The sequence below is a fragment of the Hyaena hyaena genome, unplaced genomic scaffold (assembly GCF_003009895.1).
Source record: "Hyaena hyaena isolate Hyena2069 unplaced genomic scaffold, ASM300989v1 scaffold_221, whole genome shotgun sequence".
In the NCBI taxonomy this organism is placed as follows: Eukaryota; Metazoa; Chordata; class Mammalia; order Carnivora; family Hyaenidae; genus Hyaena; species Hyaena hyaena.
This window is the reverse complement of record NW_024080853.1, coordinates 220247-292335: the sequence shown is the minus strand read 5'-3', so window position 1 is coordinate 292335 and position 72089 is coordinate 220247. Positions and strand designations below refer to the sequence as shown.

The 72089-nt window shown below is 40.4% G+C and overlaps 3 protein-coding genes across 3 annotated transcripts; 1 reads left to right on the top strand and 2 right to left on the bottom strand.

The window, feature by feature from the left end:
* Positions 1-19009: 19009 nt before the first annotated feature.
* On the top strand, positions 19010-20875 carry CCDC184 (coiled-coil domain containing 184). Its single transcript, XM_039243114.1, has one exon. It carries the CDS (start codon positions 19064-19066, stop codon positions 19643-19645), a length of 582 nt encoding a protein of 193 aa, XP_039099045.1. The 5' UTR covers positions 19010-19063; the 3' UTR covers positions 19646-20875.
* Positions 20876-38004: 17129 nt separating this feature from the next.
* LOC120239011 (olfactory receptor 10AD1-like) lies at positions 38005-38961 on the bottom strand. The gene is given in 1 exon segment (XM_039243089.1): positions 38005-38961. A coding segment is annotated over 1 exon segment (957 nt).
* Positions 38962-61327: 22366 nt separating this feature from the next.
* On the bottom strand, positions 61328-62284 carry LOC120239008 (olfactory receptor 10AD1-like). The gene is given in 1 exon segment (XM_039243085.1): positions 61328-62284. A coding segment is annotated over 1 exon segment (957 nt).
* Positions 62285-72089: the final 9805 nt, after the last annotated feature.

Sequence of the window (72089 nt, the reverse complement as noted above, 5' to 3'; positions counted from 1 at the left end):
TGCTCAGAGATCAGTAAGTAGTTCTTTTGTTCATTTATTCCTGCATCACTCATCCATTCATTCAATAAATACATATTAAATTCTATTACTGTGATGTTCCTTATTATAGATGCTGAAGATACAGTTGAAAATAAGACCAATACGGTCCCTGCCTCCAGGGAAACTATAGTTATACTTAGTGTCAGAAACAAACATTAGATAAAGAATCACCCAAATGCCTAGATAATCACAATAGTGATAAGTCTAAAGGAAAAGTATGGAGGGTAATATGGCCATTCAATAGAGAGCCTCTATAAGACTTGGAGGTAAAGGACAAAATTCCCTGAGCAGAAACTTGGAAAATGAATTGATATAACCAGAAAAGCTATGGATTAGTGGTGAATGGAGTGGGCACACCAGCAAATGGATAAGAGTATTCAAAGACTCTGAGAGCAAAAAAGCTTAAGAAATTGGAAGAAGAATAAGAAGCCATAATGATAAGGAGGCAAAGAGCACAAGTTGAGGCTGAAAAGGAACAGATGCTCCAAATCAGGCAGGGTCTTGGTGGACACGTTAAGGGTTCTAAACTTTATCCCAAAAGAATAGGAAGCTATTGATAGGTTTTATGCAAGTGACAAAATCACATCTGTGAATTTAAAAGATCACTTTGAGTTTCTAATGAAAAATGGATTATAGAAGGGCCAGAGTAAAGATTAAAATAGGAAAAATAGCAGTTAAGTGATCTAGGCAAGAAGTGATGGGGACGTGGACTAGGGTGGTGGCCATATAAAGGGAGAGGAGTGAATTTGAAATATCTTAGGTTAGAATTAATAGGGCTTAGTGATTGATTACAAGCTGAAGGTGAGAGGGTACAGTTTGCCAACAGTGATTCTTAGATTTTTTTCTGTTTGCTCCTAGGTGAATTAAGGAGCCATTAAAAACAGGTAGGAACAGGTGAGGAAACAGGTTGTGTGTGTGTGTGTGTGTGTGTGTGTGTTGGGGGGGATCTGATCAAAGATCAGTTCATCAAATATTTATTAAAGATCTTTCTAGACACTGGAAATTAAAATTGGAGGCAAGGGGCACCTGGGTGGCTCAGTTGGTTAAGCATTGGACTTCAGCTCAGGTCATGATCTCGTGGTTCATGAGTTCGAGCCCTGCGTCAGGCCCTGTGCTGACAGCTCAGAACCTGGAGCTTGCTTCCGATTCTGTGTGTGTCTCTCTCTGCCTCTCCCCCACTTGGAGTCTGTCTCTCTCTCAAAAATAAATAAACATTTAAAAAAATGTTTTTAATGGAGGCAATATAGGATTCCTGTCCACAAGAAATTTTGGCTAATGGAAGATAATGATAATATTAATGAACTGTTCCAATATTATGCAGCTATGCAAGAATAAATGCTATGCAATAGAAGCCCAGAAGAGGAACAACTTAGCACAACCTGGAGGGCTCAGAGAATATTTTTGGAGAAGATTATAACTGAACAAAGTCTTAAAGGATTACTGGTAAATAAGGAAAAGAAAGGTGGAAGGTTTTTTTCTTCAGGAAAAAGAAGGAATTGATTACTTGGACCAGCCATCTGCTGAAAACAATTAAAATATTGGATAGAATATTTTTTAAAAATTTCCCTAAGAAGTATCCAAGATGTTTTAAATAGGATTCTTTAAAGACCTGTAATCCCAAATCCGCTCCAAAGCACAGTAAAAGGACTTCAAAAATTCTTTAATGAAATAAATATAACATTGAAACCAAAATCTAATAAAGATCATCCAAAATAGAAACCTACAGACCAATCTCACTCATGAATATCAATGCAAAAATCCTAAATAAAACATTGCCAAATGGAATCAAACAGCACAGTATGTTATGACCAAGTGGAAATTGCTGCAGGAATGCAAAGATGTTTCAATGTTTAAAAACACACTAATATCTTTATTAATATTATTATATATAAGAAGAAAGATCTTGTGATTATCTCCATAGATTCTGGAAAAATATCTGAGAAAATTCAAGATATGTTCCTAATAAAACTAATTTTCAAAAGAGGAATAGAAGAGTATTTTCCTAATATAAAGCATCTTGCTTACCAGCACCTTATTATTTTTATGGGAAAACACTGGCGGCATTCCTGCTAATGTCTGAAATAAAACAAGGATGCCTACTATTACTATACCATCTAACATGGGGTTGGAGGTATTTGCCACAGCACTGATCAGAGAAAGCAATTAGATGTATGAGAATTGTAGATAATATGATGTTGTGTCTAGAAAATGAAAGCATCTTGGAAAAACTACTATAAATACAAAGATGATAAAACAGGATAAAACAGCAGGATAAAAACAGCACTTTACAGAAGTTGGCAGGTGTCATACATACAGGGAAGAAGCAATAGAAAATCATGTAGAAGTGAGGCACCTGGGTGGCTCAGTTTGTTAAGCGTCAGACTAGATTTCAGCTCAGGTCATGATCTCATGGTTTGTGCGTTCGAGCCCCACATGGGGCTCTACACTGGTAGTATGGAGCCTGCTTGGGATATTCTTTCTCTCCTTCTCTCTGCCCCTCTCCAGCTTTCTCTCTTTCTCAAAGTAAATAAACTTTAAAAAAAAAAAGAGAGAGAGAGAAAATAACGTAGAAGAGAACATAGCCATCCCATTTGCAATAGCAACCATAATTATAAAATTCCTAGGAATAAAGTTAATAAGAATATGTACAAACGAGGGAAACTTTACTTTCTCTTGGACAAGGCTTAAGTGTATAAAAAGCTTCATGAGGCTTATATTTCTCTGAACTTTTTTTTCTACAAGTGTAAAGGAAATGAAAATCTTCAGGAACTTGTTGCAAACTATTCATTACAGAAATGAGTCGAAATGTTCCTGTCTCTGGACATTGGAGGCTAAAGAGTGGAATAGTAATGACAGTTTGAAGTCAAACTTGTTATATAAAGCCACTTCTATTAAAGGAGAATTATATTGTTAAGAAAATAGTTTTATTTTGTGATTGCATTGAATTTAAAACTATAAAATGTTATCGTGAGTGAAGCAATACCTTGATAATGTCACACAAATTTTCAAGTTTAATATTGAACAAAATCATAATTATCAAATATAAAATTTTTTAAATTTTGGGACACCTTGATGGCTCAGTTGGTTAAGCATCTGACTTCGACTTGGGTCATGATCTCCTGGCTTGTGAGTTTGAGCCCCACATCAGGCTCTGTGTTGACAGCTCAGAGCCTGGAGCCTGCTTTGGATTCTGTCTCTCAATCCCTCTCCCACTCACATTCTGTCTCTGCCTCACTTTCTCAATACTAAATAAACATTAATTTAAAAAAATAAAAATTGTTTAATTTTCACAGGAGGAATATGGCAAATTATAGACTACAGAGGAAAAGACTAGAGAACTTGAAGACATGGAAATAGAAACTATTTAAAATGAAGTACAGAGAGAAAAAAGATTGAAAAAGAAAGGGTCAGAGCAAAAGTGATCTCTGAGATATATCAAGCAGTTTAATATATATGCAACTGAAGTTTCAGGAGTTGGGGGCTTAAATTATATTTAAATAAAAAGTAAAGACTAAACAATTTCCAAATTTGAAAGCACATAAAATCAAGGTCGAATGAACTTCAAGAAAACATCCTAATCAAACTGCTAATGATCGAGGGTAAGGAAAAAATTTCTAAAAGCAGGCAGATAAAAACCACATATTATATATAGAGCAAGGGTTGGTAAATTATGGTCCATGGGATAAATCAGGCCCACCTCTTGTATCTGTAAGTAAAGTTTAATTGAAACACAGCCCTACACACTCATTTATGTATTTGCTATGGCTGCTTTGTGCTACAATAGCAGAGAAGTTGCAGCAGTCTAAAAGGTTTTTATGGTTTGCAAAGCCTAAAGGGTTTACTAGTTGTCCCTTTACAGAAAAGTTTGCTATTCTGCTATAGAGGAACAAAGAAAATAATGCCAGCATATTTCTTATAAAAGCTATATAAGGCAGAAGACAAGGTCAACCCAGGAGTTTTTATTCAGCAAAGATATCTTTCAAACACAAACATAAAATAAAGACTATTTTAAACAAACAGAAAATGAAATATAAAATAAAATATAAAAATTATTTCCCATATATTAGTATCCTGAAAAAATAAATTTCTAAAATAAAAATAATAAAAATGTACCTGAGATTTTAACATATGTAGAAGTAATAGATATAACAACAAAAGCACAAAGGATATAAAGGAGGAAATTAAAATGTGTTGTGAGGTTCTTAACACTATTTCAAGGTTGACTGTAATAAACTGCCACTATACATTATAAACTCTCTAGCTCCACTGTCCAATACACTACTTGCCACATGTGGTTACTAAAATTAAAATCTGATAGAATTAAAAATTTAGTTCCTTAGTCATACTAGACACGCTTAAAGTGTTCAATGTCTATATGTGGCTAGTGGTTACCCATACTGAACAGTGCAAATATAGAATGATTCTATCATAACAAAAAATTCTGTTGGAAAGAACTGTTCTAAACCAATACTAACAGCAAAGCAAAAGAAAAAAAAAAGAGAGAAAGAAAAGAGAAAGAGTTATTAAGTCAGTATTGGAGGTAAAAAGGAAATAATTTTAAAATTCAATTAATATAAACCCTGGAACAGAAATAAGAAAAAAGAAACAACATATAGGACAAACATAAAACAAATAGCAAGATGATAGACTGAAAACCAATCTTATCAATAATTGTAGTAAATGTAAGTCTAAACATCCCAATTAAAGGGTAGAGATGGTCAGTTTAGATGAAGTAAGACCTAAGTATATTCTAAACAGAAAGACATAAATATGAAAAAAGAAAAAAAATGGAAAAGATATGCCAGGCAAATATTAATTTAAAAAAAGCTGAAATGGCTTCATCAATAGCAGATTAAGTTAATATTAAAGCAATGGGAATTACCAAGAATAAAGAAAAGCCATTTCATAATGATAAAGTGGTCAATTTAGCAAAAGAACATAACAATCGTCACTTAATAAAGAATTTCAAAATATAGAAAGTAAAATCTAATAGAAATGAGAAATAGATAAATCTATATAGTTTAAAACCAAACATTAATTGTATTGATATTAAATATAATTAGACAAAATGCTCTAGATAAAAGACAAGGCTGTCAAAATGGATAAAAAGCAAAACAAAACAAAATCTGGTGATATGCTATCTACCAGAAATATACCGATAACTTAAGGAAACATTGGGGTACCTGGGTGGCTCAATCAGTTGAATATTTGACTCGATTTTGGTTCAGATAATGATCTCATGATTCGTGAGATCAAGCCCCATGTGGGGCTCTGTTGACAGCATGGAGCCTACTTGGGATTCTCTTTCTCCCTCTCTGCCCCTTCTCTGCTTGTGCTCCCTCTCTCAAAATAAATAAATATTAAAAAAAAAAAACTTAAGAAAACAGGTTGAAAGTAGATGAATGGAAAAGTCTACATCATGCACCCCATTCAAAAGAAAGTGTGCTGGGTTTCAACATTCGCAAATCAATCAATGTGATAAATCATATCAATAAAAGAAAAGATAAAAACCATATGATCCTGTCAATAGATGCAGAAAAAGCATTTGACAAAATACAGCATCCCTTCTTAATAAAGACTCTCGAGAAAGTTGGGATAGAAGGAACCTACTTAAACATCATCAAAGCCATCTATGAGAAGCCTTCAGCTAACATCATCCTCAACGGGGAAAAACTGAGAGCTTTCCCCCTGAGATCAGGAACACGACAGGGATGTCCACTCTCACCACTGTTGTTTAACATAGTGCTGGAAGTCCTAGCATCAGCCATCAGACAACAAAAGGAAATCAAAGGCATCAGAATTGGCAAAGAGGAAGTCAAACTTTCACTCTTCGCAGATGACATGATACTCTACATAGAAAACCCGACAGACTCCACCAGAAGCCTACTAGAACTGATCCAAGAATTCAGCCAAGTTGCAGGGTACAAAATCAACGTACAGAAATCGGTTGCATTTTTATACACCAATAATGAAGCAACAGAAAGAGAAATCAAGAAACTGATCCCATTCACAATTGCACAAAAAACCATAAAATACCTCGGAATAAACCTAACCAAGGATACAAGAGATCTGTATGATGAAAACTATAGAAAACTTATGAAGGAAATTGAAGAAGACACAAAGAAATGGAAAAACATTCCATGCTCATGGATAGGAAGAATAAATATAGTTAAGATGTCATTACTACCTAAAGCACTCTACACATTCAATGCAATTCCAATCAAAATTGCACCAGCATACTTCTCAAAACTAGAACAAACTATCCAAAAATTTGTATGGAACCACAAAAGACCCCGAATAGCCAAAGTAATACTGAAAAATAAAACCAAAACGGGAGGTATCACCATCCCAGACTTCAGCCTCTACTACAAAGCTGTCATCCTCAAGACAGTATGGTATTGGCACAAAAACAGACACATAGACCAATGGAACAGAATTGAGAACTCAGAAGTGGACCCAAAAGTATACAGCCAACTGATCTTTGACAAAGCAGGAAAGAATATCCAATGGAAAAAAGACAGCCTTTTTAACAGATGGTGTTGGGAGAACTGGACAGCAACATGCAGAAGAATGAAACTAGATCATTTTCTCACACCATGCACAAAAATCAACTCAAAATGGATAAAGGACCTGAACGTGAGACAGGAAACTATCAACACCCTAGAGGAGAAAGCAGGAAACAACCTCCTTGACCTCCACCGCAGCAACTTCTTACTTGACACATCCCCAAAAGCAAGGGAATCAAGAGCAAAAATAAACTGTTGGGACCTCATCAAGATTAAAAGCTTCTGCACAGCCAAGGAAACAACCCAGAAAATTAATAGGCAACCAACGGAATGGGAAAAGATAGTTGCAAATGACATATCAGATAAAGGGTTAATATCCAGAATCTATAAGGAACTCACCAAACTACACGCCCGAAAAACAAACAACCCAGTGAAGAAATGGGCAGAAGACATGAACAGACACTTCTCCAAAGAGGACATCCAGATGGCCAACAGACACATGAAACGATGCTCAGCATCCCTCCTCATCAGGGAAATACAAATCAAAACCACACTGAGATACCACCTCACGCCAGTCAGAGTGGCTAAAATGAGCAAATCAGAGAACTCTAGATGCTGGCGAGGATGTGGAGAAACGGGCACCCTCCTACACTGTTGGTGGGAATGTAAACTGGTACAGCCCCTCTGGAAAACAGTGTGGAGGTTCCTCAGGAAACTAACAATAGAACTCCCTTATGACCCAGCAATAGCACTGCTAGGAATTTACCCAAGGGATACAGAAATGCTGAGGCATAGGAGCACATGTACCCCAATGTTCATAGCAGCACTCTCCACAATAGCTAAAACATGGAAAGAGCCTAAGTGTCCATCAACAGATGAATGGATCAAGAAGATGTGGTTTATCTATACCATGGAATACTACATGGCAATGAGAAACAATGAAATCTGGCCATGTGTAGCAACATGGATGGACCTTGAGGGTGTTATGCTGAGCGAAATAAGTCAGGCAGAGAAGGACAAATGTCATATGTTTGCACGTATAGGAGGATTAGGAGGAACTTAACGGAGGAACAAGGGGGAGAAGAAGGGCGGAAGTGGTGGGGGAAAGGGAGAGAGGCAAACCATGAGAGACTCTTGAATGCTGACAAAAACTGAGGACTGATGGATGTGGGGGGGAGGGGGGGATGGGCATGGAGGAGGACACTTGTGGGGATGAGCACTGAGTGTTATGTGGAAACTAATTTGACAATAAACTATTTGTGTAAAAAAAAATAAAAATAAAATACATCATCTTATATTTTAAAAAAAAAAAGAAAGTGTGCTGGGTATATGGGAACTAAAAGCAGATTTGTGCACGTAGAAGGTAAACAATGGGGTATAAGGGTGAAAAAAAATGAGGTTGGAAGCTATGAGAAGCCTTTGGAACACTTAAGCTAGTCTGTGAAAACCCTGAAATTTGAATTTTAGGCAGATTCCTCGAACTGCTGTGGGGAAGAGAGGGAAGGGAAGTGGCAAAGGAAAGATGAGAGAGAGGAGCTATTACAATCCTCTGGACATCAGATAGCAAGAGCCTGGAGGATGGTGTTGCTTACAGAAATGGGGAGGAGGAAATGGATTAGAGAAGTGCCTGTGTAGATTCTGGTAATCTTCCTATTTTGAAAAACACACAGTCATTTCATGGCTCTGTCAACTTTGGGTTTGTGGTTAAAATGCAGGCAGTAGGATGCCAAAATATCATACAGCTAGTCTCAAGCATGTATAAATCTATTTCTTTCCAAGATAAACTCAGACAAGTAAGACTCTCCCAGTTTTCAAGCCCTCCAAGAGACTCAGGCTCTTTCATCTCAGATATCCATCAGTCTCAAGAAGCCCTTTAGGTAGTATAGATGTTTTAACAATGCTTGTTCTTCCAATCCGTGAGCATAAAATGTTTTTCCATTCCTTTGTGTCATCTTCAATTTCTTTCACAAGTGTTCTATACTTTCTGGAGTAAAGATCTTTTACTTCTTTGGTTAGGTTTATTCTTAGATGCCTTACAGCTTTTGGTACAGTTGTATATGGGATCGATTCCTTGATTTCTCTTTCTGCTGTTTCACTGTTGGTGTATAGGAATGCAACAGATTTCTGTACATTGATTTTTGTATCCTGAGACTTCACTAAATTCATGTATCAGTTCTACAATTTTTTGGTGGAGTCTTTCAGGTTTTCCACAGAGAGTATCGTGTCATCTGCAAGTAGTTAAAGTTTGACTTCTTCCCCGCCAATCTGGATGCCTTTTATTTCTTTTTGTTGTCGGATCATTGAGGCTAGGACTTTCAGCACTATGTTAAATAACAATGGTGAGAGTGGACATCCCTGTCTTGTTCCTGATCATAGAGGAAAAGCTCTGTTTTTTCTCTTAAGGATGATATTAGCTGTGGGTCTTGTTGTTTTTTTTTTTTTTTATCAAGAATGGATGTTGTACTTTGTCAAATGCTTTTTCTGCATCGACTGAGAGGATCATATCATTCTTGTCCTTTATTTTATTAATGTGGTATATCACGTTGATTGATTTGCAAATATTGAACCACCCTTCCGACCCAGGAATAAATCTCACTAGATCATGGTGAATAATTATTTTAATGTACTGTTGGATTAGATTTGCTAGAATCTTGTTGAGAATTTTTGCATCTATGTTCATTAGGGATATTAGCCTGTAATTCTCCTTTTCACTAGAGTCTTTATCTGATATTGGAATCGAAGTAATGCTGGCTTCATAGAATCTACATGTTTAATGCAATCCCTATCAAAATACCACCAGCACTTTTCACAGAGATAGAACAAACAATCCTAAAATTGTTTGTTCCATAATTCCACAAAAATCCACAAAAGACCCGGGATAACCAAAGCAATCTTGAAAAAGAAAAAAAACAAAGCCGGAGGCATCACAATTCTGGACTTCAAGCTATATTACAAAGCTATAGTCATCAAGACAGTACTAGCACAAAAAAAGACATATAGATCAAAAGAACAGAATAGAAAATCCAGAAATGGACCCCATAATGATATGGAAAAAAAGACAATCTCTTCAACAAATGGTGTTGGGAAAACTGGACAGCAACATGCAAAAGAATGAAACTGAGACACTTTCTTATACTATACACAAACTTAAATTCAAAATGGATGAAACCCATAAAAATCCTAGAGGAGAAAAAGGCAGTAACCTTTCTGACATTGGCTGTAGCAACTTCTTACCAGACAAGTCTCTGGAGACAAAGGGAACAAGAACAAAATGAACTATTGGGGTTCATCAAGATAAAAACCTTCTGCACAGCGAAGGAAACAATCAACAAAACTAAAAGGCAACCTATGGAGTGGGAGAAGAGAAGATATTTACAAATGACATATCTGATAAAGGATTAGTATCCAAAATTTATAAAGAACTTATCAAACTTCACACACACACACACACACACACACACACACACACACACACATACAGTTAAGAAATGGGCGGAGGGGCGCCTGGGTGGTTCAGCTGGTTAAGCATCCGACTTCGGCTCAGGTCATGATCTCACCATTCGTGGGTTTGAGCCCAGGTCGGGCTCTGTGCTGACAGCCAGCTCAGAGCCTGGAGCCTGATTTGGATTCTATATCTTCCTCTCTCTCTGACCCTCCCCTGCTTGCGCTGTCTCTCTCTCTCAGAAAACAAAATAAAAGAAAAAGAAATGGGCAGAAAACATAAATGGACATTTTTCCAAAGAAGACATACAGATGGCTAAAAGGCACATGAAAAGATGCTCAACATCACTGACTATCAGAGAAATACAAATCAAAACCACAATGAGATACCACTTCACATCTGTCAGAATGACTAAAATTAACAGTACAGGAAACAACAGATGTTGGTGAGGATGCAGAAAAAGAGGAGCCCTTTTACACTGTTGGTAGGAATGCAAACTAGTGCAGCCACTCTGGAAAATTGTGTGGAGCTTCCTCAAAAAACTAAAATGGAACTACCCTATGACCCAGCAATTGCACTACTAGGTATTACCCAAAGGACATAAAAATACTGATTCAAAGGGGTATGTACCCCAATGTTAATAATAGCATTATCAACAATAGCAAAATTATGGAAAGAAACCAAAGGTCTATGGATTGATGAATGGATAAAGAAGATGTGGCATATATATATATATATATATGAATATTATTCAGCTATCACAAAGAATGAAACTTTTCCATTTGCGACAATGTGGATGGAGCCAGAGTGTATTATGCCAAGTGAAATAAGTCAGTCAGAGAAAGACAAATACCATATTATTTCACTCATATGTGGAACTTAGAAACAAAACAGATGAGCATAGGTGAAGGAAAAAAAAGAGAGGGAGACAAACCATAAGAGGCTCTTAACTATAGAGAACAAACTGAAGGTTGCTGAAGAGGGGGTGGACAGGGGATACCAAACGGGTGGTGGTTTTCAAGGAGGGCTTTGTGATGCGCACTGGGTATTAAATGTAAGTGGTGAATCACTAAATTCTACTCCTAATCCAATATGACACTATATGTTAACTAACTAGAATTTAAATAAAAACCTGAAATGTGAAAAAAAGAAAGCAGCCCTTTAAAAACTCTGACTTAAATGCATCATCCTGTATCTTGCCCTCACAGTGAATCAGGGAATGATGCTGCTGTCTATTCTCTGTGCTATTTTGTTTCAGAGTTAGAAACTTACCAAGAAGTTCTTTCTAGCCTGTCCTTCTCTCTCATTTCTCTGTTGATTATTTCCTTCCCTCCATTAAACTTTAGATTCAAATTACACCCTGGCATCACCTCATGCTCCATCTCCAAAGAACCTTTCTCCATAAGCACTCTTTCCAATGAAGAGAATGTCCTCCTAAACACTAGTAAAAGTCCACAAGTATGAAGCAGAGGAGACTTAGGGGTCTCACAGACCTCATTGCAATTAAGCATCAGCATTTTCAGTGTTCTAATCATGTGAAATTGTGGGCAGTTTGTTATTTATCACACTTGCAGGTATCTTGGATGGTACTCATTGTTTTGCAGAGCAGCAAAAGCTACTAGTGCCATTGGTGGGAGGGAACTGATTTTTAGTAATATAAGAAGCAACTGGGAGCAGTTGTGTGATGCAGTGGTGGATGGATTGAGATGGAGAGGAAAATGGATATGTGACTCAGGATCACACTTTGAGGGGAACTGAGTCCCAGTTTGGTGCATTCATTCTGGCAATCACCAGTGAACTCAGACGAGATCGGGCGCGTTCAGGGTGGTATGGCCGTAGACAATCACCAGTGAACTCAAATGAAATTGCTCTCTGCTTCTTAGAGGCCCAGACAACATTGTTGAGAAAAGCAAGATCTTACTGAAATTGTTCTCCTTGGGTTGTTTTAGAGACTAACCTCAATTTCTGGAATATTGTTTTTCTGATCCATGTGTGATGTTTCATTTTAATTTGGTTTCACTGTCCTAGAAAGATTGATCCTTAGACGCCCTTTGTTTTGTATTTGATCAATGTGGAGAATTTTTGTGTTTGTTTGGTTTGGTTTTAGAACAGAAGTAGAGAAGGCATAAGCAAGAGACAAAAAGGCTTCAATTTTATTACAGTAAAATCACCCTGGGCTAACATTACCCTAAATTACTAGTCTACCAATTCAGGAACTCAAACAGATGAGAAATACTAGTTTTTAAAGCACAGCAAGCTTTCTATTTATAATACCCTTCTCAGTTAGCTACCAATATTATAACTAGTAGCATGGTACTTTTTTGGAGGCTGTCTCCAGTAGATTAAGAGTATAAATCAGGAGATCTCCTTGACATGTAAGATGGGGATACACTATTTGGCATCATCACATTCTCAAACAATATTGAGGGGAGGGAGAGTATGCAGTCCTCTGACCTTGAGTTCTGACTAAAACTTGGTCCCTCTATTTTTGAGACTTTGATGGAGAGAGCGGTAGAATATACCACTGGGGGTTTGAGTGGGTGGACAGGTGATAATTCTCATTTCAAAGCCACAAACACTTGCTTCTTTTACAAAAAGTGGCTACTTCTATGTGTCTAAAATAAGTATATCTTTGTTCAAAGAAATAAACCACTAAAAGGGCCATTTAATTGTGTGAACACAAGCTATAAATCATTAAAGTAAATGGTTGAAACAAAAAAATATAAGCTGCTCTCTAAGCTAAGACAGAGTTGGAGCTCTGGGGGCTTCATGCCTTTAAGGGAAATGTTTCTTTTCCTAGGTATGAATTCAGGCTTCATTTATTCATCTATTTAACAAGTATTTATTGAGCACCCAGGACATGTGCCAGGCACTATTCTAGGTGCTGGAGATACCACAGAGAACAAAGCCAAACCTCTGCTCTAATGGATCTTACACTCTTGTGGAAAACGAAAGGCAATAAACAAACAAATAGGTAAAATATAGTATACCAGATGTTAACTGCTGTGGAGAAAAGTAAAGCAAAGTGAAGGGACCAGAGAGTTCTGGAATGAAGACGATCCTGTGCCCTAAAGAAAACAAAGCAGGCATTGGACCTATAAACTATGAACTTATGGTTGACCATAGAAGATGAAGCTGTTTTCATGTAAGACTTTTTAAAACAGTGGCTTCAGGGTCTGGGTGGAAAAGTTGGGGAGAGGACCCTTCTCCTCATCTCTGTCTAAGATCCTGCACTGTTGCAATACTTTGAAGATGTGGGTCACCTTTTGGGTGATACCATCATGAATACTAGTGTGGTCCCCATGTGTGTGTATGGAATGAAAGCATACTGCACCCTCACAGTCGCTGCTAAACTGCAGCTGGAAGTGCCTTGCTTATCCTTGGGATACAACCTCATAGCAAAAAGGAAGTGGTAAAAGCTACCTCTGATACTATTTTAGGGTCTCTGAGAGGTATGGAGAGAGCATAACTAGATGTAATAGTAAGAGTGAGACCACAACATTTTTTTATGAGTTGTCTACAATAGAATACTACTGGCTTGCTCAGGATATGACAGTCGAGAAGAGGCCTGGAAGTTTGCATAAGTCAGTATAGAGGAACACTACATTTCTATAAATTCCTTTAAATGGAAGGGCAGACATACCAGAGTCTGTACCCTGCCCAGATGCTTAGACATAATTTCCTCCAAATTGGACCGATACTCTGGGAGAGTTAATTTGTCAAGCAAAATTCTCCTATGGCACCAAAAACTGTGAGTGTTCTCAGGTGGTAAAGCATCATCAGTGCCTGATGAGGATTCTGACTTGGGGCCAAACCAGTCCCTGAACTGTTGGCAACTTTCAGGGTGTAGAAAATATATGGAAATGATGGAGGGTACATTAGGTCCTGTACCAGGAATCATGGGTGGCTCCAGGGCTCCAAATGCATATCTGTGGCCAACTACCCAGCAACACTTGGACTGAAACTAGTCCTGCCAGAGTGGCACATGATAAATGACTGGACAAATACACTGAGAGGGGAAAAAAGCTTCTGCAGGTGTTGACACAAAGAAGCTGTTGCAGTGTGTAATGCAGAAAGGGGAGATAGGGCGAACATCAGCACAACAGGTTTAATTGGTAAAAGGCGAAAGATTTATGCAATCTGAAGAGAAACCAGAGTATACAACAGGTTTAATTGGAAAGACAGGTTATTTTCAGTGAAAATTCATATGGCATAAGAAGTTGGAAGGTCCCCTGAAATTCTTGCTTTGAGTAAAGTTAATATGGCAGAGAAAAAAATGTAGGGGGAATGTCTTTTTAAAGATTCCTAAAAATAGTTCAAGGGTACAGCAGAAGCTACTGAAAGTCTTGCTCAGGCTTAAGTGAGGGTGTGTGCATGCATGTGTATGTGTCTCACCTCATGGTCATGTCTGCGACAATAGACCTCTTGAGAGTGTGGACGGTTGGACACCCTCTCATACTAGTTCAGGGTCCTTGCAAACTACCATGCCCATTTCTCTGTACAAGATTAAAGGAAATGAGCAAAACAGGCTGTCTGTAACACCAGGCAAAACATTGTCTCATGCTGAGAACATTAGTCTATGTCAGAGATCAAACTCACAACAATGGGTGTTCTCAGTCTTTCTTTCCCCCTAGGAAGGAGACCTCTGTCACTGAGAATGGTGCAGAATGGAAAACAAAATCAAAGGAGCTAAAACAAGGACCAGGAATTTCATCCTGCAGAAGAGAAAAAGAATACATTCAATAAATGAAGTAAGCAGGGGAGTGAGAAAGCAGAGCCAGGCTTGAAAGTGTGGGGGTGTCTGCAGAGAAAAGAGAGGGGATTGTAACTACACCTACATCATGATGTACAAGATGAATAGAGAAGGAGGGAAGAAAAGTTGAAGATGTTGGCTCTGTACTGAGAATGAAAATTCCTTTAGAGTTTTCCCAGAGACTATAATAAACTGTAATAAATAATAAAGAGTAAAGAACTATACTAACTTCCCAGAGACTAATATAAATAGCTTTTAAATTCTTTTTGGCTATTGGATGTGTTTCTTTTGACTGTGACATCATGCTGAGATGACATAGACAACTCAATGCCATAAGACTTACTTACATCTGGGGAGTACTGTCTGGGATCATGGATCTAAGGTGTAGCAGTCAGCTCTACCTTGATTTTGATCATCACTCTAGATCTGGGTCAAGCAAGCATCTTCATCATCACTGTTGGAGTTATAGTGCAAAAAGTATACCAGCTATATAAAAGATAGACTGGAGATACATTGGATGCCAGTTAGAGGAAAATGGCAGAGACTACTGAGAATCACCGTTCAAGTGAGACTGTGATGTTTGGAACTAGGTGTACCTGATGAAGACTTGTATTTATGCCCCATGGAATCTCTTCACCCCACTGGCTCATGAGACTGGGATGAAGGAATAGAACAACTAAGGTGCTTCCCAGAAGATAAAAGAAAGACAGGAAGCATAAAGTGTGATTTTTTTCTTGCTATATGGCATGCATGATATGTGTGAACATTCTAATGACATGGCCAGAGTACCCATTCAGCCCCTTTTGCTTGGGATTGGACCCACTCAACAAACCCTAGGGCCCTGGTGTCCAGAGGTCTCAGCCCTGAAACCCAGCCAGTTTACAGACGTTCCTTCACTCTCTGTATCTGTTTCCCTTATTTTTCAGAGGCTAGACCATTTTCCTATTTTCGCTAGTCCCATTTTTACACAGAATTCCTAAAACGATCTGTTTCTGAATCTGATGCACCAATTGTCTCCTCCCTACATTTTCTTTTTTTTTTAATGTTTTATTTATTTTTGAGAGAGAGAGAGAGACAGCGTGAGCAGGGGAGGGTCAGAGAGAGAAGGAGTCACAGAATCGGAAGACAGGCTCCAGGCTCTGAGCCAGCTGTCAGCACAGAGCCCGACGTGGGGCTCGAACCCACGAACTGTGAGATCATGACCTGTGCAGAAGTCAGACGCTTAACCGACTGAGCCACCCAGGCGCCCCTCCTCCCTACATTTTCAAGTCCTGTTACTAGTCCACTCCCCAAGTTCCCACCTACCCTTGGCTCTCAAATGTCTGACCTGGAACTTGACTGGATCAGCCACACCCCTTGATCTCTGCACCTGTCTCCCATGTTCTTTCGTGCTTCTCCAATAATTTCTCCTCCCTCTAGTCTCAGACACCCTGCAATCTCAGCAGACTTCATGCTAGCATGAATGTAATCTGGGCAGCATGATGTAATCTTATGCTGAAAGCCTTGACATACATGGTAGCCTCAACAATAGTGGCAAAAAGCCCTGTATGATGACATAACCCAGCTCTCATTATATGGGGACTATGTTTAATGTAAGATTAAAGCTAAGATGGAGGCCCTATACTAGACAGGGTCGCTCTTTATAGGTAGAAGGCAGGGACCCACCTGACAGGTAAGAAAGCTGGCAAGATGATATCATCCATGTGAAGTGCTAGTCAAGAATGTGAAGTCACAGACCCAGGCAAAAAGCAAAAAACTTGAAATTCATGTCTTTTCTGGCTATCACAGAACCCTTCAGGGAAGGATGAACAGTGCAGTTGGACCCATATACCCTGAGAATATGCTTGTTATCTTATGATCAGAAACTATGCTGTATAAGCTCAGCTCTGTGTGTGTGTGTGTGTGTGTGTGTGTGTGTCTTGTCTCTGTTTCTAGTTTTCCTATAGTTTGTCTGGCAAAGTCTTTTTGTAAATACCAGCTCACTTTGTGCTTAGGAAAGCCAAGTATTTCTCCTAAGCTTTAGGAATAACCCATGGGGAACAGGGTAGAGATAGGAGTGATAACCAAGGTAAGAGCGCCTCAAGTTTGGGGAATGAAGAAAGGAATAAGCAAGCAAATATGATTGAATCGTTTATTTTAGAAAATATCATACTGTAGGGGTTTTGATTTGTTCATATAGTTGTTTTGGGAAATCAAATTTCTAAAGGCTGCATAAGTACTTTATTATATCAGCAATGCCTTAGGTTAAATATTCTGCTGTTTAGATTATTTCTTCAGCTTTTTTTATTTTAATAATGGTGAAATAGGCATAAACCAAACAGTTCTTTAGTGCTACAAAAGTTACTCTGGGCCAACCCCATCCTTCCTTACTAAAGTACACAACCAGGGAAATCCAAAGGTAACACATTTGCTAACGTTGAACCACTAGCATACAAAACACCCATACCTAGCTCTTCCCGGTCTTGAAGTGATGGTTTGTTTCTCCTCCCTAGATTTACTTCTTCTTATGAAATTCGTTTTGTTTCTAGCCACTTGGTTCCTCCAATTTACTAGGGTCGTTACTAGTTAGAATGCTGCTGACCAGGTGCTTTTTCTTCTCAGTCTCATCTGTAAATATATTAAATTCTAATTTTCTTCCTCCCCGCCCCCCTTTCCCACCCCACCTCTCCAGTAGGAGAAGGAGTTGTCACAAAGGCTGAGACACTGTGTGTGTGTCTGTACGTGGCCACTGGGCCTGTGGAGGGGAAACTGCCTTCACACACACTGTCCTCACCCATCCCTTCCACACACCGCCAACAGTGGACCCTTTTACCTGTAAGCTGATGCAGATTGTTATTCGGAGTTAGAAATAATATTATAGATTACCCAGTCCAATCCCCTAACAGATCAGGAAAATTAGTTACCCCAAGGTCTCTGAATTAAATGGCAGGAACAAAATTGAATTCAGGTCTCCTAAACTCAACTATGTGTGGGTCGCGAGTTCAGGATGAGGGAACCTGGGCATTGTGGTTCTTGTTAAAGTATTCATTCGACATACATAGAGAGCATTTACTTACTACGTGCCAGGCACTATTTTAGGTGCTGGGGATTCCGCGGTTGAGGACGCGAAGACAAAAATCTCTGCCCTTAGGGAGCTTTCGTTCTCAAAACTTAAGTACTCTGCCTCACCTGCAAAAACTCCAGTGCCCGGGGTAGGAACAGTTGGGACTCATCTCATGGGAGGGAATTTTATGGGGGGAAATCCCACCCTTTTTTAGCTTCCGTGCCAGCCACAGCGAGAGGGCTGATTTACTGCAGAAGCCGGAGGGAAAGGCGGCGCCCGCAGCAGTGCCCCCCCATCCTCTGCACCGCCGGAGAGCCGCTGCGCCCCAGCTCCAGCCGGGGATCAGCGTCGGCCTCGCTACCCTCTCTGTTCTCCTGCGGACGGCTGGAGGACAGAGAAGCAAGACCCGGCTCTAGCGCCTCCGCTGAGAAAGGATTGCGGGTGGGTGAAAATCCTTCCAAGGCGGTCGCGCTCAGGGTCTAGTACCCAGACTGGAGGAGGGACGATGTCTCCCTGGCCTGAGGGTTCATGCAGCAAACTGCTCTCTCATGCTTCCCTATAAAACATCGCAGCCACACGTTCTCTCCACTCAGCGGAGGCCACTGCGGCGTCCCCTCCCCTCCTGCCCCACCCGCTCGTTCAGACTCCATAGCCCCACTGCAGCTTCGCAACCATCCTTCCTTTTCTTCCCCTACTTCCTGGTTGCCATGGAGACACACGTCATTTACGTGCCGTGCGTCGCCTTGGAAACAGAGGAGCATCCGCGGCGAGGCCGGGAGACCCGCCCCTGCCACTCCAAGCACACTCGCGGGCGCCGCCAGTTAATGGCCGGGGGTAGTCCCGAGCGGTCCCCGCTGCTGTCCTCCGCCCGGGCCCCTCCGCGAGCGCTTCGGTGACCCCGAGAACCCGCGGGTCTTCGCAGGTCGTGGCGCCCGGGGAGCGGCGCTGACACGGGCGCAGTTCGGAAGGCGAGGCAGGTCTGGGCGCTTTCGCCCCGGGGCAAGCCGGAGAGTCGCCGGCCCGGGACTCTTCGCCGGTTCCGCGTCCCGCCGGCTCTTCCCGGCCTCCCCCGATCCAGCCCGCGCCCTTCGCCCGGGGCTCATCTCCTCACGTCGGCTCCCCGCCCCTCTCGGGAGCCTCCTCTGCCCTCGGCTCCTCCCCGCCCCTCCGGGGACCTCTTCCCCCTTCCCCGTCCCCCCCCCCCCCCAGCCCCCCCACCCCCACCCCGGAGGCCGGGCTGGACCGGACCCAGAGCCGCCACCGCCCGCTTCTGCCATTCAATGGAGGACGGTCTGCTGGAGATCATGACCAAGGACGGCGGCGACATGCCGGCACCTCTGGAGGTGTCCACCGTGCCGGCCGTGGGGGACGTGATCTCCGGGGAGTACAACGGCGGCATGAAGGAACTGATGGAGCACCTGAAGGCCCAGCTGCAGGCCCTGTTTGAGGACGTGAGGGCCATGCGGGGGGCCCTGGACGAGCAGGCCTCGCACATCCAGGTGCTCTCGGACGACGTGTGCGCCAACCAGCGGGCCATCGTCTCCATGTGCCAGATTATGACCACGGCGCCCCGCCAGGGCGGTCTGGGCGTGGTCGGCGGCAAGGGGAACTTCCCGGGTGCCCCCCAAGAGCCGGAGAGCCCTTCGCCTGGGATCGGGGACAGCGGTTTGCTGGGTCGTGATCCTGAGGACGACGACGAAGAAGAGGACAAGGAGATGCCCAGCTCCGCCACACCCACTAGTCACTGTGAGCGCCCCGAGAGCCCCTGTGCTGGTCTCCTTGGGGGGGACGGGCCACTTGTGGAGCCCCTCGATCTGCCCGACATTACCCTTCTGCAGCTGGAGGGCGAGGCCTCTCTGTGAGGGGACTCCGAGGGGGCACTACTCTCCCGGGCTGGCTTTGGGTTTCCGAGTGCATGACGCGAGGGGACTGAACGGTGCGGTGCAGCATGCTTCACTCCGACCGCTGCTCATGTGGGTCAGGCAGAGAGACTCCCACGAGGAAGGATTTATAGGGTGAAGGACTTTAGGAGCATCAAGAATTCTTTCTGCCCAACCAAGGGAGACGTAGCAAACTGCGGAAAGGTGAGGTTCCGGGAGAGGAAGCGCCCATCTCTGGACTCCCATCCATCCCCTACCCTGCCCATTCCCCATCCCCGGCCGACAGGAGAACCCCTGAATTGTGTAAATAAAATTCTGCTTTTTCTATTCTGAAAAGGGACTTATCTAGGACTATGGCAAATAATCTCTAACGATTTACCTAGAAATTAAGGAATTGGGGGTGTTCTGTTCTGGCAACAGAAAATTTACCCTTCTGCTGAAATCCAAGATATTCAGCGCTCTGCAGAAGCCTCTCCCCCTCACAGATCTCTGCGGCTGCTGATTGGTAAAGGAAGCTTGAGGAGGGAACTGCAGCCCTAGGAATCTGGGTGAATGGGGTTCCAAGGGCCCCCGGGCTGGGAGGAGCTGGCTATGAATGTGCATGAAGACTTAATAGCTCAACCTCTAGGATTTTTGCATGCAGAGAGGATCCTGCCTTGTCACTGACTTCATCTGGGATTGCTTTATCCACTCACTGGGGCTTAGAGAACAAAGAGCCCGGTACACAGGCAGAGACTTGGGGGTGCTCAGCAGCAGCCCAGATTTAGGGGACGTTTGAGGGACTCTTGGGGGCTGCAGCCAAAAACTGTCTCTCTCCTGGCTACACCTGCTTAACTTCAGTTCCTTTTCCTGTCAATTTGTCCCTGCCCACTGCCTCTCGGTGTTGCCTCCATAATGTCTTGTGTGTGTTACATGTGTCGACTTGTGCAGTAGTGTGTGAGCCCTGAGGGGCAGGGCTTGTGGCTCTGGTGTTAGGTTCAGGGGGCTTCGGACCCTTCTGTGAGCCCCAGGCTATCATGGCGCTTTCCCCTCTCCTTTCCTCTTTTCCCTCACGATCAGGGCATGGAGCATGTGGCTGTCCTGAGGTTAACTGATGTGCCTCCCTTCCACCTCCTCAAGTAGTGACTTTGTGTGCCCTTTCTCCTCCACTGTGTATTCCTTCTCAATGCTTTCCTTGGTGTTAACCTTAATAAAGAGGCGTCATCTCCCCTCCTTGCTGACTGGTACTAGGGGGATGTCAGGGTGGGGCTTCTGGGCCCGCTACATGGACCCGGGCTTAGTTGGGACTGCAGAAGCCATGCCTTCCCTCCTCTCTCTTTGCCTCCAGTTCCAAGGAGTTGGTCAGGACACACACTGCCGACTCAGCCTGCTTTCCCTTCCAACCGGGACTTGAACTCAAGCTGGACGGGCGAGAATGAGAGGAGATGTGTTGAGACTCCCAAACTAACAACGGTTTTTAGAACTCCAGGTGTGCAAGTGACTTCTTTTCAGTGAAGCACCTGGTCCCTGGAAGATGACTTCCAAATCTGAGTCCTGGAATGGCAGGCCTGACATCTGTTCCATGGGAGGGCTAGGGATGGGGGATTGTGGGGATTGTTTGGGAGGGATTGCCGGGGATCTCTGGGAGTAGAGTGACACATCACAAAAGAAAGCACAAATAACTGCCTCAGGCCTCTAGTGGAGAACACTGGTAAGGTATTCCCTGGGGACTGACATCAGCTCTAGCTCCCTTGGGCAATGGAATTTCCCAAGGCTACCCCAAACAAATTTGGAAGAAGAATGAGTTGGAGTGGTGTGTGTGTGTGTGTGTGTGTGTGTGTGTGTGTGTGTGTGTGTGAGAGAGAGAGAGAGAGAGAGAGAGAGAGAGTGTTCCTGCTACTGGTTGCTGTGGATAGGTTGAAAGAGCACTAGAAGAATCACAGATCTGGGCTTGAATCTCAGTTCCAACACTGAATGAATATTTGAGGCTTGGTTTGCTGCTTGAGACTTAATTTCTGCATATGTAAAATGGGGACAAGAAGTTGTTAGGGAGAAAAATATCTAAGACTTGTAGAAATTCTTGTGCAAATGTTAGTTTTTTATAGTTCTCTTGGGATGGGGATGGTAGTGACTGGCTCCTCTGGGAAAACAAAACTACCTTGAGAAGGTTCTAGAAGCTCTCTTTTTATTTAATCCTTCCCTGTCTAATGAACTCTTAATTTTCAGGAGAGTCAAATAAAGGGGGATGATGAGATTCCCGAGGTGACATGGGCCTTTTCATCATAAATGTCATGTAGTTATGGGCCAAAAAGATCTTGGGGGCCAGCCCTGTATACACAGGCTAACCAGAGGAAGCTCTGAGTTGTGCAGTGTTTGGAGAATGTGTATTGGGGTCCTAAAGAGGGTAACTGAAGTATATTTGTGAGGAACTATCCCCAAAGGCTGGGAGATCGTTTCCTGTTATAGTTCCAGCATTTGGCATCAATAACAAAAATATCTATCATTTATTGAGCATTTACTGTGTGCCAGACACTGTCCAATTTCATCTCCAACACGAAGTAAGCACTATTTTTATTTTCACTTAACAGTTCCAGAAACGGACGCCAAGACTTTCTCAAGGTCACACAGCTAGTACTTGGCTTAGCTTAGCTGGGTTTAAGAATGAGGACTTAAACCCATATCTTCTGACTTAAAGAATCCTAAATGGGAACTGCTGTGTTAAATTTCTCTGTTATTTAGATCTTCAGGCCCTTTATTTCCCCAGTCAAGGGTCTCAGAGTCCTGAAAAGGGAATAGCATTAGTTTTGGTCTCTTTTCATCTCAGTTAGAATAAGAATTTGAAGTTCAAGTTTTGGTTAGTGGCTCTCATCAGAGTCTAGTGGATAATAATATAATGATGGCACTGAAAAGATGGCCTTCTGTACCTGCTGCTTGAGAGGAAGAAGCCAATGCTCCTCTATATTCCCTGACACAAGGTAATTCTTGTGCCTCTTTCGTGTTCCCTATGGCTCAGATTCTGCAGAGTCTGACAGGAATTGCAAGCAGTTTAGCCCACTGGGCTCTATAGGGCTGGTTGAGCTCTTTACCGTTTGGTTCCATTTCAGTTCCCCTTCCTATGCCCACTGTCCTAAATGTGTCATAAGTCCCTTAGCCCTGGGCCTCCTAGAAGTTCTCTAGCTATTCCTCCCAAGTCCATATTAAAATCTCCCCAGAAAAAAACAGTCTTTCAGTTTTTGAAAGTCACCTGCAATAGCATCTCTTAGGGGGCCTGCACAGGTTGTTCTCACGTCACCTTATTTCTCCCTATTCCCTATCCTCTCTTGCATTTCTTCTAACCTGGGACTCATGGACAGAGTCCCTATTGAACTTCACGGGGACAAGGCTTCTCGAAATTGAATGCAAAATTCTGTAAGTATGAATCTTCTCTAGAGAGCTGTTGTTTCAACTTAATTCTTAAAGGTAAGAGTTAAGTAAAAAAGAATCATTGGGTTAAAGAATAATAAAGACTTTTAACTTGAAAAAATACCAAAGAAGAAATTATCCTGCTGAACTGGTACTGTATTGCACCTTTGCCTCCTGGGACCTCCAGAGTATTTCCTACTTTGAATTGAAATCTTCACATAAATCTGATTATTCACCACCTATTCAACAAATTTGAATGATATCAACACACATTAACATGTGGTAAGAATCCTGTTTCCCATTATTTCCAAGTCTTCTTGTACTTAGGAGTTTGCCAGAGTTCTGCTCATGTGTAAAGGTGAGGAGATGCACCCCGTCCCCCAAAACCTTTGTGCTTTTTTTGGGCCTAACACAACACTGCATGTAACTCATAACTCTATTTCTGGCACTTCTATCTCTCATCATTGTAAGGGAAATCTCTCAGGGTTAGTTCTTAATCTCAAAATGAAAAGACATAGGACTTCATAGAAATAAGGTACAACCTGAGCCTAGTACAACTAAAATCTGTTCTAGAGAAATAATAGTTATTATTGTTTTTTTAAATATTTTTTATTTATTTCTAGGAGAGAGAGAGAGACAGCATGAACAGGGGAGGGTCAGAGAGAGAGGGAGATACAGACTCTGAAATAGGCTCCAGGCTCTGAGCTGGCAGTCAGCACAGAGCCTGACACGGGGCTCGAACCCACAAACCGTGAGATCATGACCTAAGTGAAAGTCAGACGCTTAACCGACTAAGCCACCCAGGCGCCCCTATTGTTATTTTTAAGTGTTTGTTTTGAGAGAGAGAGAGCGCGAGCGACCATGCATGGGCACGTGAGCAGGGGAGGGGCAGAGAGAGAGGGAGAGGGGGAATCCCAAGCAGGCTCTGCACTGTCAGCACCTGATGCAGGGTTCGACCCCACAAACTGGGAGATCATGACCTGCACTGAAATCGAGTTGGACCCTTAATTGACTGAGCCACTGAGGCACCCCAATACTTACTTTTATAAGAGATGTAAAATGGCCTCCGACATAAATATGCATTTTTATGTGTCATCACAGACTATGGTCTCTGCTTGATATGTATAATGAAATGGCTCACTTAGAAGTTTTACCAGAACTAAGAAACAGTTCTTTCCCCAATATACTTAATTTTATACTTCTCACAAGACAGAAAACTGCATCTTTGAAAAGGCAGCTTTTCCTAGACATCTTTCCACAGGTATGTGCCTAGGGATGGAAATTCAGCGGACATACTCTGTGACAGTAAGAAATGATATAGAAGTACAAAAGAAGTATTCTTGAATCTTTTATCCCAACTACCACTTCCCTCCAACTTCTAGATTGTCCCCAGAAGGTGAATTCCCTCACAGAAGCACAGCCTTTCTGCTTGGAAGCACTGTGCTTATAGAAGGAAGTCTGCTCTGTAAATAATGCTGTCATGGTGCCACCTGGCGAGGAATAGAGACATTACAAGGAGACCCTCAGTGAATTTATGGCTTTCAATTCGGCAAGCGCTACCAAATGCTTACTAAAGGCCTGGCTCTTTGCCAAAGAGTGGGTGGCAGAGGAAGCTGAATAAATGGAACGTATTTGAACAATATGAAAACCAGCTGCAGTAAACTCCTAACTGGTCTCCCCTGGCTTCTCACATACCTATAATCCTGAAGATTAGTCTTCCTAAACCACATCTCTGAACATTCATTCTCCTCAGATATCTATATCATGTCCCAGTTACCTCCGGAATTAAGTATAAAATCCAGTGGTTGTAGGGAGTCAAGGCCCCCTTGGATAAGACCCTGGCATACTTTTTTTTTTTTTTTTTAACCCGTACATTTATTTCCCAGGTACGCTTTCTAGCCACCATTCTACTTTTGGAAGTCTGTAGCATCCAGTCAGCTAGAAATGATTCCCAAGGATATCCCGGTTCTTTTAATCTTTGGATGAATAGACTGGATGAGTCCCTCCTGGCCCTTGATTCCATTTCTCTTAGTCATTCTTCCCGAGTATAGTCAGATGCAAATCTTTCCTCTAGAAAAGAGATTTCTGTAGCCTTGGTCACCTGCACCAGCTTCTTATGGGGTGCCTGGGAAGGCTGCTTTTTCCCTCTCCTCTCTCTTACGCTACCTGTAAATGATAAGTCCTGAAAAAGGGTATGCGAAACTATTTGATTATGAATTTGTGCTTTTATTTCTAGGAATTCAAGTCCTTGCTTTCATCCAATTCTTTTTTTTTTTTTAATTTATTTATTTCTAGGAGAGAGAGAGAGACAGCGTGAGCAGGCGAGGGTCAGAGAGAGAGGGAGTCACAGACTGAAACAGGCTCCAGGCTCTGAGCTGGCAGTCAGCACAGAGCCTGACGCGGGGCTCGAACCCACGAACCGCGAGATCATGACCCAAGCGAAAGTCGGACGCTCAACCGACTAAGCCACCCAGGCGCCCCGCTTTCATCCAATTCTTAAAGGAACCTATAAAACGAAAAGGTTAAACAAACCCTGTAGTCAAAATAAGTTGTTTACCATTCCCCAGAAATTTCCACTTTCCCACATCTGATTCTTTGCTCATTCTCTTTACTCTTCCTGCTCCGTTCTGTGTCTGCCCGTTGGAATCCTACCAGTTCTTTGAGGCCATCCTCAAATGCTACTTCCTTCATGCAGCTCTTCCTACTGTGATCTCTTCCTCCGTTAAATATCCAAATCTTTTTCTTTAACTTTTTTAAATGTTTATTATTTATTTTTTGAGAGAGAGAGAGACAGACAGAACATGAATGGGGGAAGGGCAGAGAGAGAGGGAGACACAGAATCCAAAACAGGCTCCAGGCTCAGAGCCATCAGCACAGAGCCCCATGCAGGGCTCGAACCCATGAACTATGAGATCATGACCTGAGCTGAAGTTGGACGCTTAACTGACTGAGCCACCCAGTCACCCTATAAATACCCAAATCATTTTGTTGGTACTTCTTTTGGGGGTAATTATTTTTCCTTACTTCTTTTATTTATTTACTTCTATGATTTATGTGCTTGTTATTCCCACTTCCAGATTATGAATACCTTGAGGGCTGGAACTTCTAATTTTTATATTCTCTTAAGTATTTACCTAATTTTATTGACTTTAAGGCACCCTCAATCGTGACACATCATTATTTTAGGTGCCATTAAGAAAGAAGAAAAATACTGCCAATTAAACTATCACTATGCTTTAGCACTTTTATTTAAAATTTTTATTCTGTTTAAAGAGCTTATTTAGACTTATTGGAAAGAGAAGTGGTTTTTTGTATCACTACAAAACACATAAATATAATTGAAAGTCGTTTTGGTATTCTTATAATTTCTTCATATTAAGTCTGACATTTCTGAATCACTTTTGACTCAGGGTTGTTGATGTCTGTATTTTTCCAAACATTTATATTCTCTGGGTCATTTTGAGTGTTAGTGAAGCAGTACTTCTTAAACAGGGAATTTCCCTATTGTCTCTGGCAAATTCTTCCAGGCCACAAAATCCGTTCTGCAGGTTTTAAAGCTGGAATATTTTTGATCTTACCAGAAAGTGTTCAAGGAATATTTTCAGACAACAATCAGCACTAATATTCCTTCAAATGGTCCTTGAATGGTTAATTAACTGAAGCATCAAGGGGTTGTAGACTTCCAGTCATACCACCTAGAATAACAACTAGGCCCAGGCATGTGTAGGCAATGGCAACAATGTCATGACTGCTGCTTGGCTAACAGTAATTGTAAGCGGACATCGATGACTGATTATGAGACACATCCTATTTCAGAAATGTTAAAATGGGGGAGGGAGAAGTATGCTTGGAATTAATGAAATCAGTAGCATGGGAACCTCCTCATAATAGGATATAAATGTTTGAGCCTTAAATATAGAAATGAAAAATTTCAGGATTTTAGAACTGAGAATAAAAAAAATATGTCCCTATCTCTTAGCGTCTTCAAAAATGTTATTGCTGAAAGAAATCTTACTACAGCATGGAGCCCAATGTGGGGCTCATTCCCATAACCCTGGGATCATGACCTGAGCCAAAATCAAGAGTTGGATGATCAACTGACTGAGCCACCCAGGCACCCCAATATAGTCATTTTATGTATGACTCAGGTGTCTGAAGAGATTGCTATGTCTCTTAGAGATCTGATTAAATTTGGTCCAAATTCAAATGCCAAAATCTGAGAATTACACAGGATTCCATACAATGTAGTGTCTTATGGTTTATTTTGCTTTTGCTTCTTTCTGCATCCACAATCCTGAGTCCGTGCAAGCTGCCTCAGTTTGACTTCTCATCAGCTCTTGGACACACAAAACAGCCCTTTCACTGGTTCCACTAACAAATATAACCTTACTAGGCACTGAAAAATTTTTACTGTAGATTTGAATTTTTAAAAACGAGGGAGAAGTGATCACAAGGAGAGTTGCCATTGAGGAGTTTATGCCTTTCACAGGCTCCTCTACCCTATTCTTCCTTTACTCGCTTCTTCCTTCTGCCTGCTCCAGAGTAACAAGAAAATTCTTTCTCTTATCTTGAGAGAATAGTTTCTCTCCCACTTAGGGCCTGGGTGGGAGAAATTTACCTTATTCTACCCCAAGTACTTTATAAAAAAGCGTAGTCTCCTACAGTGAATATATGATGCCATTGCATATAACTAAAGAAATAGATGAGATGACATGCCCAAGGTGTGTAGTTAATGACAATATCATGACCAGAATTCTATCTAAATTATATAGACCAGTGTTGGGTTTTTTTACCCATTAAATGGTACTGCACCTTTCTCTGCTACAAGTAGTTATTTTTTTTAATGTTTATTTATTTTTGAAAGAGAGAGACAGAGTTTGAGTGGGGGAAGGACAGAGAGAGATGGAGACACAGACTCTGAAGCATGTTCCAGGCTCTGAACTGTCAGCTCAGAGCCTGACAAGGGGCTCAAAGCCACAGACCACAAGATCATGACCTGAGCTGAAGTAGGATGCTCAACTGACTGAGCCACCCAGGGGCCCTATCTCTGCTATAAGTAGTTATAATACACTTAGGGAAGCTTATGGTGATTCAGCTTCAATAATAAAAAGGGCAAGTCAACATTCCTTTAGAGCAAGTGAATAATTCTTATAAACATGATGGAAAAAGACACCCAAGAAGGAAACCATGACTGAGTCTATCTGCCAGCAAGTATTTACCAACTGCCTACTATGTATCATGGAAGGTGGTGGGCACTGGGGCAGACTCTAAGAAATCATGGTCTCTGCCCTTAAGTTTCTCATAGTCTAATGATAAAGGAATGATGTGCTCCTGAATTCGGAGAGAGAACTTCTCAGAAGATTGAAGGGAAAATTTGTTTTCTTTGAGCACTGTCAACTGAATTAAGGGTACTTCAATTTTAAAATGGAAATGGTGTGTATGTGTGTGATGGGGGCCAAGGGATGGGGAAAACAAGGTAAAATGGAGAGGACAAAAGTAAAGAAATGCTGAGAAAACCCACAAAAATTTATACTACAGAGGACATCAAGTACAACATTGGAAGAAAAGCAGTAGCTGAGCTGGCATCTCATAATTCTCTGGAAAAAGTAAGTAGAAAGGAGTTGGGGGAAAAAATACTTATGGCCTCTACACCAGTGCACAAGTACAGGTAATATACAAATGGAACTTGAGATTTCATACAATGAGAAAAATAAATTCTCATAGATATAAAGAAACTTGGTAGGATGAGACTCATGCCTGGAACACACAGTGAGAAAAGGTGTGTTACATTGTTCCAAATAAACAATTGGGATCTGATGTGCAGCTGGAAAGGAATTGGCAGTCATGTGATACACACCAGAGATCTGTGGGAACAGAAGCAGCTAATTTGTTGTGATCTAAAGAAAGTCAGTCCCTGCTCTCAGCAATTATAAAATTCAGAAAGGAAAGGAGGAAGAAAAAGTGTAGGGATGGGAAAAGGAAAGAGTCATAAGAAAGTAAGCAGGAGGAACACACTAAAAACCAAAGAAAATGATAAGAGTAGAACTTTATATCATGAAGATAGTGTTATATGGGATTTTATATCCTTGAGGCGGAAACAGGAAAGGAATTATTTAGGTGAAGATAAAGGAGAGGAAAAGAAGCAATATTATTGTAAAACTATGATAGATTCCGTCAAAATTGATAATCTAGATTATAGATCTAAAGAACAAATTATGAAACAGGCACAAAGAAGTTGCAGAAGTGAGGGGAATTTGACTTAATGTAATATAATCCATCACAAGGAAGAAGATGGCAGAGGAAAGATGATTCTGGATCTGATTCTGACCCACAAGGTGAAATGAGGGTGAGGAAAATTTTGAAAGTAACTATTGCACTGTGGTTCTTCCTCATAGCCAAGGAAGTAAGGTAAAATGGAGTCCAGGGCTACTAGAAGCCCGACTTCAAATAACTAGAAGGTATGATTTTTATAGCCCGAAACTCTATAGGGGGAAAAGGTTCAAAAAAGATGGGGTTCTCTTAGGAATGAAATTTAGTCAGTGCAATTGCTTTAAAATCCAATGAAGAAGACTGGAACAAATGACCACAAGGACCTTGTCAGTGAACTCAGATTTAGAGATGTCAGGCAGAGAGTAGGCACAACTAAGAGAGTAGTCCATATATTTCAATACTTTCAAAAGCACAAACTATAAGCAAAAAATGGGGGATTTGATTACAAAACAAAGATTTATGTTCTACAAAGGACAACATGGACAAAGCTAAGAGGTACATGGCAGAATAATTTGTCTAAAATTGACAAGGATGTAATATCCTAGAATAGACATGGGACTCCTGCAAATGAACAGGAAAAAGACAGCAACCCAACAGAAAAAAATAAGGTGCAAAAGATATCAACAGGCAATTTAAAGAATAGGAAAAAGCTAACATGCACATATAAGTTTGATCAAAATCATCTGTAATCAAAGGCACATTGAACCAACGATAATCTATTAGTTTAAACCTATCACACCAGCAAAAATTAGAAATCTACATAATTACAGATATCAAGGATGTGGAAATCTGCTGCCAAGACTGGTTTCACCACTTCTGGAAAGCAAGCTGGCATTACTTGGACACATTAAATAGATTTATACCCAAAACCCTGCAACCCTTCTCTTAAGTAACATAAAACAAATTCTTTACAAGTTCAGAAGGGGACTAATAAGAGAATGTTCATTGCAGAGTTATTTGTAGTGACATGGAGTTGGGGGCAAGGTGGGCATTCATCACTGGAGTAGTGGAGAAGTACAACATGGCAAATGCACACCATGGAATACTAGGCATCAGTGTGAAAGAACAGATTAAATGTTAGCACCTGGCAAGATGGATGGAGATGAAAAACAGTACTTAGTGAAAAATGTAAGACACAGAATGAGACCTGTAACTCAGTAGCTTTGGAATACATTTAAAAATACATGCCTAGGTGCGCCTGGGTGGTTCAGTCGGTTAAGTGTCCGAATTCAGCTCAGGTCATGATCACACAGCTCATAAGTTCAAGGCCCACGTTGGGCTCTGTGCTGACAGTGCAGAGCCTGGAGCCTGCTTCAGATTCTGTGTCTCCCTCTCTCTCTCTGCCCCTCCCCTGCTCACACTCTTTCTCTCAAAAAATAAGCATTAAAAACATACATGCCTAGCAAATAATAATTATTTTCTCAGAACACGTTTAAACACAAGAGGGTTTTTCCTTGCAGGGACAATAATGGTCTATCATGAACTGAGGAGTATGATGAACTCAATCCTTCAAGGAACAAACACTTAAAACAAAACACAGCAAAACACAAATACAAATTTACCAGGATGTAAGCCATGAACAAAACAGCACTTAGAAAAGAAAAAGCTGAAATGAGGAAAAACTTGTAAAAATACAACAAAATGGGCTTGTTATTCCAAAAAAAAGAAATACAAAGAATGGATACCTTTGATGCTCAAAACACGTGGGGTGCTATTTACATCTAGAGAAAATAATACTTGAAAAAATTCTTTTAATGTTTTATTTATTTCTGAGAGAGAGAGAGAGAGAGACAGCATGAGCAGGGGAGGGTCAGAGAGAGAGGGAGATACAAAACCTGAAACAGGCTCTAGGCTCTGAGCTGACTGTCAGCACAGAGCCCGAGGTGGGGCTCGAACCCACAAACTGTGAGATCATGACCTAAGCCGAAGTCAGATGCTCAACCGACTGAGCCACCCAGGCACCCAGAGAAAATAACACTTTTGGAAGCACTGATTTTAAATTTAAAAAAAATTGTTTTTTACATTTATTTATTTTTGAGAGACAGAGACAGAGCACAAATGGGGGAGGGGCAGAGAAAGAAGGAGACACAAAATCTGAAGCAGGCGCCAGGCTCTGAGCAAGCTGTCAGCACAGAGCCCAACACAGGGCTCAAATCCACCAACCATGAGATCATGACCTGATCCAAAGTCGGATGCTCAACCGACTGAGCCACCCAGGTGCCCCTGGAGGCACTGATTTTATTTATTTATTTATTTATTTATTTATTTATTTATTCATTCATTCATTCATTCAATCTATGTCTTTTTTTTTTTAATAAATAGTTTATTGTCAAGTTGATTTCCATACAGCACCCAGTGCTCATCCCCACAAGCTGGAGGCACTGATTTTAGATGTTTGAAATACTTCATCTCATTTAATACCCATAACCACATGAGGTAGAGATTATCTTAGTTAGGACTTGTTTGGTTGCAAGAAATGTAAACTCATCTGTAATAATATTGAGGAAAAAAAGTTTATTATAAGGACACAAGGTTACTTCCAAAACCCAAGAGCAAAAATGCAACTGGCTCTCCAAGGTTGACTGAAACAGGGGCAAATATTATCTCAGGCTCTTTCTCTGAAGATAGGTTTTCTTTTTTTTTTTTTAATGTTTGGTTTTTTTTTTTTTATTTCTAGGAGAGAGAGAGAGAGAGACAGCGTGAGCAGGGGAGGGTCAGAGAGAGAGGGAGTCACAGACTGAAACAGGCTCCAGGCTCTGAGCTGGCAGTCAGCACAGAGCCCGACGCGGGGCTCGAACCCACGAACCGCGAGATCATGACCTAAGTGAAAGTCGGACGCTTAACTGACTAAGCCACCCAGGCGCCCCTGAAGATAGGTTTTTCTGTCTTTGCTTCTCTCTGCCCTCTGACTTCAATCCATTCTCCCTGCCTGCCAACTTTCTTTGCTTCTTCACATACACAGAAGAAGACAATGGCTCCATAGCTTGAGTATCTGCCTCTTCCAGCCCAAAAATGGGGATACCTGCTCCATACCAATTCCAAATTCCCAGGAAAGAAGACTTACTCAATCCAACTTAGCTGTACTGATTGTGGTGATAATGGGGGATGGTGTTCCAAAGTACTAACTTGATTGCCAAGGCTCACCCCTGTGGGAGAAGAGGGTTCTTCAAAAATGAGATGAGTGCTACAGCACCCTCTAAAATATCTCCCCAGGCTAATAGGACTGTGGAACATTTGCCAAATGAATAAATAAACATTCATTGCCAAATGAATAAAAAAATGAGATAAAGAAATTCAGCTTTCTCTAACTTTAGAACCCATGCTCTTACTACTATATCATATAGCCTTCCAAATGTTTCCATTTGAAAAAAAAAACAAAACCTGATTTCATTATCTCAGTAAAAGAGAATGGTCTTGTATTAGGTATCTCCAGAAAACAGATGACATATTCAAATTAGGATAGTTTGGGGAATTTCATAAAGGATTATTTACAACAGTGTGGGAAGGGTGTAGGGAAATTACAAAGGAGCTAAAGTACCCCAAATCTGGTATTTGAGAAGCTAAGCCTGAAGAGGTAATGGAAGATGCAGTTCCACAACTTAGAAGTAGATAACTAGGTAGAAAAGGTTACAATGACAAGAGTTGAGATCTTAGCTAAAGGGACTCAAGTGATCTTACAAAACTCCACAGGGAAACAGCCAGAGGACTTAATAGCCTAATCTCACACTCTTACTTCCCTTTAATCTTCTGCCTATCTTACTCATTGGCTGAACCCAAGAAAAAGCCAGGGGATCTACTGACATGGTTCCATGCAGGTCAGACTCCCAAGCCCAGAGCTGGGTTAAGAGGAAGAGGAATTGATCTGCAGAGACAAAGAGATATTTAGGTCTGTAGACTAGAAAATAAAAAAAAATGTGCAATCAAATTGGAAGTCCAAAAAATGAGACTTTAAGAGTTCCCCATAGAGGATCTAGACATGTTTAATGTTCACGTCCTGAGTAAACGATACGTCTATATATTAAAGTGAATATTTACCATAAGTCACTAATAATGAATGCTTCAGGAGCTTCCTGGGGGGGTTCAAGACTCTGGACACTCCCTGTCCACTCCTACTAGAAAAGCTTTGCTATTTTGGTTAAAGCATCAGGATTCTGCTACACAGAAAATGGCACTACAACACCTCCAGGTACTGTGCTAAGGACTCATAAATAAATCATAAACCAGTGGGGAAGGCAGAGAAGTAAAGAAGAGTTAGGTTTTAGGAAATTGCATAGGTTATGAAGGGAACTCAAAGTCCAATGAATCCAGAAAAGGGAAGGGGTCAAGGAAGGCTTCCTGGAGTAACTGCAAAGGGGAGGTAAGGAAGTTCCAAAGACACTGGCGTTGTCTAGGGAGGAGGAGCCCAACAATTATTCACTATCACCTAAAAATAACTAGGCTACAGATCCGGTGGTTAGGAGACAGGAGGACTGATGTGATACGCAAAGATCTTCGCTCAGCCCAGCCTTCAGCCTTGCTCCATCCCCCATCCCCCAATCCCATCCTCCACCAAAGGGGCGTGGCATTTCAACAATTATGCTCAGCTGGGAGGGTATCCCAAATCCAAGCTCTGCATCACGCATCTCGGGAGGGGCCAGTGCTGCCGAGTCTCCCAGAATAGCTCTTATTCGCAGGAGGCCCTCGGGTTGGCGCAATCCCGCCCCAGCACGGCCAAGAAGAAGGCGCTCATTGGTTGCCATAATGGTGATCTGAGAAGGTGGGGAACGGTGATTGGCCGCAGGATTTTTTGTTTTTTGTTTTAGTGCGGACCACGCCCATCTCCTTCCCCCCCCCCCCCCCCCCCCCCCCCATCATGTCAGATCCCAAAGCCTCACGTGTATTTTGGGCGTGCTGGGTTGGGAAACATGGCGTCAGCTTTAGGAGGGAGTCTGAGGGCCCGATGAGTTGGGACCAGAGCTAGAATTCCTGGGTTTCCTCCGCATGTTTTCAGGGCCTGGGCTGAACTATGGTAACCTTAGAGCCTAGTCGCGCATCCTCCCGCAGCAAGTGGCTTTGCATCCGGATATATGAGGGGGCTGCGACCAGACGCGCATTTCGGAGTGACTTCTGGTTGTTGCATTTATGTGGATTTTTGCAGTCGCAGGGGGGCTTTTCATATGCTTCCCGGGCCGCGAACCCGGACAGAGGCTGCAGCAGGAGACACCACCAGGGCGTTGGCTTCTCTGGTGTTGGAGCGCTGCCTCCCGCGCCCCTGCCCCTGTAGGGTCCGTTGGTGCCCGAGCTTCCCACAGCCCAAGTCCTTGAATGAGATAGTGCTTGCCCTTGAGAAGACAGTTTTAGGTCGCTCAGTCTGATTTTACAGCATTCCTGGCCGTACTCACCCTCCACCTTTCCATGTTGAAAGCATTTCCACAAGGAATCAGGCAGCTCCTTATGCCTGGAATTTACTCGTCCCTAGCTTCTAGCTTCCTCACCCCATCCCACTTTACAATTCACTGTTTATTCTTTAAGTTCGAATACCATCTCCTCAGTATAAAGCCTGCCCCACTCTTTGGGACAGTTATTTCAATTTCATCTTTGGGAATGTTGGCTCTGGAACTGCTGCTCAGTTAGAAATGCCGTCTGAAATGTGAGCTCCAGTTTTGCATCTCAAAATGGAGGTAATCTGGTACTTTCAGGGTTTTGTGAAGATCAAATGTGCAGCTGTTAGAACATAAGTGCCTGATAAATGTGAGCTGCTGTTGTTACCTGTCCTGCCAACATACTTTGTATAGGCCCCTTAAACATTTCTTCTATCTATTACCATTATTTATTCTTGCCTGCCCTATTAAACTTTGAGCTTGAAAACCAGAACTGTGTCTTATTACAATGTCCGTGTACAACAGTGTTGGGCAAATGTAAAGCCAAGCAATTTTGGGGGAAACTTTGTAAAAAGCACCCTTTCCTTTTCCTTTTTTTTTTTTTTTTTCTCTTAAAGCCTGTTTGAGACAGGAATTCTCAAACTTGGAGAAGAAGCTGAATCTTAGGGGGAAGAATAAGCACTTATTTTGTTCTCCATGGTGACCACGAAGACCCTACTATTCCCCTTTCTGCTTGACAACTTGAGATAGGTTTCATCTTAAGTACAGGCCCCTGGTCCCTTTTCTCAGAGCAATTATTTTAGAAAATTTATAATTGATCTTTCTATGGCCCTTTTGAGATGTATATGAATCTCCTTTAAAGACTTTTTCCAGTTTCGAGACCCAGGGAAGTTCTTTCTCAGTGACCTGGGAGCCATCCCATTTTATTTTATTTTACTCTATTTTATTTTAATTTTTTTTTTTTTTATTTATTTCTAGGAGAGAGAGAGAGGGACAGCATGAGCAGGGGAGGGTCAGAGAGAGAGGGAGTCACAGACTGAAACAGGCTCCAGGCTCTGAGCTGGCAGTCAGCACAGAGCCCGACGCGGGGCCCGAACCCACGAACCGCGAGATCATGACCCAAGCGAAAGTCGGACGCTCAACCGACTAAGCCACCCAGGCGCCCCTTATTTTAATTTTTAATACAGTTTATTGTCAAGTTAGTTAACATACAGTGTATACAGTGTGCTCTTGGCTTCAGGAGTAGATTCCCATGGTTCATCACTTACATACTACATCCAGTGCGCATCCCAACAAGTGCCCTCCTCAATGTCCATCACTCCTTTTTCCCTCCTCCTCTCCCCCAACCCTATTAAGTAAGCCTCAGATTTTTCTCTGTATTTAATAGTCTCTTATTGTTTGTGGGAGCTATCCCTTTAAAATGTAATCCTAAGGAAGGTGACATTCCTGTTTCCTAGTCTCGGGGAGGGATGGGGGTAGGAGCCCAACATCAGTGGGCACCTTGTTCCAAATTGCAAAACTACAACCTGCAAGCTTACTTTTCCTTTGAGTAAGACGAGTCACTAACTATAGGTAGACCTACTGCAGCTCTTAAGAACACTCCAGCCACTTCTTTTAGTAGAGTTGAGTTCAATCTCTTATTGCATTAGTCTCTTATTATGTTTTTATGTTTATTTATTTTTGAGAGAGAGAGTGAGGGTGGGGAGAAGGGGAGAGAGAGAGAAGGGGACGGAGGATCTGAAGTGGGCCTTGTACTGATAGCAGTGAGCCTAATGCAGGGCTTGAACCCACAAACAGTGAGATCATGTCCTGAGCTGAAGTCAGACAAGATACTCAACCAACTGAGCCACTCAGCTTCCCCTCCTATTGCAGTAGTCTTAAATAAAGTCTTTCTTTCCTGTTTAATTTTGCCTGGTGTAGTTTCTTTTTGATAATGGAAAATTTTATGTTCTGTGTTTATTGTTTCTTCTCAATTATAGTGGTGTTTCATTTCTTCCTCTCTGCTGAGAAATGCTTCTCACATGTCCTCTGATATCTAGAGATTCACCAATTTGGACTCAAAAGATAAGAATTTTGTGGAGTGAAGCTACTGCTTTAAGTCATTGCAGAAGGTAGGGTGATATGTATGATATGGAAAGGGTAGTACATCTATCTGAGGGAATCCTAACTGAGGTGCATTCACCTTAAGGAAGTGGCACCAGAAATAAAAAACAGACCTGTTCCCTTTCCTATTATTAAGAAAGGGGCATGAGAAAGATGGAATTTTCAAAGAAAGATAATGGTTAAGGATATAATGCTCTCTCAAGGGATTCTAAATTTGGTTGAGAGAAGCTAGGAAGTGAGAGGGGTCAGGGTTGCAAATGGAAAGCCTCTGCAATTGTAGAGACAGGTGGAGAGGTGTTCCTTAAAGTACAGGGAATGAAATATATCTATTTAAGGTGGGAAGTAAGGTACAATAGGATTGAGTTATAATGAAATGAAAGATGGTTGAGAAGAAAGAAGGCAATAGGTGGAGAGTAGTTAATTTGGAATATATACCAGGGAAGGAAACTAACAGTCTGAGAAGCTTGGCAGAGTCACTGACAACTTGGATAAGAAGGGAAATATTAAACAGTCATGTTACTTAAGGAAACTAGAAGATTTAGAGGGAATTGACACACTGGTAATCTCACCTACATTTCCTCAACAACACACAACATAAACATAAGTTGAATGCAGTGTTATAGTAAACACTTAAAACCACAATAAGTTCTCCCTTATTGGCTAATGGAAGCTAAGAACTTGGGGTTAAGGTTGATGATCTTTAGTATTTCTTTTGCTTCTTTCTCTGACTTCTTAATGTCAACACTGTTCCCTAATTCCCTTTTTCCTAACTTCTTCCCCTACTATTTCTTATGTAGGAGTGGGGTGGATGAGGGTGGATTCAGGATATGAGAGTGGAATGTGAGAAAGAAAGGAACACTACAATGGTAAGTTGAAAGAGAAAAGTTTACTCCTAAATGTATATGAAAACTCAGGCTAGAGGTAGCATGTAAAAGTACTGTACAAATAAAATTAAATGCAGTAAAGTGAACTTATGCCTTTAAAAGATGCTGTTGTAAAAACAGAAGAAAAACATTGTAAAGTCTTAAATTATCCCGAGGAAAGCCAAAGAGAAAACAATGCTTGAAGTGAAATCAGAATGATGAGCATTAGACATCAACAGGATCTTCTAGATCTGATGCTAGTAGAAAGAAAGCTATGAGTGTTCTTTTCTGGAGGCTTTCATCATAGGAGAGTTATCCAATTGTCAGGACTTGGGGAGGGACTTTTCTTCTAAGATTCTTCCCACTAGACAGATTCTGCCTGGGACAGGCTGGTCCTCCCAAGGGCCCTCATCATGGCCCCCTTCATTTCCTTGTTTCGAAAACTATAGATGATGGGATTGCACATGGGGGTGATGATGGTGTAGAGGAGGGAGAAAGGCTTGTCTTTGTCAGGGCCATGTGTGCTGCGAGGGTTCATGTAAGAGAACATGGCTGAGGTATAGAAAAAGATGACCACAGTCAGATGGGAGGCACAAGTGGAGAAGGTCTTCCCCCGACCTGAGGAGGAGGCTCTGCCAAGGATAGAGGCCAGGATGCGGGCATAGGAGATGACGATGAGCACCATGGGGCTGAGCAGCACCACGATGGCATCGGCAAAGATCATTCTCAGACTGAACTGGGGGTCTCCACAAGAGAGGGCAATCACTATGGGGGCCTCACAGAAGAAGTTTTCTATGTGGTTGTCTCTACAGAAGGGATTCCGGAAGGACATATACTCAAGAAAGATGCCATTGATCAGCCCAAAGAACCAGGCAGAACTCACTAGCCTCACACAGACCTGCTGGCTCATGATCTGGGCATAATTGAGTGGGTGGCAGATAGCAACATAACGGTCATAGGCCATGAAAGCCAAGAGGATGCACTCTGCCACACCTACACTTAATACCATTTACATCTGGGTCAAGCATGAGTCAAAGGAGACAGTGTGGTTCCTGACCACCAGGTGGATTAGCATCTGTGGGATGGTGGTGGTGATGAAGCAGACATCCAGGAAGGACAGGTGGCCAAGGAAGAAGTACATGGTGCTGTTGAGTCTGGGGTCTGTCCAGGTGATGAAGATGATGAGGCCATTCATGGCCATGGCAAGGCTGTAGAGGGCTAGGAAGAGGGCGAAGAGCAATGCCCGAGTGGAAGAGGAGCTCTGCTCAAAGCCCACGAGGATAAACTCTGTCACTGTGCTCCCGTTCCTTAAGTCCACCATCTGCGGCCTGCTTGAGAAGGGAGGACAGGAAAAGTACGGGTGAGGTAGCTGTATGGGAATGTGAGGTACTCACTCGGGGCCAGAGACCCAGCTATAAAAGAGCAATGAGTGGTGGTAAACATTTTAGAACTTTAGGTAAAGTATGTAATTGGCAATGTTATGGGGCAGTGAAGATGTCAAGGTCACTCTAGGCTGCATATATGGAATTGTGATATCAAAAATGGAGGAAGTGATAGTCATACTTCACTCTGGTTTAGTCAGGCCTCAAGTGAAGTACTGCATCTTATTCAGGGCTCTAAATATTGAAGGAGTAAACACTAACCAAAATGTATTCAGAGGTGCAAAACTCAGATAGTTGGGTCTGGAACCCAGGCTAAATGAGGAATGGTTCATTAAATTGAGGAATGGAGTATTTGAGGGAAGAACTTGGTCGCTATTAGCTTATAGAAGATCAGCTTATAGAAGTAGCAGGAAGCCCTTGGGAAATGTTTAAAGACATATTTTTCTAGAAGAAAAAAATGCTCAGTCTTAGTGGACATATTTAAAATGATGAATGGTTGGAGTTTCGAAAAGAACAATGACATTCTAGCCTTTAGCATCGTCCCTTAGGTGAGAATGATTTGGATGTCACTGGAAACAGCCATGCTTACCGGTCATCCATCCTCTTTCCAGAATCTCTCTCCCAGTGGTTGTCGCTATTGCCTCAAACACCCATGCTGTGCATGCTGCAGATGCGGCATACTTGTGAGCTTTCTTGCAGGCTTTCCTAATCGGTGATATCCTGATAGGTCAGGCAGTAGCCCATTCCCATCATCGTACTTTGGAATGCCCCTCTAGAACTTGTACCTAGAGACTCTCTTCTTCAGGGCCCAGAAAGGGCAGGCAAGGACAGAGAGCAATGTTTAACCCAAGATGTGGTTTGGAATCATGGGCCCAGTGGACATACTGGGGCTGAGGTGACAGTCTGGGCAAGAGAAGTCAGTGAACTATGCTCCAGACAAGCCTAGGAGTTGCCCAGGAAGAAACTGAAGTTCAAACTAAGAAAGCACTAGGATCTCTAGGAGTGTAAATTCTTATTTGTGGTTCTCTGTGCCAGAAAGAATAATCAGTGATACCTGGCATCTAGTGCCCTGTTAACTACCTGGGTTACCCAATCAAGCATTGGCATAAGTAAACAGGACAAGAACTTGAAAATCACATCTCACCTCATTCTGTTGCTTGGCTGGTGATGATGTTTGTCACTGAACCACGGCAGCATACAATAGAGAAGATCTCATGGTCTTTGAAGAACTGGTCCAGGGAGGATGGTCTGACCTGGTGGGCCACTCTGGAAGAGAAGTTGTGGTGATGACCTTGTTAGTTCTTTGAGATGCACACCATAGGTGATGTTTACTTAAATAACAATGCTAAGTTACGTGTGCACTGCAATTCAACTGTCACATATTCCATTTGTTAATAACCTTATTTGCTCCCATTTGTTCATAGTGTGTGTTTTGATCTCCAGATCAAAATGTTTTTAAAGATGTTTATTTATTTATTTTCAGAGAGGAAGAAGGTGAAGAGGCAGAGAGAGAGAGAGAGAGAGAAGGAGATCGACAGAGAATCCTGAACAGTCTCCCAGCTCAGTGCAGAGCCCAGCACAGGGCTTGGCCTCACGACCCCGGGATCATGACCTGAGCTGAAATCAAGAGGTGGATGCTTAAGTGACTAAGCCGCCCAGGCATCCCACTTCTCAGGATTTTTAATTTTGTCTCAGTGCTAGCTGAATTTTTGCACTTTGACTTGAAAATCACATGCTCTCTTAATAGTTACTTAAAGAAATACCAGCAACAAGAAAACATTCATTCTCCTTCAGCTGCTGATAATCTTGTAGTATTCTAACACATATCCTTGAAGTTACTTCTGAACAAAGGATTTTCTCAGACTGGATATCAGAAATTGTTGCTATGTACTGTCAACCTAACCTTGAACCTCTACTATTTCTTCTTTATTGGCCACCTTGATTATGGCCATGGTAACATTTAAATTGATATCTATCTGTTTTTGAAAATGTACATATACTTGTGAGATTTCTTTTTTAAATCAGAGGAGGCTCATGGGTTTTTCTTCTGTCAACTGTATAGTTATAAGACAAATAACCACCGGTGACTCCTTGGATTTCTTGCTTCAAGAGTCAAGGGTCTGTAATCTCATTCAAATTAACAATAGTTTACAAAATAGTCCACACATGTCATGACATTTGAACCTCCAACTATTATTATACCTTAACGACATAATTTAATCTCATCGATGAACCTCTGCTAAGTTAATCATTTGTCAGGTAGAAAGGATGCAAAATACATTATCTGCTATGGGTCTAGAATGGCTTCAGACTTGATTAACTTACTGCTCTGATTCATTTTAGAACCACTGGCAAGCACTATAGACTGTTCAAAAGCTCTAAGAGTCTCTCAACAGAGCAGTGATTTCTGTTAGAGGAGTAGCCAACATGAAGGTAGAAGCAGGACTGTTTTTGTATCCTACACCCTACGGTTAACCTTAGACTTAATGGTTACAATGCTAGATACTACCGGGAGTGGGGTATGGCAGAGAATAACTTCTTCCATATTCCTGATATTTCCTTCCACATGGGTGACATTGTGATGGCATAACACTCTTGACCTTTCTCTTCTTCATTCACACCATGCCACAGGGAGTGGCTTACTGGATTGGTGACTTTAGAAGGAGAATCTGAGATTTCTATCCCTTTCCTCTCACCTTCCCCTTGGGAATGAATCGCCTTCTCCAGGGTACGCTCCAACACTATTTGGGGAGACTTTGTGGTTGTACAGGTTTGCCAATACAGGAGAAATTTTATCTGTCTAACTCTGTGCTTCTGGATTAGGAAGTCCCAATACTCGAATGTCTGCTTTGTTATTAAGGAAAATGAGGTTTTAGCTTCCACCTCAGCCTTTGTCTTATTTCTCAGCTGATTCAGACTCAGTTGGGAAGAGTAATGTTATATACTGGATGCTTCAAAGTCCCTAACAATGGCTATTAGCAATATGATCACATATATGGAAACAAAATGTAAACGAAGAAATGTGATTCAGCCTTGGTTATAACAAAAAGAAACTAGAAGTCACGATGATGTCTGGGAAGATCCTGAGAGAGAAGAGTTCACATATGTTGAATCGTCAAAGAATAGTGCTGGTGCGTTAAGGGAGGGAAGTCTCTATTCCATGACCACAGGAGCACAATGAATAAAGTGTGCTATCGTAGACTAGACTGGTGGGAAAATGTCTTACTATAATGTAAGATTCTCATCCTGTCATATTTACTGAAGAGAAACAGGACACTACTGGATACATTCAACAGTTAGCCACAGCATTCCCATTGCTTTCCTAGCATGATACGACCATAGGAAAGAAAATATAATACAGCACTGTATTGTTTATTCTGTAGAGTATGTTTGTTTCCAGAATGAGATTAGTTCACTTAAGTTGTAAACAAATTCACGAGCCCTGTTTAAATCATGTAGATTCTCAGAAAGCTTCAGCCTCTGTGAGTTTTGGCTATCTTCTTGCAGGTCTGCTGTCAATCAAATGTGCCTCTAGTAATTTCAGATCTTCACAGCTTGAAATCTGGTTTCTCTTCTGCGTACTCTAATCCCTTGCTTTTTGGATTAAATACATAATTTCATGGCCTTACAGCCAAAAAGCACTATTTTTCCAGGCAGAAAACCTTTATGGTACATATACTTATCAAGGAGTTCATGGAGCTCTGGGGAATCAGTAGGTATGTTTCAGAGTGTCTATGCATCTCCGGAATGTTGTAGGAAGACACGTGTATGAGATCATTTTTCATGGAGAGTTCATAGCTTAATCAATTACTCAAAGGCCATTGGAAACCACAAAGGTTAAAAAACTTGTCATTTAGAGGTTTGAAGTCACTAAGTTCCCATAGACTTCCGCTCTTTAGACTGAAAATGAAAGCATTCTTTCATCTTGCTGAATTGTTTGTTTCCTCAAAAGTATCACTATGGAGAATGATTGAGACGTGGTTGAGCACCCAGTTTTACCACTGGTAGCCTCTTGGGATCACAGTTATTTCCAAGAGGTCTCAAAGAAGAAGTCTAGGCAAACAGTTTATTACTAGCTTGGGCTTTGGCTCCCAGTCCTTAGTTGGAGGGTTCCTAGCTCTCATGTTTGGGGAAGACCACATGGTAAGCTTTTTTTTTTTTTTTCCTTTGGGCCACTTAGTGTCCTAAGCCCACCATGCTAAAAGTAGATGAGAAGCCTCCTGGTTTCTATCCCCCACACCTATATTCCAATCCTGCCATCATAATTAAAAGAAGAATAAACAGACCTAAGATCAGGGTTTGAATGGGGAGGTGGGTACAGTGAGACAAGTAATTAAATAGCATATTTATGACAGAAGTTCAGAAAATGAAATTCTAAATCACCATGAAGGCGGTACTTCTGACCATATGAAAAACCAGATCTTACCTAGAGAGAGTATCAATTTCTTATTTTTAATTTGGAAGAGAAATAGGAGGAGGTGGCAGAATAAAAAAGAAAGAAAGAAAATGGGGCTTCAGTGCACTTGAGGAAGTTCATCCTGGGAAAGACCTCTATGGAGACCAGTGGTTTTCCATTTCATTCAAGGTTAGGACAAGCAGAAATGGTAGCTAGGAGCTTTCTGTCAAGGGCTTTTAGGCAATGATATTACTGGCTAAAGGGTATAGTTTCCTGCTCTGTAGGTTTTTTGAGAATAGTTCACTGAATGTTCCAGTATGCCTGATCTGGTTTAGCCTCGGTCCACTGCAAAGGCAAAGGACAGACACCAGCCTGCATCAGTGCCCCCTGAAGGATCCATGGCTCCTCCTCCAGGCCTCCCTCCTTTGTTAATGCTATTATTTGAACCCTTAGTAACCTAAATCAGAAACCACGAAGTCACCTTTCACTCCCATCTTTTTAACCTCCATACTATATTAAGTGCCAATATTCTCTATACTCCCCTACTATCTTATAGACACCCTAAAGTCCAGCTACAATTCATATCCCCCACAACACCATAGTTTACTAGGTCACCAAGTCTCTGTGTATGCTGTTCCCTCTTTCTGGAACTCACTCTTCAAACACTATTTCTATTTGGCAAAATCTTGCTTTTACAAGACCAACATCAAGTCCTGCATCCTTAGTGAGGCCTTCAGTTACTCTTGCCCAGGTCAGCCCATTGGAAGTTGCACTCGGTCCTACGTTGGAGGGGAAACACTCATCACATGCTAGAACATCTTGCCTCTGTTACAAGCTCCTTAACCATAGAGATTTTACATCTTTATGTCCTGGAAGACTGCCTAGCACATAGCAATATTTGCTGAAAGAAAGAATAAATGACCACTGAGTTCTAACTTTCTGCATTATTTAATGTTGCCACTGGCATCAATTTTCTTTTTAAAAAAATTTTAAGATTATTTTTTTAACATTGACTTATTTTTTGAGAGAGAGGGAGGCAGTCGAGTGGCGGAGGGGCACAGAGAGGGAGACACAGATTCCAAAGCAGGCTCCAGGCTTTGAGCTGTCAGCACAGAACCCTATGTGGGGCTTGAACCTACAAGCCGTGAGATCATAATCTGAGGTGAAGTTGGACACTTAACCGACTGAGCCACCAGGTGCCCCTAGTGGCAGCAACTTTAGAAAAAAAACTCCTTTAAGCCCATTTTTTTGAAGTCTGTAAAAAATTATTTGTATGGTTGTTGTGAAGATAAGGGATTTATTCACTCTATCAAAATACACACACACATATCCCATAAAACAGTACTTGCAGTATGGAAAGTGCTCAGCAAATCTAATGTTTCCCTTTGTAGGTCACTGGACAACTAAAAAATATTAAGACATTACATTTTTAAGTGTCAGTGATCCTCAAAATGCCTTGAAGCCTCTTAAAAAGTGAAGCCACAAATTAATAATGTATGTCTAAGCATTGTTAATTTCTGGCAAAGCAGGCAGTACAGTTGAGGGTAGAGAAATTTTGGCACATTAACTATAATATACTATGGCCAAGAACTCTAATAGGCCTTCAATAAAATACTGCAGAATCTTGGGGCACCTGGGTGGCTCAGTTGGTTAAGCGTCAAACTTTGGCTCAGGTCATGATCTCATGGTTTGTGGGTTCAAGCCCCGTGTCAGGCCCTGTGCTGACACGTAGGAGCCTGGAGCCTGGGACTGAGCCCCATGTTGGGCTCTGAGCTGAATGTGGAGTCTGCTTAAGAGTCTCTCTCTCACCCTCTGCCCCTCTCCCTTGCTGTCTCTCTCACATGAAATGACATAAAAAATAAAAGAAATCAAAATTAAAAAATAAAATAAATATTAGAAAGACAGTAACCTACATTGAGACTCTTCACCAGGAGCAAAAAAAGTGAAATTAGAAAGACCTTGTAAGACAATAGCTGTTGTCCATCAGGTCTTTTGCTGAGTTCAATTGCAGTAGCCCCATCATTAGGAAGACAGCCCAGGTCCTTAACAAATCCTTACATGGTTGGGAAAAAAATTTTTTTTTCCTTCTGATATTATGCATTATTCAGAATGCCCTGTAATTGTGGTTTTTTAAAGATTTAAAAATTTGAAATAACTTTGGAATCCTATGATTTTTGTTAACACATCTACATGAACTTTGAGGAATGTAAGAATAAAATTGGAAGACAACAGGAACAAATTTTTGCCCTGCGATACCTAACAAAGTTTTATAGACAAAAGCATATGGAACCATGGTTGAAAAGATATTTGGAGGACAAATGTAAATGATTTTTAAGGAAAACAACTCATCATCGCTATGAGTCCGTGGAGACCTCTGCTGGCAACTCTGTAACAACTTAGCCACCCATCTCAATGTCTTACAAACTCCCCTCAGAAGGGTTTCTGCAGAGCTACCATTTCCCCTCTTTCTATTTTAAGTTCATTTCCATTTCCCTTTTCTTAAGTGAGATGGACACTGAGTAGTCTCTTTGCTCCTCCATGTACATTTTCAATAATTGGCTTCCAAGAGAGATTTATCCAATTGAGTTAAATTGTAGAAATGTTCTAAAATCTCTCATTGTGTCTCTCATAGTCTCCTGCCTTCTTTTTGCTCCAGCTACCTCTTTGCTCCTGGATCCACTTCAGTCTCCCCATATCTCTCTGAAACTGAGGCCCCTGAAGTACCTGCCATCCCTGTTCATGACCTGGCCAAGGCTAAATATTATAATTGTGCCAATGTGGGGCATGCAAGTTGCTTATGATGGGCTAGATTCCTGTGATGTCCAAAGGTAAATGTAGGTCGCATTCTCCCAGAAGAACTCTCTTATTGATCTGCACTAATGGGAGATACCACAAATAAGAGAAATACCAAAAATAACCTCAGTTTCATCATAGCTAAAGTTCTAACTCCATATTTTGCTTCCCTCCCTCTCATAAGACATGATATCCATTGTCCTTATCTATTCTCTATTTGAGATGAGCCCTAATGTGGACTTACTATTCCACTAGAAGCTATAATGAAACCAGACTAGACTGGCAGCTGCTTTCCCCTATCAGTCACTTTCAATATGGAACCTTAAGGAGTAAAACAACCAAAAAAGCAAAGGGAAAAAGAGAGGAAATGATATGCAGAGGTATTCATAATGATCTTCCTCTGAATGTTGAGGGCCTGTGTATATGTCCCAACACGGATGAGTAAGAAACTGAAGAGGAGAACTTAGTAATCAAGAGTTACTCAACATCAGCAGATTGGATGGATAACTTCAGCTCTTCTGTGCCATTATTAATCTGAGCTATTTAACTATTTCAAATGCCTAAAAAAAATTGGAGTGACTCTAAATAGCTTAGAAAAGAGAGAAAAAGTGAGAGATAATGAGAGATGGAGGGGAAGGGGGTAATGTGTACCAATAGAATAGAAGAAAATAAAACTGAAGTACAGGAAGATTCCTGGACGAAGAAATGGATGGTTTTAAAAGGTGAAGAGCTCTATATTTAGAGACTCAAAAACTACATCTGGAACCTAATCTTATCACTTTATAGGGAAGCAGTGAGGCTAATGGGGTAAAGCACAGGGACTTTGGAGGCAAGCATACCTGAAATTCAGCTTTGGCATTGTCACTTATTATAATGTGGAGTTGGCTAGCCGAGTCACAAGTTTTTTCTCCCATAAAATAACGATTAACTAAAATAACATACAATTCATGGCTGGCACAGATTAGATAATAAATAAAAAATAGTTGTGATCTCTGTTTCCTCTCCATCTCCTTGTGGCTTCACTTCATATGTGGAAGGAATACTGTAAAGATCTGTCCAGCTTCCCACTTGTAGATATTCAGAAAGAGGAGGATCTCATCCTTCCTAATGGAACCTATTTCTCCCTGTCAGGAGGGTCTTTCCATCTAACTCAGTCCCCCTTCACATATTTTGTTCCCATTTTCTCTAAACCTGGCTCCCAGAAACAGTGCAAAAAAAATATCAATCCCAAGTCTGTATCACAGTCTCAGAAAGGATCATCTCTGAGTCACTTCTCAGCCTCTCTTTCTTCAGGGAACAATAAAGAAAAATGTCAGATGAATAGGAAATACTGACATGCACAAACATAAAGAGTAAGGTTGAAAAAAAGAGAAAAAGTAATCCTGTAGGAGGCTACTAGGATATCCTAGGATATCTCTGGGATAGCAGAGAAATCTCACCCACACCAAACAAAAAAGGAGGAAAAATGTTAAAGAGAAAGAAAGAGAGAGAGAGAGAGACTGAAATAGAGGAGAGAGAAATAGGAAAGTTGTGCACATGTGACAAGATGGTATATGTGGAAAAGTGACGAATAGGTGGACCTTTTGAGGAGGGATAAAGAAACACATCAAGAGACAGAGAACTAAGAACGAAATCTTGGTATAAAAGAGAGAGAGACAGAGAGAGATGGTGAGAGATAGAAAAAGAGAGAGAGAGAAAGAGGGGGGAGGAGAGGGAGAGGGAGAGGGAGGGAGGGAGGGAGGGAGAGAGAGAGAGAGAGAGAGAGAGAGAGAGAGAGAGAAGAAAACCCAAATGTGGAAAAAGACTGAGAGACTACCAGGAAGGTTGGACATTGGACACGGCTTCCTGGTCACATGGAATCAGAACTAAATAGCCAGTTACTTGGATTCTGCTCCCCCAAGTTCTAGAAGTACAAGATTGACTTTCTGGATTGTTAATTTTCTCTACAACAATTAGAGACAGGTCTTTGCAAACCAGACAGGCCCCTCCAGAAATATCCAAGCTGTAGGGCTGGTGGGCAGACTCTGAGAGTCTGCTAGGGACTCAGAGGGAGATCCAGAGAAAAGAGTAGCTACAGAGAATGAGAAAACTGGGGACAGAGGCACCTGGGTGGCTCAGTCAGTTAAACATACGACTTCAGCTCAAGTCATGATCTCACGGTCTGTGAGTTCTAGTCCCACATCAGCCTCTGTACTGACAGCTCAGAGCCTGGAGCCTGCTTTGGATTCTGTGTCTCCCTCTCTCTGCCCCTCCACTGCTACACCTCTGTCTTTATGTCTCTGTCTGTCTGTCTCCTCTAAAAGTAAATAATCATTAAAAAAAAAAAAAAGAAAGAAAGAAAAGTGGACACAGAGCTAGGCATCTAGAGAGTGAGAAATGGACAGGGTGGAGGTTAATGGAGTTAAGACCTATGGCCTCTCCTTCATGGTCACTGTGCGCAGAGCCCTGGTATGATCTGAACACAGGAGGTCACTGGGGGATTCAGGGGATATTCATCTCTGATGGATGCCAACAGAGTCAGTCTCAGCTTTCACTGCAGAAGTAAGCACATTTACTGACCTTCTCCATGGGCTTTGGCACATGAGGGTGATGACATTGACTCTGCTAATCTCAGGCCCAGAGAAGGGATCCACAGGCATAGAGTGAGGGTGCAGTGAGTTTTGCTGCAAACCAGCTGCTTGTTTATAGGGCAGGGAGTATGACCTCCTTCTGTGCATGCACGTGTGCAAGGTGTGCATGTATGCACGAATGCACACAGGCAGGAGTGAGCTTCTAACTGGTTACTGCTGGGAGCCAACTCTAATACGGCCAACTATCTCTTCTTGAAGTGTTACCATTCTAACTGCATCCCTGGGGATAGTCTCGTACCAGTTCATGCCAAGAATCCATTGTGAGGCTATGTCAATGCCAGGTGGCCTCAAAATTGTAGAATAGTCTCAGGTTTTTCCAGGGAAGTTTGGGTCCATTGGCCAGTAATTTGATAGATAAGGGGGCCTGGCAAGTATCCATATCCCTGTGTTTTCAGCTGTAAATCTGGGAGCCCTCAAACTCTTGTCTACCAATTTCATTTTGCATTAATTTTCTAGTTAGGGTTTCTGATCACTTAGGCAGCACTCTTTGTACCCCCAATTAAATATTTTTTTTCATATGATTACACTACGTTCAACACAGTAATGAACACTGGCTGAGTACCCACTCTGCTCCAGTTCCCTAGTTAAATGCTGCCGATAGGGTGGTAAACAAACAGCCACAGGCTCTTCTAGATAACATGATCCCCCCATAACCGCCATCTTCTACCTCTTCATTATCACAATGCCATTCTTCAAATCTGGAATGACAGTCTTGAAAAAAATTTATTTAATTAGAGAGAGAGAGCAAGAGAGCGCACAAGTTGGGGAGAGGGGCGGAGGGAAGGAGGGGGAGGGAGACAGAGAGAGAGAGAGTCTTAATCAGGCCCCACGCTCAGACTGGAGCCCAACACAAGGCTTGATCCCATGACCCTGGATCATGACCTGAGCCAAAATCAAGAGTTGGATGCTCAACCAACTGAGCCACCCTGGTTCCCCTGGAATAGCCTTTTCTCCCTGATCTACACAATGTTCTTCCAAAACCCTGCCTGCCTGGTACTGAATTTGATTCAGCATAACCCAAAGAACTTCAGTCATCCTCATATCTGTTCAGTCCTCCAAAGCTCTTCTTTCTACTCCTGGAGAACCTGGAGTCCTGTAAAGTTGAAGTTTATGATGCTTGTGTCCTGACTCATTGTAAACGTGTGGGATGGCTTTTTCTCTCCACTCTCCACCACCCAAGTGGTCTCCAAGTCTAGGTCTTACAAGAAAGATCTAATATAATTGGGGCACTTGGGGAACATAACTCAGTTTGGAGGAAGACACAATTTTCTATCATAAAGTTCAAAAGCTTAGCTTCAGGATATTGACCTTCTCAGTACAAAATATCTGACATTCCTTCAGATACCCATTCAAAAACTCTTTTAAAAAAAAAAAGCCAAGTTGTCAAGTTCTTTGGAAACAGCTATTTCTATACCATTAATTGATATGCTAAGAAGAAACCTTATTGGTCTTCTCACTTCCCTATAACCTCTGGTCCACAACATTTTAAAGACAGAATTCCAACCCAAACATGATATGCAAATCAAATTTGCGTGAAAAAGAACTGTAGTTGACCCTGGAGCAACATAGGGGTTAGGGGTACCGCCCCACATGCAGTCAGAAATCTGCATAAAGCTTTAACTGCCCCCCCAACTTAACAACTAATAGCCTACTGTAGACCAGGAGCATTACTATTGACATAAACAGTTGATTAGGACATATTTTGTATGTTATATGTATTATATATTGCATTCACACAATAAAGTAAGCTAAAGAAAATGTTATAATGAAAATTGCTTTAGCAAGAAGAAATACATTTATAGTACTATACCATAAGAATTCCATGTGTAAGTGGACTTGCACAGTTCAGACCCCTGTTGTTCAAGGGTCACTTGTAAATCAAAAAAAGAGATGCCGAAAAGTGGTATAATTTCAAGAGCCATTAGGGCAAAGAGTGTTAACTCTATTGATGCTATGTGAGGTCAGTCTTTATATTTCCATTTATTTAGATTTTCTCTATTGACATCCCATAAATTTATATGCCTCCTTCCATGATGGGATTGCCCTTTTTCATTAGAGTTATTCCTCTGTACTTTGTGTTTTGGATAGTATTTAAAGTCATATCTTAAAATTATTTCTGATTTGTTTGTTGGTGTGTAGAAATGCAGTTCAGATTTTGTATATTGATTTTGAATCCAGTAACTTTGTTAAATTATATCAATTTTAATAAACTGTACATTCTTTAATTTTTCTATGAAGACAATCATCTGTAAATGAAGACAGTTTTGCCTTTTCATTTCTAGTTCTTATATCAATTACCTATTTCCTTGTTTTATTGTACTTTCTAGGATCTTCAATATAATCTTGAATAAAAGTAGGGATAATGGTTACCTAAGCTTGTTTACGATCTGAAGGTAATTTTAATGTTTCATGTTTTAATGTTGAATGTTCAATGTCTCCTACAAAACTGTAGGAGACAGTTTTGTTTAAGAATTTTGCCAACTGTGTTTGAGAGTGAGATTAGCTTATTTTGTCTTCAACAAACTTTGGTATCCAAGTTACTTAAAAAGTTGAGGTGCTTCCCTCTTTTTCCAGGTACATAAAATTAGATTAATTGATAGTATTTGCTTTAAAATCCTGTCTGGTTCTTTATTTATAGAAATATTATAGGAATATATATATATATATATATAAATTAGGCAGCATGGCATGATGTTTATTTTTTTAACAGTTTATTGTCCAGTTCGTTTCCATATAACACCCAGTGCTCATCCCAACAAGTCCCCTCCTCCATGCCCATCACCCCCTTTCCCGTCACCCCATACCCATCAGTCCTCAGTTTATTCTCAGCATCCAAGAGTCTCTCATGGTTTGCCTCCCTCCTTCTCCGCCCCTATTTCCCTCCTTCTTCTCCCTCATGGTCTTCCGTTAAGTTCCTCCTAATCCTCCTATACGTGCAAACATATGGTAGCTGTCCTTCTCTGCCTGACTTATTTCGCTAGCATAACACCCTCAAGGTCCATCCATGTTGCTACACATGGCCAGATTTCATTCTTTCTCATTGCCATGTAGTACTCCATTGTATAGATAAACCACATCTTCTTGATCCATTCATCAGTTGATGGACACTTAGGCTCTTTCCCTGTTTTGGCCATTGTTGAGAGTGCTGCTATGAACACTGGGGTACATGTGCCCCTATGCATCAGCACTCCTGTATCCCTTGGGTAAATTTATAGGAATATATTTTTAATTTTAAATTCCAATGTAGTTAACAGACAGTTTTATATCAGTTTCAGTTGTACCATATATCGATGGTACCATATAATATGATATAGTGATACATCACCCAGTGCTCATTACAGGAAGTGTACTCCTTAATTTCTATTGCTTATTTTACCCATCCCTCACCCACCTCCCCTCTGGTAACCATTAGTTTGTTCTCTATAGCTAAGAATCTGTTTCTTGGTCTGCCTTTCCTTTCCTTTTTTTTAATCTTTGCTCATTTTTTGTTTCTTAAATTCCACCTATGAGTGAAATCATATGGTATTTGTCTTTCTCTGACTGAATCACTTCACTTATTTCACTTAGCAGTATCCTCTCTAGCTCCATCCATATAGTTGCAAGTGGCAAGGTTTCATTCTTTTATGGCAGAATAATATTCCATTGCATATATCTATCACATCTTCTTTATCCATTCATCTACTGATGGACACCTGGGGTGCTCCCATAATTTGGCTATTGTAAATAATGCTGCTATAAACACATATTATCCCTACATGTATCCTCCCTACAATGCATTATCCCTGTGAATTAATGTTTTTGTATCTTTTTTTAAATACCCAGTAGTGGGATTACTGGATTGTAGGGAAGTTCTCATTTTTAACTTTTTGGGTGAAACTCCAAAATGTTTTCCAGAATGGCTGCACCAGTTGGCATTCCTACCAACAGTGCAAGAGGGGTCCTTCTTCTCCACATCTTTGCCAAAACCTGCGGTTTCTTGTGTTTTTATGTTACCCATTCTGACAGGTGTGTGGTGTGGTATCCCATTGTAGTTTCAAATGGATTTCCCTGATGATGAGTGATGTTGAACATCTTTTCATGTGTCTGTGTCCATCTGGATGTCTCTTTGGAAACATGTTTATTCATGTATTCTGTCCATTTTTAATTGGATTATTCATTTTGTGGGAGTTGATTTTCATAAGTTCTTTATATATCTTGATACTGACCCTTTTTTGGTTATGTCATTTGCATATGTCTGCTCCCATTCTGCAGTCAAATGCTCTACCACTGAGCCGTACTCCCGTGCTATCTGCTCCCATTCTGTAGGTTGCCTTTAGTTTTGTCAATTGTTTCCTTCACTGTGCAGAAGCTTTTTATTTTGATGTAATCCCAATAGTTTGTTTTTGCTTTTATTTCCCTTGCCTCGTAAAACATATATGGAGAAATATTTTTACAGCTGATGCCAGAGAAATGACTTTCTGTACTCTCTTCATAATTTTTATGGTTTCAGGTTACAGTTAGGTCTTCAATCCATTTTGAATTCATTTTTGTATATGGTGAGGAAAAATGGTCCAGTTTCATTCTTTTGCATGTAGCTGTCCAGTTTTCCCAACACCATTTGTTTAAAAGTCTTTTTCCCATTGAATATTCTTTCCTGCTTTGTCAAAGATTAGTTGCCCATATAATTACGGGTTTATTTCTAGAGTTTCTATCTGTTCTATGTGTCTATTTTTGTGCCAGTATCATAGTGTTTTGATTATACCTGCTTTGCAGTATAACTTGAAATCTAGAAATGTAAAGCCTCCAGCTTTGCTTTTCTTTTTCAAGATTGCTTTTCTTTTGTTTTTCAGGATTGCTTTTTCTGGTTCCATATACATTTTAGGATTTTTTTCTTCTAGTTCTGTGAAAAAATGCTTGTTGGTATTTTGATAGGAGTTGTATTAAATGTGTAGACTGCTTTGAGTAGTATGAACATTTTAACAATATTTTTTTCTTCCAATCCATGATCATGGAATGTCTTTCCATTTCTTTGTGTCATCTTCAATTTTATGTAATAGTCTTAAACTATTAATTTACTTTCTGATTACAAATGTATGCATGTTTTCTACTTCTTCCTTATTCATTTCTGGAAAATAATATTTTTCTAGTACTTTTCTATTTATTGAAGCAGACTTAATGTCATATTTTTTCCATAATATTATAGTAGAATTTAAAAACTTGTGTTAGTTTTCTATTGCTATGTAACACATTATCACAAATTCAGGGACTTGAAGTAACACAATTTTATTATGTTACAGTTTCCTTGGGTCTGGAGTCTGGGTATGGTTACATAGGTATTCTGCTCAGGGTTGCACCAGCCTGAAATTAAGGTGTCCATAGGCTTGTGATTTTCATCGGAGGCTAGGGTCCTCTCCCAAGCTCACTGTTGGCAAAATCCATTTTTTGCAGTTGTTCTACTGAGGTACGTAACTCCTTGCAGGTGTCAGTCAGACAGTACTATAACATCCTGGATGCTGCCCATAGTTCCTTGCCACATGGCCACCTCAAGTAATTCACAATGTGGATGTATGTTCTTTTCCAGCTAGCTGGAGCGTTCTCTTTCTTAGACTTCCAGCCCTACTCTAGCCTGCCATAACAGAGTTTTGTATAAAATGAATTTTATATTTTGACTTTCATTGTTGAGAGGACAGCTGTCAATCTAATTGTGGTCCTTTTGAAGGGAATCTGTCTTTTTATTCAAGCAGCTGTTAAGTTTTTTCTCTTTGTCTCTCATTTTCATAAGTTCTAATGGTGTACTCATGTGTGTATTTCTTTTTATAAGGAATATATTTTCAATGTATTTAGGGCCTATTTAATCTGCAGACTGATGTCTTTTTCAGTTTTTGAAAAATTTAAGATATTTTCTCTTCAAATATGTATTTGCTCCATATATTCTTTCTTTCATCTTCTTTATGACATATCTCCCACTTTACTAATCCTTTTATTGGTTGTTTCTAAATCTGCTTAAATGCAGATTGAATGTTCCTGGGTGTTAGCCCCCAAATTCTTCAATACCTTTTTAGTGCATTAGGGCCTTCAAGTGGATAGTTTAAAATAGGAATTCTACCAGACATTTAAAACAGAATTAATACCCATTCTTCTCAAGCTATTCCAAAAAGTAGAACTCAAAGGAAAACTTCCAGACTCATTTTATGAAGCCAACATCACTTTGATTCCCAAGCCGACCCAGCAAAACAAGAGAACTACAGGCCAATATCCTTGACGAGTACAAATGCAAAAATCCTCAACAAGATACTTGCAAGTCGAATTCAATAGCACATAAAAAGAATTATCCACCATGATCAAGTGTGATTCATTCCTGGGTCACAAGTCTGGTTCAATATTTGCAAGTCAATCAATGTGATACATCACATCAACAAAAGAGAAGATAAAAACCATATGATCCTGTCGATAGATGCAGAAAAAGCATTTGACAAAATACAGCATCCCTTCTTAATAAAGACTTTTGAGAAAGTCGGGATAGAAGGAACTTACTTAAACATCATAAAAGCCATCTATGAGAAGCCCTCATCTAACATCATCCTCAACTGGGAAAAACTGAGAGCTTTCCCCCTGAAATCAGGAACATGACAGAGATGTCCACTCTCACCATTGTTGCTTAACATAGTACTGGAAGTCCTAGTATCAGTCATCAGACAACAAAAGGAAATAAAACCCATCAGAACTGGCAAAGAAGAAGTCAAACTCTCACTTTCCGCAGATGACATGACATTCTACATAGAAAACCCAACAGACTCCACCAGAAGCCTGCTAGAACTAATCCATGAATTGAACAAAGTTGCAGGGTACAAAATCAACATACAGAAATCGGTTGCATTTTTATACACCAACAATGAAGCAACAGAAAGAGAAATCAGGAAACTGATCCCATTCACAATGGCACAAAAAATCATAAAATACCTAGGAATAAACCTAACCAAAGATATACGAGATCTGTATGATGAAAACTATAGAAAATTTATGAAAGAAATTGAAGAAGACACAAAGAAATGGAAAAACATTCCATGCTCATGGATAGGAAGAATAAATATAGTTAAAATGACATTACTACCCAAAGCAATCTACACATTCAATGCAACCCAATCAAAATTTCACCAGCATTCTTCTCAAAAATAGAACAAACTATCCTAAAAATTGTATGGAACCACAAAAGACCCCGAATAGCCAAAGTCATATTGAAGAAGAAAACCAAAACTGGAGGCATCACCATCCCAGACTTTAGCCTCTACTACAAATCTGTCATCATCAAGACCGTATGGTATTGACACAAAAACAGACACATAGAGCAGTGGAATAGAATAGAGAACTCAGAATTGGACCCACAAACGTACGGCCAACTAATCTTTGACAAAGCAGGAAAGAGTATCCAATGGAAAAAAAAAAGGCAGCCTCTTTAACAGATGCTGTTGGGAGAACTGGACAGCAACATGCAGGAGAATGAACCTAGATCATTTTCTCACACCGTACACAAAAATAAACTCAAAATGGATAAAGGATCTGAATGTGAGACAGGAAACCATCAAAACCCTAGAGGAGAAAGCAGGAAATAACTTCCTTGACCTCAACCACAGCAATTTCTTACTTGACACATCTCCAAAGGCAAGAGACTCAAGAGCAAAAATGAACTATTGGGGCCTCATCAAGATAAAAAGCTTCTGCATGGCAAAGGAAACAATCCATAAAACTAATAGGCAACTGACGGAATGGGAAAAGATAGTTGCAAATGACACATCACATAAAGGGCTAGTATCCAAAGTTTAAAAGGAATTCAACAAACTCCACACTTGAAAAACAAATACTCTAGTGAAGAAATAGGCAGAAGACATGAACAGACACTTCTCCAAAGAGGATATCCAGATGGCCAACAGATACATGAAACGATGCTCAGCATCCCTCCTCATCAGGGAAATACAAATCAAAACCACACTGAGATACCACCTCACGACAGTCATAGTGGCGAAAATGAACCAGTCAGAGAACTCTAGATGCTGGCGAGGATGTGGAGAAATGGGCACCTCCTACACTACTGGTGGGAATGTAAACTGGTGCAGCCCCTCTGGAAAACAGTGTGGAGGTTCCTCAAAAAATGAACAACAGAACTCCCCTATGACCCAGCAATAGCACTGCTAGGAATTTACCCCAGGGATATAGGAATGCTGATGCAGAGGGGCACATGTACCCCAGTGTTCATAGCAGCACTCTCAACAATAGCCAAAACAGGGAAAGAGCCTAAGTGTCCATCAACTGATGAATGGATGGAAGAAGATGTGGTTTATTATCATAAAAGCCATCTATGAGAAGCCTTCAGCTAACATCATCCTCAACGGGGAAAAACTGAGAGCTTTCCTCCTGAGATTAGGAACACGACAGGGATGTCCACTCTCACCACTGTTGTTTAACATAGTGCTGGAAGTCCTAGCATCAGCCATCAGAAAACAAAAGGAAATCAAAGGTATCAGAATTGGCAAAGAGGAAGTCAGACTTTCACTCTTCACAGATGACATGATACTCTACATCGAAAACCCGACAGACTCCACCAGAAGCCTACTAGAACTGATCCAAGAATTCAGCCAAGTTGCAGGGTACAAAATCAACGTACAGAAATCGTTGCATTTTTATACACCAACAATGAAGCAACAGAAAGAGAAATCAAGAAACTGATCCCATTCACAACTGCACAAAAAACCACAAAGTACCTCAGAATAAACCTAACCAAGGATACAAGAGATCTGTATGATGAAAACTATAGAACACTTATGAAGGAAATGGAAGAAGACACAAAGAAATGGAAAAACATTCCATGCTCATGGATAGGAAGAATAAATATAGTTAAGATGTCATTACTACCTAAAGCACTCTACACATTCAATGCAATTCCTATCAAAATTGCACCAGCATACTTCTCAAAACTAGAACAAACTATCCAAAAATTTGTATTGAACCATAAAAGACCCCGAATAGCCAAAGTAATACTGAAAAATAAAACCAAAACGGGAGGTATCACCATCCCAGACTTTAGCCTCTACTACAAAGCTGTCATCATCAAGACAGTATGGTATTGGCACAAAAACAGACACATAGACCAATGGAACAGAATTGAGAACTCAGAAGTGGACCCAAAAGTATACAGCCAACTGATCTTTGACAAAGCAGGAAAGAATATCCAATGGAAAAAAGGGCATTAGGTAGTTTTTAATGTTTGCTGTAGCTGTGGGGTCAGAGGCTAAAATGTCCTCCAGTGTCCCTTGTTTTTGTCTCATTTGCTGTCTTTTTGTTTCCCCAAAGACTCCTTCCTAAATACGGCCTGAGGGTTCCAGCTCTTTCAGCTGTACTTCTTGAAATTCTCCAGCCTTATTGATGTGGTAGTAAGATACAGGGGAGTGGAAGAACTCTATAGTCCTACGATTAGGTCTCAGTCTTCCAGTGAGCCTGTGGCCCCAGCTGTAACCTTCACAAGTCCTTCTCAGTTTTTCTTCTTTTTCTTTTCCTTGGATCCTTCCCCAGATTTGTTAGGTTCTCACAAAATAGTTTTCCTTGAGGGCAGATATTAGGGAGAACAGTGTTCTATGGATTTACTTCAAAATGCTAACATTTCCTTTCCTCCTGCAGAAGCATAAGGGGATTTATTTTCTGATCTTCATCCTGAGAAGCTGATGAGGCTGCTGGAAATAAACCTCAAGAAACTATGAGAGCTCCTCTGAGGGCAGGACCTCAGTAGTTTTTATCTCTGAAGCTAGCCTCTGCTCAGTCTCCACTAACAATTCATTTCCCTTTAAGTGTTCTGACCAGACTCCAGATACAGCTAGCAGTCCCAGAGAGCTGTGATTTTCTGTGTTCCCTTGTTTCCTAGTTTTTGGGGTGGTGGTTTTCCCTGTAACTTCAATTCTCTGATAGATCTATGAATACTGTTGATTTTCAGTTTGTTTATCCTTTTTAATGATAGGTGTGGGAATGACAACTTTCAAGCTCTTTATTCTTTCCATATTGGGTAGACTTATACTTCATTCTTTGGTATGCAGGTTAATTAGAACCATGTTTATTGATTTCTAACCATAAGGGCTTCCTTCTAATTATCTTTTTGATACGGTTTTCTAACTTAATTGCATTAGGTCAGAGAACTTGGTCTGTAGGATTCACACCTTTAAAATATTTTGAGATATGCCTTGCTGACTAGTATATGGCCCATTTTGAGAAATTTTCAATTTGTGGTTGCTAATATGTGCCTGGTACTTGTTAGTCAGACACTGTGGTGGGACGAAATGGTTGGCATATGTAAACAAGACTATGAGGGAGCTTACCAGGATGTGGACAGGATTAATGGAATCAGAGAGGGATATTGGAGCATCTTGGGCTCTCCAGAGCAGGGAGCAGGTACCACCTTATGGGGACAGGAAAGGGAGCTGTAGGAGAAAGACACCTGCCAGTAACTCTAGGGCATCAGGGAAGAAGCAGAAGAACAAAGAGCCTCACTCACCATTCTCCTGCCTTCCTCTAATCCTGCTAAATGACTCTTTTCAGTTGAGCCTAACAGGATGTAGAAGGCAACCAAACCCATTAGGGCAGCCAACAAAGGTCTGTATACCAGGACACAGACCAGGGGGAGAAGGTATGTATTTAGTTCTACAGGGACAAAAGAAAATATCCATCATACATAAAAGGAAGAGTGGACCCTTCATATGAGAGGAGCATATGGGTAGGGGGGAAATAGAAGCAATGGAGAAAGAAGGAGATGGATAAAGGGAAGGGGAAAAATTTGACATTCTAGGAAGCATTCCCATAAGAGGGCACATGGTTTTCAAGGGTTGCACTGATTGGCACTTGCAGGAATCCTATGTGAATGAGCAAAGGCAAGCATGATAGGATTGAGCTAGGCAGGAATGTGAGATTGGTAGGAACAAGAGAAAGATCACTGCTTGGCTGGATGACGTTTGGGTTGAAGTCGCAGAGGAAAATGGCAGAATTTAAGTAGGAGTCCCTGCTAGTGGCAGGCAGAAGGGTGTGATTGGGTAGGAAAAGTCCTATAACTTGAGAAAACTAGAAGAGTAAGGGTAGACTCAGATAGGGATAAACTCAGAGGTTTTAGGGTAGGTTTCACCACATCTACTTATATAGGTGGTTGCCATGGCAGTGCCAGCAGAAGTCCTGCTCATGGTAAACCAGACACGTCTTTGTAGATAGAATTCGGTATTCTAAATTCTTGGTTTCCTCCTGCCTCTTCTTTTCCCATGTCAATTCCTCTCAGCATCTTCCTCATTCTGTCCTTTTAATTCTTTATCTCGTGACAGGGTTATTCAACCTCACCATTAATGATTTCTTGGGCTGAAAAATTCTTTATTATGGGGGTTGTTCTCTGTAATGTAGGATGTTGAGCAGCACCCCTCTACGTACTAGGTGTCTGCTGCACACATCCTCCTCCTGTTAGGACAACCAAAAAATGTCTTCAGATATTGTCAAATACCTCCTGGGAGAGAAAATCATCCTGGCTGAGAACTAGTACTCTAGACTTTAGGTAACTGAATAGGGGCAGGGAAGAAAGAAGATAGAGATGTGAGCAGAGTCTTGGAAATGTAGTGTATCATAAGTAAATCAAGAGATAGGATGAAATCTTCATGAAAAAAAGGGGACATATTTAAATTGTACAACATGTATCCAGGCTGGGGAAACAATTTTCCAGCAAAAGTGAACAAAGACACAAATAATTTAAAGTGCTCTTTTTATATTCTGATACACTGTAGATGTCACTGGAAGCTTCCCTGACCCTAGGAGACTTCATTTTATAGCTCCCACTCCCAGTTTACAATCTAGGGATATGATGCTCCCCTCAGACTTCCTGTTATTGCTTCTGCCTTCCCACCTCTCCATTAATAATTCACATCTATTTGGCATATAGCTCCTCCTCTTTCTTCCTTTGAGGAGTAATACAATCCTTTTCATCAGTTCTTATTTTTTCTGGGAACGTCTGGAGAATTTTGAAGGCACTCTATAGAGATAATATTACATGTCTTTTAACATATTTCTCCCACCCATGGATTTTCCCCTAACTTCTATATATCCCTTTGTTTCCCTCATTGTTCTCAGTCAGCTCTTTTCCTAAAGCTGGAGCTCCTGCTAATTGCCTTTGCCCTAGAAAGAAACGCTCAAAGAATGGACTGGGCATCCTCTTACTGTCTTTCCCTGAGGAGTCTACTACCTTTCCTCCCATTTTGGAATAAACTTTTCCATTTCATTCCACTCGCTCCTCCAATCATGAACATGCGTTAGTAAGAGATTTTGGAAAGATCAGTCTATACTGGGAGGGAAATAAGACAGATGAGCATTAGACATTAACAGGTTCTTCTAGGTCTGATGTTAGTTGGAGGAAAGCTATGAATGCTCTTTCCTGGAGACTTTGCATTGGAGAGTTACCCAATTGTTGTGGAGGGAGCTTCTCTTCCAGGAGTCTTCCCACTAGACAGATTCTGCCTGGGACAGGCTGGTCCTCCCAAGGGCCCTCATCATGGCCCCCTTCATTTCCTTGTTTCGAAAACTATAGATGATGGGATTGCACATGGGGGTGATGATGGTGTAGAGGAGGGAGAAAGGCTTGTCTTTGTCAGGGCCATGTGTGCTGCGAGGGTTCATGTAAGAGAACATGGCTGAGGTATAGAAAAAGATGACCACAGTCAGATGGGAGGCACAAGTGGAGAAGGTCTTCCCCCGACCTGAGGAGGAGGCTCTGCCAAGGATGGAGGCCAGGATGCGGGCATAGGAGGTGACGATGAGCACCATGGGACTGAGCAGCACCACGATGGCATCGGCAAAGATCGTTCTCAGACTGAACTGGGGGTCTCCACAAGAGAGGGCAATCACTATGGGGGCCTCACAGAAGAAGTTTTCTATGTGGTTGTCTCTACAGAATGGACCACGAAATGTCATGTAGTCAAGCAGAATACCATTGATCAGCCCAAAGAACCAGGCTGAACTCACTAGCCTCACACAGACCTGCCGGCTCATGATCTGTCCATAGCTGAGTGGGTGGCAGATAGCAACATAACGGTCATAGGCCATGAAAGCCAAGAGGATGCACTCTGCCACACCTACACTTAATACCATTTACATCTGGGTCAAGCATGAGTCAAAGGAGACAGTGTGGTTCCTGACCACCAGGTGGATTAGCATCTGTGGGATGGTGGTGGTGATGAAGCAGACATCCAGGAAGGACAGGTGGCCAAGGAAGAAGTACATGGGGCTGTTGAGTCTGGGGTCTGTCCAGGTGATGAAGATGATGAGGCCATTCATGGCCATGGCAAGGCTGTAGAGGGCTAGGAAGAGGGCGAAGAGCAATGCCCGAGTAGAAGAGGAGCTCTGCTCAAAACCCACAAGGATAAACTCTGTCACTGTGCTCCCGTTCCTTAAGTCCACCATCTGCGGCCTGCTTGAGAAGGGAGGACAGGAAAAGCACACATGAGATAGCTATGTATAGATGCTACCTAGTTGTATAAAAACTGCTTGGGGACAAAAGAGTGAAAAAGCCAGAAATTTTAGTACATTCTGTGTGAGTCATTATTGTCATGGGCACTGAAAATGCTCTTCCTATTGTAGGCTGCAACAATGGAACCATATTATGAACCAAGGGGAGATTCTGTGTCCTTGTGTGAATCAGGCTGCATCTGAAATACTGAATCCAGGTTAGACCTCTATTTCAAATGGTTATCCACTAATGGGACTATGTTCACGAGACAAATGAGGTGGTGAAAGATCTGGGAACTATGTGACAAAGGTTTGAAGGTAACTTTAAAGAAGACTCAAGAATCTAAGAGGTCCATTTAAATATTAATTGGTTCTCGTTCTAGAAGAGTGAATTTTCTATTTCTGTATGATGTCAATGAGTAGAACTTGAACCAGAGAGTAGAAATGTCAGAGAAAAAAAATGAGTTATATTTCTAATCACACATTTTCCTTCTGCTCTTAACTCCAAAAGTAATGCCTTTCATTATGGAATATCTTGAAAATATCAAAAAAAGCAAAAAGAAGTAAATAAAAAGAACCACCTAGAGAGAAACCACATCAATATTTTAGTGTATACCTTTTCAATCATTTTGTTTTCTATGTTTATATTTTAAAATCTTTTAAGATCAACATAAGGTCTGAGTAGGACCTGCCTTTAAAATGTACATTGGGAAGAAGTATAACTTCAGGATGAAATGCAGCAATGCATTCATTAAAACTGCTTCCAGTTTGGAGGACCTGCTGCAATTACAATAGGGAGAAAGGATAAAGGATAAACATTCATCTTTTGTTTGAATGAGCAACTGGAAACAATTGCATTCCAATCCATTTTATAGCCCCAAATAATTTAGTCATTTAATAAGTTTGTATCTATCATGTTCCAAATATTGTGCTAAGTGCCAGGGATATGAAATCATTCATGAGAATTTTCTCCCTGACCTAATGGATATTATGCTATATCCCAAGTCATTAGATCAAGGGGATAAGTAAGAATATAGAGAATCCATATAGTATACGGATACTATTAACAAAAAAGCATACATTTATAAGCAACTATATTTCAAACTCTCTTGCCTCCATACAGGGAATGTAATCTTTTGAACAAGGTCATGGAACATCTGCAAACTACTGTTGTTATATTAGAGTATAAAGAAACCTGAAATGAATTCCAAAGATCCCAAGCAGTGCGTAGTATGTTCATTATGCTAACACTGGACATTAATACTCTTAAATTTGTGTACAGAGCAGATTTCTTAAGATTGAGTTTATTTTCTTCTCTTGAGGGAGAAAAAGCGCACAGGTGGCTGGTCAGCTGGTATATGGGATTTTGGTTACCAATACTGTTTATCATCCCACTGTACACTTTAAATATCTTGTAATTTTGTCAATTATACCTCATTAAAGCTGAGAAAAGTCTGTCAAATCCAAGTGGATAAAAGAGAATACTGTTTGCTGAGTTTTTTTATTTTGTTTTACTTCAGGAAAATTAGTAAACTCTTACTGGATATTTTATATTTTGAATGTGTTTCTTTGATAAATAAATTATAAACAACACTCTTCTGATTAGCAGGGCTGCCAGGAGCGTTGTCCCATTTGTGCACTGCACAAAGCCTCCTGAAGGGAAGAGTGAATGCTGAAATCCAGCCTGTGCAATCTAGCCAATGCTCAGTTTATCAAGCTGTGCACCCTGGTGAGGTGTGAGTTCAGAGGAAGTGGTGCCTTTTCTTCTAGTTCTTCCCTGAGAGAGAGTGACTTTTTATTATTGGCCCAAAGGTACCATATGTGCTAGGGAAGCATTGCTGATCAGGAAGATCTGCCCTTGAGAATATTTAAATTGCAGCACTTAAAGTTTTTGTCTTACAACATTGGTGAAATTTTCAAATAAATAATAATAAATAGACCTATGTTCCTCCGAGTGGATTTTAGGAATAAAAAGGCAACAGGCATTTCTTATTATGCAGTGGTACTCAAAGTGTGGTCCAAGGACCATCACCCCCAGCAGTATTAACTGAGAACTTGATAGAAATGCAGACTGTTAGGCCTCACCCCAGCCACCAAATCCAAACTCTGGGGATGGGGTCCAGAAACCAGTGTTTTAACAAGACCTCCATGTGATTCTGATGCTCATTAAACACTGAAAACTACCAGTTTAATGCAGGGCATGACAAATTATGGCCCCCAAGGTAAATATAACTAACAAAGTATAACTGGAACACAACCACTTCCATCTACTTATGCATTGTCTATAATTGTTTTCCTACTACAATGGCAGAGCTAAGTAGTGTCAGAGACCAAATAGCCTGTAAACAAGATTGTCAGATTTATCAAATAAAAATCTAAAATGATTCATTAAATGTGTTTTTCAAACAATGAATAGTTTTTTATTATAAATATGTTTCATCCAATATTAGTAACTCAACACACAAAGCCTAAAATATTTTCTTTCTGGCCCTTTAGAGAAAATGTTTGCTGACTCCTGCTTAATGTAATGACTTTAGAGTGAACTTGCTTCCGATAAACAAAGGTGTGCAATAGGAGCAATGAAAAAAGCCTTAGTCCTGAATACACATCTGGGATTCTGGTGCATCAAGTCTCAAGGACTTCCTTCCCAAGAAGGCCCAAACTTAGGAGACCAATTTGCCTTGATGGAAGGGCAGCTGGTGCAACTTCTTTTTCTTTTTATTAAACTTATTTAATCAGTTGCTTTTCTTTTTTTTAAGTGCCTGGTATAACACATGTTCAACTAAGATAAAGCAGATGTACTTCAATAATAAAATTTTTAAAAAATATCAAATAGATGTTTTAGAAGCATTGTCCAAGTAATTCAGAAGTGGTTCTGTGACAATAATAAAACTGGACATGATTATGAAAATATCCCAGCTACCTGAAAAATGGGGGGAAAAGCCCTTTGAAAACAATCCTTAGATCAAAAAGGAAATCAAAACAGTAATTACAGATTATCTTTAAAAATATTGATAATAAAAGTAGTATATATTTAATAAGTACTATACACAGATGTTTGTTACAGTAAAAGTTAATAGCCTGAAATGGTTTTATTATTAACAAAAAAGAATAAACATAAATGAAATAAAACAAAATAAAACTGATGTAGAAATTAGAAGCAGATAAACAAAATGAACTTAAGGAAGACTAGAGAAGGAAAATATGTACTGGACAAAAAGATAATTTTCTAGGTAAATACAAATCACTAAAATTCATTAAAGAAAAGACAGAAATCAAGATATGCGAATATTCTGAGTGAAAAGAATGAAATGCAGTTGTTCTAAACCTTGGCTTCACATTATAGTCACCTGGATTTTCCTAAAAGTTTTGTGGATTTCTTTTAGTTTTAGTTTATTTTTTGAGGGAGAGAGAGAGCACGTGTGCAGGGAGGGACAGAGAGAGAGAATCCCAAGCAGGCTCTTCATTGACCAGCTCAGGGCTCAATGCAGGGCTCAAACTTGGGAACTCAAGAGTTGGATGCTTAATTGACTGAGCCACACAGGTGCCCCAACTTGAAGAGTTTTTAAATGTCCCCATGACAGAAGACATGCACAGACATTTCTCCAAAGAAGACATACAGATGACTAGCAGACACATGAAACACCATTCCTCATCAGGAAAATGCAAATCAAAATCACACTGAGATATCACCTCACACCTGTCAGAATGGCTAAAATCAAAAACACAAGGAATAACAAGTGCTGACAGGTTGTGGAGAAAAAGGAACCCTCTTGCACTATTGGTGGGAATGCAAACTGGTGCAACCACTTTAGAAAACAGTATGGAGGTTCTTCAAAAATTAAAAATAGAATTGTCTTATGACCTAGCAGTTGCAATACTAGGTATTTACCCAAAGAATAAAAAATACAGATTCAAATGGGACGCATGCACCTCTATGTTTATAGCAGCATTATCAACACTAGTCAAATTATGGAAAGAGCCCAAATGTCCATCAACTGATGAATGGATAAAGAAGATGTGGAGGCACCTGGGTGGCTCAGGTGTTTGAGCATCTGACTCTTGATTTTGGCCCAAGTCATGATCTCATAGTTTGTGGGTTCAATCCCCACACCAGGCTCAGTGCAGAGCCTACTTAGGATTCTCTCACTCCCTCTATCTCTGCCCCTACTCCACTCATGCTCTCTTTCTCTCTCAAATAAATAGACTTTAAAAATCATTTTAAAAATGGAGATGTGGGACACACACACACACACACACACACACACACACACACTGGCATATTACTAAGCAATCAAAAAGAATGAAATTTTGCCATTTGCAACAATGTGGATGGAGCTAGAATGTATTATGCTAAGTGAAATAAGTCAGTCATAGAAAAACAAATACCATATGATTTCACTCATATGTAGAATTTAAAAACAAAACAAATTAACAAAGGGAAAAAGAGAGAGAGAGAAGTGAAGAAACAGACTCTTAACTATAGAGAATGAACTGATGGTTACCAGATGGAAGGTGGGTGGGAAGATGGGTGGATTAGGTGATGGGGATTAAAGAGTACATTTATCATGATGAGCACGGAGTAATGTATAGAGCTGTTGAATCACTATTTTGTACACATGAGACTAACAGAACACTGTATGTTAACCATATTGGAATTAAAATTAAAAACTTAAGAAAAAGATGTGGTATAGATGTGTATATAAGTGGCATATATGTACAATGATTATTATTCATCCATACAGAGAATGAAATCTTGCCATTTGCAACAATATAGATGGATCTAGAGGGTATAATGCTAAGTGAAATAAGTCAGTCAGAGAAAGACAAATACCTATGGTTTCATTCATATGTGGAATTGAAGAAACAAACCAAAGAAAAAAGAGACAAACCAAAAAAATAGACTCTTAAATATAGAGAACAAAGTGATGGTTACCAGAGAGGAGGTAGACGGGTGCATGGGTGAAATAGGTGAAGGGGATTAAGAGTACACTATCATGATGATCACTGAGAAGTGTATAGAATTTTGAATCACTAGGGGCGCCTGGGTGGCTCAGTCAGTTAACCATCCAACTTTGGCTCAAGTCATGATCTCATGGTTTCTGGGTTTGAGCCCTGTGTCGGGCTCTGTGCTGACAGCTAGCTCAGAGCCTAGAGCCTATTTCAGATTCTGTATCTCCCTCTCTGACCCTCCCCTGCTCATGCTCTCTCTCTCTCTCTCTCTTTAGAAATAAATAAAACATTAAAAATAAAAGTTAAAAAAAGAATTTTTGAATCACTATATTATATACCTTAAACTAATATAGTGCTGTATGTTAATGATGCTGTAAATAAATCAATAAAATAAAATGTCCTCATGCCCTAGCTGCACACCAGACCAATTAAAACAGAACGTATTGAGAGGGCTCAGTCATCACTATTTTAAAACTTCCCCAGGTAAGTCCAAGGTGCAGCCTAATTTGAGAATTATTAAAATAGATAAAGCTGACAAAGAGATATGACAAAATAGTGCCAGGTCCTGATAGTTCCTTAAGTGATTTCTTTCTAATCTTGCAGCAATCAGATATTTTTGGAGGCTACCAAAACTGTTTGCAAGAATAGAAAAAATAAAAGCTTCCTGATTACTTTTAGAAAGTCATCAAACTACTGATGCCAAAACCTGAAAAATACACAAAAGAAAATTTTGACCAAGATAATTTACATTAATAATGAAATAGGCAAAACAAATTATTAGCAAATGGAATCCAATAGTGCATTCAAAGAATAGTGTGACCAAGTGAAATTTATTCCAGGGCTTTAAAGTTTTCTTATATGAGGAATTCTACTAATAAAACTCACCACATTAATATGTCAAAGGTGAAAAGCTTCTAATCAATGAGATGTTAAGACATTTGATAAAATTTAGTAGTGACACCTGATTTTACAAATCCTTTGTAAAATCGGACTAGAAAGAGGCTTCATGGCAAATTTAAAAAGGGCACTTGTGATAAGCACTTGGGTGTTATATGTAAGTGATGAATCACTAAATCCTACACCTGAAACAAATCTTGCCATATATGTTAAGTAATTATAATTTAAATAAAAACTTGAATTAAAAAATTTATCTAAATTAAAACAAGTATAATGCATATTATGTGTTAGGTATTGTTTGTTCTATGTGTTTTAGGTAATGAGTGTTCTAAACCTCAAAATCATGCATGGGGTAGGTAATCTGTCTTTTAATTTCACAGAAAGGATCAGTAATTTGCCCAACATCACACAGTAAATAGTGAAAATTGAGTTCAAATCTGGGAAGTCTTATTCCAGAAGCTTCACTGTCAACTACCCCCACACCTTCAGGGTTTTGAATGCCCTACAAGTACTAGCCAAAGCTTATGACAAAAGAATTAAAGGAGTGGGGTGTTGGTAAGTGTTTAACAGATGGCTCTGGGAAGGGCTCTGATCTGTCGCATTTGCCAATTTCCATAGTGTAAATACTCCCACCATGACCTACTTCAGGCTAGAAATGACTGAAAGCACTAAACATGTTTTAGGAATGGATACACATCAGGTTACTATCATATGATTTTTACAACCATACAGATACAATAGATGTAAATAACCTTGAGAACATAGATAATAGTAAAATATAAAGGATAAAACTTAGGAAGTGATGAATTTTTAGCATTACTTTTGTTTTTTAATATAATTTATTTGGTAGTAAGTTTATATAATTTGTTTATAACAACTCTGTTTAACAACCAGTTCTTAAAATTCCTGAAAATTTAATAATTGGCTCTTGAGAACTGGTACTAACTGGCTCTCGTACACCACTGGAATGAAAAGGAAGGGGCAAAATTATTATTTGTAGAAGAGATTTCTAGGATTGGGGTGAAGTTCTCCTGTCTTTATGTTTCTGCCTCAATCTATAGGGAGGCCAGAATTTCTACCTAAATTTCTTCCATCAGGAAGGAATAATGTTACAGGAAACACTTTGACCCCACTGTTCATCTTCACTCTAGAAATAAATATCTCTCAGTTGGGCACTGGTTACATATATTATGGTACATACATAAAATGGGACACTCTTGGAAATTGTGCCTTACCTCATGCTGTTTCTATGGCAGGAAATAGCCTTTTGTTCACCAAATCACTGCAACAGGTAAGAAAAACGGTCTCATGGAGTCTGAGCATGAGCTAGCCCAGGGAAAACATCTGATGTCAGGATCCTCTCTGGAAAAGATGGTGCCCCTTAAAGTTTATATAATTCCTCATATATAACCTCTCAAATCATTCCAAATGAATGTCTATTCAGATAAAACTTCTTTACTCATCTGTAGTAATTTATAATTTACAAAAGCACATTCACATATGTTATCCCATTTAACTCTTAGAAAAATCCTGTGAAGTAGATATTACCTCCATTTTATAGATCAGGAAACTGAGACTTAGAGAGCTAAAGTAACTTACTCAAGATCATATAGCTATTAAATGAAAGCAAAGGGACTCACATTCTAAGGGTCCTTAGAATACCCTTTCCACCATCCCAAGGTGCCTCTGGCAGAGTTACTACCTCTTGCAGGTTATACCATTAATTAATGCCTCATTTAGTCAGGAATAAACACACACATATGTTATAATCCTCATTTCCTTGTAGTTAATATTCCCCATTCTTTGAGTTTAATCATGGTAAAGAACAACTTGTGAGTTGTGAGTGGGGGGAAAGTCCCTTCAAAGTTTGAATACATTTATTAACCTTTTCTCTCAAGCTGAATATTCATGAGACCTTTTACCATGCCTTGCTATCATTATTTCCTCATTACCGTTAAAGTTTCCAAAATAAGTTCCAAAAATAAGAAAAGAAACAACTAAAGAAGAAACTGACCGGAGACATGGAAGAAAGTATAATAAGAACTAAATAAGCACATTTTGCACTTTTAAAAATTCAATGTGTGTAATGCCCTTGACTGATGGGCTGATCAGATCATTCCTGAAACAAAGAATTATATGCTAAGGAGGGAACTGAATCAGAACACTGAAAAGAGAGATTTAAGAGGTGGTCTTTGGAAATAGGACAGATTCAGTGGTCTTTGGAAATAGGAAAGATTCCAGTGCATCAGGTCTTCTTTCAGCTCAAAATTGGCCCAAAAGCAGAGTGAACTGGAGCCTTCACCTCCTTCTGTTTGCTTTCTTGTTTAACAGCCTCAAGACACATTTACTCATTTAAGTAGGAGACTGGGTGACCTCTTCTGCTTCTTCCTCACTCATCTCCATATCCAACCCTCTTCTGCTTCTTCCTCACTCATCTCCATATCCAATTAGCCTTTCATTCTCTCACTTCAACCTCCTCCACCCCCTTTATGCACCCTAAACTCCAGTTACTATTTACCATACACAAACCCATCCATCTGTTCATTCAGTTATCATTTGGCACCTGCTATGTACACACTCCACTCCTTCTTGCCTCCATGCTTTCACACATGCTGGGTTTTCTGTGTAATGCCCTTCATCCTTATTGGCATCTGGTGAAACCCTTATTTTTTTGTGATGCAGATCATATGCCACCTCCTCAAGAAATCCTTCCCCAATAACCTATCATTCCTCCAACTTTCTTTTACTGAAAACAGCTTAATTTTTTTAGAGGTAAACTTTTTGCAATTCCATTATTTGCTCTCTTTCTTTTTGAGTATAGTTGACACATGATGTTATATTAGTTCAGCTATACAACATAGTGATTCAACACCTCTACATACTGTGCTGTTTACCACAGGTGTAGCTACCATCTGTCACCATGCAACATTATTTGCTCTTTGAGCCACAAGTGCTGTGTACAGTTTACACAAGGCCACCAAAATAATCAGAAGAATTAAATGAAATTAACTCAATTCTCAGGAAGAGACCAATACTGAGATATTTAACAATATTTATAATGGATTAGCCAAGAAATAAATACTAAATAAAATCGATAGGAATAATCAATACCAAACTAAAACTGAAAATAGGTAAACCTGGATATGTTAAGATTTAGATCTACAAATTTTGACCTGCGAAAATGGAACTGGATAAAAGTATGTCCACAAAAGAAAATCTATAGTAGCAGAAGCTATTGTGTAAATTTGATTTGTACGAAGACTGATAACAGAACTGTGTTGGTACATTAAACATAAAGCAATTAGTCTGGGTGAAAATAATTTAGTATTGACAGAAATTGGAAATATCTTAAGTACTATACTAGAAAATTGGTTAAGGAATTAATTTGCATTAGTGGAATTAATTATTAAGAGTAATTTCATATTCATTATATGTTCATTAACATAGAATCAATTTCAGGGCCAAAATAGTGAGGGAAACAAAACTACAGGGTGATAACTGTGGAACAGAAATATCTACCTGTTCTCCAACACACAGTAAATTTTTGATTAATGATTTTTGAACAAGGAAATGCTCTTTTAAACAGTGTAATTTTGTTGATCACTTTCTAACTATGTAACCACTAACTAAAATCTGCTTTAAATTCGTATTTACCAAATTTGCAATATTTAATATGTAATTGTATTATTTTAATTCTCTTTGAAAATTTTGCATTACTTTGTGTGCTTCTCTCTTTCTATTTAGATTTCTTTTCAGGATCTCAAGGTGTTTTAAATTCTGATTTATATATGGACCCTTCTGCCTTAATTTCCAACAAACACTATATTCTATTAATCAGGCAATAAGAGCATTCAATATAAGCCCATCATACAGAAAGTAACAATTATGTTTTTTTTTAATTTTTTTAAAA

Coding starts and splice junctions, on each gene's coding strand:
- CCDC184 (XM_039243114.1), top strand. CDS start 19,064: ATGGAGGACGGTCTGCTGGAGATCATGACCAAGGACGGCGGCGACATG.